Genomic DNA, 60948 nt, shown 5'->3' with positions numbered 1-60948 from the left:
TTTGTAAACATTGACACGTGATTTTGGGAAATGACAAGGGAAGTCCGCCATAGTTTACAGGTATTCATGCGCACCGAATTTGGTCACGATCTGCAATCAAGTTATTGGGAAATAAACAGATCTGCCCCGACATAGTTTATCGATACAGAAACAGCGGCAATTGTAAATATTTATATTTAAATGATCCACCACAGCAGATAAACATTTATACAAAATGTAGGTCTAAATTGTAAGACATGGCAATGTTCAAGATCCAAATGATGGACGAGTTCGGAGTGAAAATGCATGATTCCATAGTAACGTCTGTTTACTAAATCATTTATTTTCGCGGGGGTTTAATTTTCGTGGATTTCGTTTTTTGACAAAAATCAACGAATTTACATCCCCACGAAAATAAATACTTTTAACTTACTGTTGATTAACATTAACTGGCGAGAGGTGTTTAATATGATGATTGACATTTTGTTTACACAGCAGCAGGCCTATCTACGTGTAGTTAGCTTGTAAATTGCCGGTGACACTATAATGAGGATCTCAACAGCGATTTTCTTCAATAAAGAAATTAATCATACTTGTGTAATTCTAAGTGGTATCAATCAAGTCTAATGTGTATCTGATCGGCATTTAGATTTAATCATTGTCCAAGATATTAACTTGAAAGACGAACGTATAGGCTTATCAAATAGGTGGCCGCCATATTTGAGTACTGACTGCACACTTTCGTATTCTCAATTATTTCAATTAACTTTCAATTAAGGATGAGATCTTACAGAACCATTTCAAAAGATGGTATTACGAGTAAATTTTACAGTGTTAATGCAGCATGTTTGTACATGCTGGAGAAACATATTTATAAGGTAATCTGTTTAATGTGACGAATCAATTACACACTTATACATCGTTTCAAGCTCCAGACTTTTTCATTTAGCTATTTAGATTAGGAGATACCTTACTGAAGATTCACGATCGTAACATCTGTCCGGCCATGAACACATGTGCTCCCAAAACGGACTTTCAAGGATTAAAGATAGAAATTCCAAGTGATGTTTTCCTTTTATATTGAATATATGGATTGATCCAAGTACTTAATCATAACCCTATCACGACAACCTGTAAAATTAGAAAGTTTCAACCTCGGACAGACGGAGAAAAATGTGAATAACACTTAAACAATTTTAACTATGACAAAAGAGAGTAAGTGATAGACCATACAACTTTAAATGATCAAACAGTATTTGCACAGGTGACAGTGTCAACTGAGTATTTTAATGGTAATGTGCAAGGTCTTCTCTTCTCCATGAATTTAAGTGCCAACGAAATAGTAAAATTTTATAATCCACGAAAATTGTGCTCAACAAAAATAAATGATTTCATAGTATTATCTCAGAAAGAGGTGATACAAGTTTGTCCTATTGAGAGTATCATATAAATGTGATTCAATGGATTCTAGTGCCACAGCATTTATCTTCTATATTTATAATTATCATACCTCAAGTGAAAATCCTGCATTCTGAATGGTCGAGAGATATTTGGTATTTTACACTATCACACGGCTGGTAACATAAGAACAATAGGAAGCAATAGACACGTGCGTAGCAACCCCCTAGCAACGGGTGATAGTGTATTTTTGACAGTGCAAAATATTAACCGTCCAAAAAAGATGCGCACTCAGGTTTTTTTCGACGCCATCTTTGTTTTTGAAGCGACGCTTCAAAATTTATCTTGAGCTATTTAGTAAGTTTTGCCAAATTAGTCTGTTTATCAATATTTTTTTTTTCAAATTAAGGACGGAGCTTTCCGTTTACACCTTTTTGCTTACCGTCCTAGCACTATATGTTGGTTTTAATGAACCCGTCGGTGATTAGGTGAACGGAAGACACAAGATTTCAAGCGTCTTCGTGACGTTGCTAATATTGTAAACAGACGATGGGACGAAGCCAAAATTGATTGAGATTTACAAAAACGTTAAGATTTTAACAAACGCATAAGACAAGACCAAAAGAATTTTCACTAAATGCTTATTGTTTTTACATCTATCGTGACAGATTGACAAAAGCCGGAGTCAAAAAGTCAAAAATACTGACTCGCGGTCATTATATATATATATATTATCACGATTGATTAAATATCATTATTAGAGTTAGCCTTCTGCCTTGATACAATTGCTTAGTATAATAGAAACAAAAAGAGCTTTCCAATAAAAATTCAGGATACTATTTAACAAAGTATACGTATTTGTATTCGTCATACTTTCGCTAAGAACGTCAAATTGGAAGCCAGATTTGGGACTATTATTCTACAATTTATTTAGTTGTATTGTGCTATGTATTTATATTATAGAACGAGGATTGTGTACTAGTATCTGATGCCACTCTCCTGTATAATGCTACAATGTATTGTATTCCTATATACTCTTGTGTCTCTAAGCCTTAAAATTTCATTTTGGTTAATAAAAGACTGACAAAATTGATACAGGTCTTATTATCCAGATCACACATGTAAAATCCCGTGAGCATGATTCACACTCTAATAGTTGATCACATTATCTCATTGTCTAACGTGTTGGCTTGTAACACTACATCGTGGTCACGGTTTCGCCCATATTACATATTGTACTTATAAGCTTACTAAGTACACGTCAACACCAGTTTAAATCAAATCATGTGCACCAATGACATGCATTTCTATTTCCAGATTCTGCGGCGATTGTTTCCTCCAGATGGTAGGCGTTTTCAGATCATATTGTATGGTCGATTTGCATTTCTTAGTCTAGATTATGCAAGTCTGTTGGTTTCTTTTGACTGACAAGTATCTGACATGATTTGAGTACCATGGCCGTCTAATGTTTTAGGTGAGATCATCATATCATTATCTTCTATTGGAGTGATTCAAGGCTGAATGATTCCATTGTCATGGTAGTTAAAGAATTAAAAGCAACTTCGTATCGTGTTGAAACTAAAATTCATTATCTCCAGTAGATTCGTCAATTATGATTATAACACGAATTTCATCATTAAGAAAACTAGAAATATGTCTTAGTGCTTGCTAACTACTTCTTAAAACCTTAATTTCCAGAACGATATGTATCTACATGCATAAGGCTTCTGCGGTGAGATATTTTGCACGTACAAAACTGTAAAACCTAATTTATAAATAACCTGCAGATATGCATATATACTCACAATCATATATGAAATCATCCTCGTCAACAGTGTGCATACATAGGTAGCACTATCGCTCATTATCCTTGGGAGATGGATTATGTCCTTGATGTATTGTAATAAATAATTGCCTTTAAATAACGTCATCAGAACCATAAATGTGAAACTTTGTTAATTGTGGTCTTTGTTATATAAAAGTTAAATTTGTTATCTTATTGATATTGATGTGATAGACTTGTTTCGCTGTTCAAAATAGTCGTCCGCTACAGCACTGTCCAGTCTCTGTGCACGTGGTGACTTACCTGTGTCATGCTTGAATGCCTTTCTGGGTACATTAGATCTAGAGCTCAGGCACCCGGACTGATATTGTATAATGGTTTTTTATTGTTTCTCTTACGCAAGGCTGAGTGGTTTTATAAATATTTATTAGAACCATAGCAAATACGGTCTGAGTGATTTTATAAATATTTATTAGAACCATAGCAAATACGGTCTATGGCAACTGGGGTTAGTAAGCGATAGTACAACGTATATGTATACCTAGGACCTAGGATGATGTGAAATTAATTAAATATAATCTGCTGAGTAACTCTGTAAATGTCTTTGGCCGGTACTGAAAGTTATCCGTTTCGTCACTTTCTTTATTGACGACATAAACCTGATTCGCATTGTATTGTTCCGGAGGTTTCCAAAGTCGATCAGATGCTTAGAATATCGTGACCGATGTAAGAGTTTGTATGATACGCCGCTTGAAGTTAACACAAAATGAGTGTGTTAAGCACTGTTGTTATATCTCTTATTTTTGAAAGGTTGGTGTCACTAAATTACGGCGAAATTTATTAAACGGTATAAGACAGTGACTTCCGGTAGCACGTGCGCAGTTGGAACCTGCGCATATAGCGGTTGTACACAGACTCCACACTCGACAAGGAAAACAATAGGGCGAGAGTACGCTCGCCCTAAAAATGTTGATGATTTCTACAATCAAAAGTTACAAAAACATAATGGAACATTTTCATGAAACAACTATCCATGTGGTAGGTTTGTTACCAGAACAGAATTTTCATTTTATTAACAGCCAGCTTTAAGGATGTATTCTTCTGAGGTTTCAGTCCCGTTTAAGTCTCGTTTCAACATAGATCAAAGAAATTATGAGATTTTCAAATATAATTTATCAGTATCTGTAGCAAGTTGCCAGATGCAAATTTTGTCAAAAAAATACATTTCTATTTTTAGTAGATTTTTTTATACGGGGAATTTAAGAAATGGTCCATTTGGCGGCCATTTTGAAATTGTGTCTTTTTTTCGCTTCAAGAAGATCGAGCCACACTTTTACCATTTTTTACTGAAATTGTTTTTACTTAAATCATCACTGCGCCAGCATTTTTAGCTATATTCAGCTAATTTTTGCTGCAAATCGTTACTAGGTCTGTAGTTATTAAAATATTGAGCATTAATATGTGAAACAATACACTTTTGCGACTTTATTTTTACATTTAATAGTAATTTGGGCACTTTTACTTTTTACTCTAAAATACTGAAAAATAACAAAAATTCAAATGGGGCAAAAAAGTAAGCACACGGACCCCCAATTTTTCTTCCTGATTTAGAAAGAACAACCGTTTCCCTATTGATATGCAAAATAATAACAAAAGTTTAATACCAGAACTTTTTCTATAAAAGGTTAAATTTGACAAAAATGGCTGAAAATGGTGCATTTTGTAGCACAAAATTAAGGGGTTGGGGTAGCATATGTTGTTATTCTGAGAAAAAATATTAGTCTAATTGATCAAAACTGGTATATTTTTAAAGAAGACAACTAGAAAATGAATTCTACAAACATTCATACATATCAAACACCTCATTAGGAAGTTATGGCTTTAATATCTATCTTATATGGTCAAAACGACAAAGTTCACATAAAATACAATATTTTGTCAACTAGGTGTCTTTGAGTGACACAAGCTCAAAAACGAGCACACGGACATATGTTTTTTCTTCCATTTTCTTTTATGGTATGAACTCCTTTTTCCAAAAATCTATATGAGAAAAAAAGTTTAATACAAGAAAATTTTGACTTCTCAGAGGTTATTAAGTCGTTAAAACAGAACGAACAATATTTATGTATGTACAATCCTCAAGGTTAAACGTACAACAATACACTTTTGTAATATTTCTCTCAATATATTTTTGTTCTCTTAAAGAAATTTTTATCGATGTGCTATTCCATATAAAAAATGGTTAACAAACCAATTCAGTCAGTTCCTCACATCGCAATGTGTTAATTAATGTCTGAGCACACATGTCCCTTTAATATAAGACAACAAATACTATATTCACGGCCATCTTGTCCATGAATATGAAATTCAGTCTCCAAGAATTTCAATACTTCCAAAACAAAATACATAAGTCTTTAGCCTTAGATACCATTACGACAAAAATATCAAAATAACAAGTCAGTGATTTCGATTATTATATCCATGATACATTTGGAAACACCGATTTATCCCCGATGAGAAAATTCACGAATGCGATATTCAGAACAGGATCGGATCAATGATATCTGTATTAACGGCACAAAGACCTGTGACGTGACATGGATCATACAACTATTGATAAATCTCTGTGTTCATCTTAATCCTAATCTCTTCTTCTCCTTTTCCTTCCGCCTTACAACGTCAATATTCCTCTCTTTCCACACACTCTTCCTCAGTTTGATCGGTCGGTTGCCAACATATTTACCTACAAAACATAAGCGACAGATACATTTAGTCACATAAACATGGATATCTGCAAACTAAAAATAGTAACATCTTTATCTTCAAAATATAGAAAATATCCAATCACCAACCATAAGTCATAAACCAAATATAAACCAAAACACATTTCTTTAAAAAGGTCAGCGCATAAATATCGAATAAATACAGCTCTTTTAGAAAATAGACATGTTTATTTATTTATTTAAATGGTATCAAATTAAAAAAATATGCGATTTGTATTTCTAATGAAAACATTATCATAGCAAAAGTTTCATAACCAAGCTTCATAACAACATACTATCGAAGTCAAAAGGAATATTTCATAACACAAACAGAGATTAAAATGGAAAAAATCTGAAAAGGGCTGAAATTTTGTTTTTGGTGAAAATTATATGGAATACCAGGAACCTATTTTCTGAAAGTCAAAAAGGCTGAAAACAGCAAATCGGCTGAAAATGTTCATCCCTGCACTGATATCAGACTAATCTCTTAGTTTAACATATCATCCAAACACTAGTACAATAATGCAGTGAAATTATGCCAAGCCATGTCATTCCTGATGAAATTTCCCGAAATTGCAAAGAGGCTGTAATAAGAACAAAACCAAAACGAAGAGACTGAGACTAGGCTTGACGGCTGTTGGTAAACAGAATCCACTGATAGGTATGAAAAGAGTCAGAATTTTCTAAAGCATAGCGTCAATAGGATAACATGTAGATGCAATAGATAAGCTGTGATTTGAAAGTCTTCCCATGAAAACAATGACCACGGATAAGTTCGTTTTAGGAACAAAGATGCAAATGACATTTTGATGCCCCGTTGGGATATCTATTTCATTTCTGAATAAGTCTATCAGCAGACATTTTCTTTGTTCACTGCCATGAAAACAACCACCACGGACCATCTAGAATAGACATGTCATAGTCAGAAGGCTTCTCGCATCTTTTCTCGGGATTCGCCAATCTCTTCCTTTGTTACCGAGATCTAAACAGGCTAACAGGCCATACAGTTTAGTTATTGGTATATCATCCTTTTACTTTTTTATTTTTTTCTTAATTTGTATTTCAAACTATATGATTATTACATTCATCACATATTCATGAGATATGAATATATATATAAAGTTATCTTCCCTGCACATCTTTCACTCATTATTTCATTCATCAGTATGACCGTATTTCACCGCAAAATAAGACCCCTCCCGTATATAAGACCCCCATCTATTTTGACACATTTCCAGACTTAGGGGGATGTCTGAAAATAAGACACCCACCTTTTTTCCAATTGGATGGGGGATTTGAACAATGGGGTGATTAAAAATGTCACCGAAATGATTGTGTACCGGGACTTTTTCTTAATTTTATCGGCAAAGAAAAATCACGTAGAGGTAATGACGGTTTGTGTTTGTTATTTCTGTCATTAAGTTCAAGTTAATTCACGGGTGACTTACTTTAGTGATTAGGAATAAGCAATTGTGGACAGTGCTTATATTTCATTGAATATTATTTTTCGACCAAATACTCGATATATGTTTCCATGTAAGCACTGTTTTCACTTCAGACCGGCATGCTACTATGATCAGCACGTTTTAGGTCTATTGTCCGTACGACTTGTCAACGTTGACATGAATCGGCAAAGATATTCGTCATTGATACACATTGTTTCTGCAGACGTGGATTATTATTCAATACAATCATTACCTAACACATCTACATCAGACATTTACCGTTTCAAATGTTTATTTGTGAACGTAACGTACCTTTAGTTTACGCTCAGTTGGAGAAACCATGCTTTATTTTTCGCCCGCCATGTTCTGTTTACGCAGTCAGTATAATATGATTAGCCGCAAAGTTTCGTATTTTATTTGGATACAAAATACTTACTTTCTACGATGTTTTAAGACAGTTAATACTTGCATTAATCTCTGAAATGTTATCATACTATTGTCGTATAAATAGCAATACCGATCAAATTACCAAACACGGCCAGGTGTGAAAATATGAAAGTATGGCTTCAACCCGACGCCATTTTCCTATCAGCTTACATGTGTGTACGATCTTACAAACAGATGCATGTCGGCACGTTGAAGTTTAATCACGATCGTTTGCTCATTTGGCCGAGTCGAATGTACGTAAATTCTTCTTTTTATGATCGAATTTGATATATGTAAACGTGTGTAGTGAATTTTAGATAAACCCGAGTTTGAACGGCGATCGTCCTTCCGATTCACGGCGATTTATTCACGTACGCGTGTTTACCATTAATGACGGAAATGTAACGTAAACAGTAACCTAATTTGAAAACTTTAAAATAACTATACGATTATTAAAACTTCTGGATTAAAATGATACTGCTTATGATGCGTTTAGTGTTCTTCGTTTTGATTTAGTGGTGAATATCCGCGAGACTCTTTCAAAAGTGTGTTGTAAAAATATAGTCCGTTCCCTTTCAGACTTACAACTTAACTGCCCTGATATTGTTTATATTTTAATTTAATCTAAAATTATTCATACGTCTTCATTATTATTATATATAATTGAAAATCTTGTTATTACCCATCTGTCATACGACTGTTAAAACAATAACAAGACATTGAAAAATCCAAGATGGCGACCTAATAGATCGATCTTATCAGGCGGTTGTCCGCAAATAAGACCCCCCCACCATTTTTGACATTTATTTCTTCTCTAGGTGGGGGTCTTATTTGCAGTTTAATTACATTGTTTAGATTTTTACAGAGAGGGAGGAGGGAGAGAAACAAAAAATAAAGACAAAGAATTGGGAAGAAGAAATTATGGGGTGAACTAGAATGAAGAGAGAGTATGATGAATAAGTTTATATGAAAAATAGTAAATATACTGATGAAAACAAGAGTAGAAGAAAGAACGGAAGAAGGAAAAACATGGAGGCAAGAAGTTAGATAGACATGATATTATATTATGTAACCAACAGAAAATAAAATTGACGCGATGGCCGCAACATTTCCAATTGACTTTTTTTGGCCATTTGAAACGGGTTGAAAATACACTGAGCGTACATAATGTATAAATACTAAGTAGCTGTTGCTATGGTAAATACATTAATTAACGTTCTACAAAACGTCCATGTTAATTCCAGAATTGTTAAAACTGTATGCTAAATGTGTTTTAAAGATGCTCCACCGCCGACAGAGCATAAATGATATTCATCCTTTGAACAATAATTGGTGTTTAATCATGTATATATATGCCTAATTAACACAAAAAATAACATAAAATAACATATAACAGGGGATACACAGTATAAACTCAATTTTATATAGATTGTCATACATGTACAACCATCGGGGATACACAGTATAAACTCAATTTTATATAGATTGTCATACATGTACAACCATCGGTGATACACAGTATAAACTCAATTTTATATAGATTGTCATACATGTACAACCATCGGGGATACACAGTATAAACTCAATTTTATATAGATTGTCATACATGTACAACCATCGGGGATACACAGTATAAACTCAATTTTATATAGATTGTCATACATGTACAACCATCGGTGATACACAGTATAAACTCAATTTTATATAGATTGTCATACATGTACAACCATCGGGGATACACAGTATAAACTCAATTTTATATAGATTGTCATACATGTACAACCATCGGTGATACACAGTATAAACTCAATTTTATATAGATTGTCATACATGTACAACCATCGGGGATACACAGTATAAACTCAATTTTTATATAGATTGTCATACATGTACAACCATCGGTGATACACAGTATAAACTCAATTTTATATAGATTGTCATACATGTACAACCATCGGGGATACACAGTATAAACTCAATTTTATATAGATTGTCATACATGTACAACCATCGGTGATACACAGTATAAACTCAATTTTATATAGATTGTCATACATGTACAACCATCGGGGATACACAGTATAAAACTCAATTTTATATAGATTGTCATACATGTACAACCATCGGGGATACACAGTATAAACTCAATTTTATATAGATTGTCATACATGTACAACCATCGGGGATACACAGTATAAACTCAATTTTATATAGATTGTCATACATGTACAACCATCGGGGATACACAGTATAAACTCAATTTTATATAGATTGTCATACATGTACAACCATCGGTGATACACAGTATAAACTCAATTTTATATAGATTGTCATACATGTACAACCATCGGGGATACACAGTATAAACTCAATTTTATATAGATTGTCATACATGTACAACCATCGGGGATACACAGTATAAACTCAATTTTATATAGATTGTCATACATGTACAACCATCGGGGATACACAGTATAAACTCAATTTTATATAGATTGTCATACATGTACAACCATCGGTGATACACAGTATAAACTCAATTTTATATAGATTGTCATACATGTACAACCATCGGGGATACACAGTATAAACTCAATTTTATATATAGATTGTCATACATGTACTATACCACCGGGGATACACAGTATAAACTCAATTTTATAAAGATTGTCATACATGTAAAACCATCGGGGATACACAGTATAAACTCAATTTTATATAGATTGTCATACATGTACAACCATCGGGGATACACAGTATAAACTCAATTTTATATAGATTGTCATACATGTACAACCATCGGGGATACACAGTATAAACTCAATTTTATATAGATTGTCATACATGTACAACCATCGGGGATACACAGTATAAACTCAATTTTATATAGATTGTCATACATGTACAACCATCGGGGATACACAGTATAAACTCAATTTTATATAGATTGTCATACATGTACAACCATCGGTGATACACAGTATAAACTCAATTTTATATAGATTGTCATACATGTACAACCATCGGGGATACACAGTATAAAACTCAATTTTATATAGATTGTCATACATGTACAACTCGGATACACGTATAATCAATTTTATAGATTGTCATACATGTACAACCATCGGGGATACACAGTATAAACTCAATTTTATATAGATTGTCATACATGTACAACCATCGGGGATACACAGTATAAACTCAATTTTATATAGATTGTCATACATGTACAACCATCGGGGATACACAGTATAAACTCAATTTTATATAGATTGTCATACATGTACAACCATCGGTGATACACAGTATAAACTCAATTTTATATAGATTGTCATACATGTACAACCATCGGGGATACACAGTATAAACTCAATTTTATATAGATTGTCATACATGTACAACCATCGGGGATACACAGTATAAACTCAATTTTATATAGATTGTCATACATGTACAACCATCGGGGATACACAGTATAAACTCAATTTTATATAGATTGTCATACATGTACAACCATCGGTGATACACAGTATAAACTCAATTTTATATAGATTGTCATACATGTACAACCATCGGTGATACACAGTATAAACTCAATTTTATATAGATTGTCATACATGTACAACCATCGGGGATACACAGTATAAACTCAATTTTATATAGATTGTCATACATGTACAACCATCGGGGATACACAGTATAAACTCAATTTTATATAGATTGTCATACATGTACAACCATCGGGGATACACAGTATAAACTCAATTTTATATAGATTGTCATACATGTACAACCATCGGGGATACACAGTATAAACTCAATTTTATATAGATTATTTCACCGACCGACTATACCACCGGGGATACACAGTATAAACTCAATTTTATAAAGATTGTCATACATGTAAAACCATCGGGGATACACAGTATAAACTCAATTTTATATAGATTGTCATACATGTACAACCATCGGGGATACACAGTATAAACTCAATTTTATATAGATTGTCATACATTTAAAACCGTCGGGGATACACAGTATAAACTCAACTTTATATAGATTGCGATACATGTACAACATATGCAAGTAACTTTCGATTGCCTGAATTTAAGCGTATGAGGTGCATGACTCCTGACCTTTTCACGTCCGTGACAGGATCGAAGTACAGCTCGATGGAATGAATGATTTAATCACTATATCCTGCGATCATCCCGACGTATAGTGCTACCTCAAAGGAGATCCCAAAACAACATAGCACTCGATTCAACAAGCATCATTGTGATATGATTATATCGGAGTATCGTTCGAGAGGATGGTAAATTTAATACAATGTCTAATAAATCTTTTGGTTGACAACTCCGTATCATGCTCCATAGAAGGACTAGTGTAGACCCACTACCCAAGGGAACTTGTTAGATTCACGCGGTTATTCAACTTGCACTTTGATTAGTCTTTATATAAAACAAAATGATATGTCCTGTTGGCCACACAGCTATAACCAACAACTAAATACACAGGAACAGTATGCCATACCAATGTTAATGGAACTGTGGACAACGTGACGAAGCTGTTCTGCCAGCGACAAGCAACTTAATGTCTAGTTAACGAAATATTTATATACCTCGGTCGATGAAACTGATCGTTAGGTGATCATTCATGTATTTACTAGAGTAAACGAACATTAACAGACATACTTTTGGTGATGATGTATGCAGGCATTGCTATATGGTTCTGGATTTGTTAGAATTCCTATCTACGGGGTCTATAATAATTCTATCGCGTGGGTGGTAAACATATAAGTTGATTTGCCATTTCAAGAGACAGTTCTCATTCAGATTATTAAGCTGAACAATAGAAAACTACAAAAATAACACCACAGTAAAAGTCGTTTAAGAGGCAAATCATTTTTTCCTTAGATTTCAATGTACTCCTTATTGTCCCGTTATATATACTAGTAGTCCACCAGTTAATATTCTAAAGTCCTCATTGATAAAGAGTTACAAAACATGTAAGACCATTCGATAGGATGAAATAACAGCATTTATTCCAGTACATTATATATGGTGGTATCAAACCAAAAGTCATGGAAAAAGAAAATGGTCGTAATAACAGTACCACAAAGGGCGAATCATATTAGACGATCTGATATTATCTAATTATCCGGTTAAACGTGATGTTGATGTTTTAAGTCGCAGTCTTCTTACATTGAAATGAGATTTGGAAAATTAGTCTTAGTCCTATACCTAGTTATGTACTAGGAAAAGCATTCAAAGATCATGATCAAGTGTTATGAAAGTTGAATTCATATTTCTTCATTAAATTTTCTTTAAATCAGTTGTGACAGTGGTCAACGGGACAATGATCATATCTGAAAGTGGCCAACAGTGATATTGGTCACTCTGACAGTGGACAAGAGTGACAATGGTCATGCCTGACAGTGGTCAACGACGATATTGGTCACTCTGACAGTGGACAAGAGTGACAATGGTCATGCCTGACAGTGGTCAACGACGACAATGGTCACGTCTGACAGTTTGCTAAGGGGAGTGGTCAACGGTGAAAATGGTCACGTCTGACTGTAATCAAGTGACAATGACCACGTATTACAGTGGTCAACGGTGACAATGATCACGTCTGAGAGTGGTCAACAGTGACGATGGTCACGTCTGACAGTGGTCAACAGTTATATTGGTCACGACTGACAGTGGTCAACAGTTACAATGGTCACGTCTGACAGTGGTCAACAGTTATATTGGTCACGTCTGGCAATGGTCAACAGTTATATTGGTCACGTCTGACAGTGGTCAACAGTTATATTGGTCACATTTAACAGTGACCAACAGTGACAATGGCCACATCTGACAGTGGTCAACAGTGACAATGATCAAGTCTGACAGTGGTCAACAGTGACAATGATCAAGTCTGACAGTGGTCAACAGTGATATTGGTCACGTATGACAGTGGTCAACAGTGACAATGATCAAGTCTGACAGTGGTCAACAGTGACAATGATCAAGTCTGACAGTGGTCAACAGTGATATCGGTCACGTCTGACAGCGGTCAACAGTGACGATGGTCACGTCTAACAGTGGTCATCAGTGATATTGGTCACGTCTGACAGTGGTCAACAGTGACAATGATCAAGTCTGACAGTGGTCAACAGTGATATTGGTCACGTATGACTGTGGTCAACAGTGACAATGATCAAGTCTGACAGTGGTCAACAGTGATATTGGTCACGTCTGACAGCGGTCAACAGTGACGATGGTCACGTCTAACAGTGGTCATCAGTGATATTGGTCACGTCTGACAGTGGTCAACAATGACAATTGTCACGTCTGTGAGTGGTCAACACTGATAATGGTCACGTGACATTGATTTTTTTGCCGCAGAAATATGATGTAGACGACGACGTTTTTCCCTTCCCGTAAATTAGCGTTTGTGGTTGTGTCAAGACGAACAACTCAAATGCAGGTATTCCGAATTTGCATATTACAGAGTTATCTGCACTTGCGGGTAGGTATTGATTGTGACGTCATGTGTTTGGGAGCGTAACGTTAAACGTTTCGGAGAAAACTACGTGAATTGCACTCACAAAATAATGACGTAACAATAAATACCTACCCGCAAGGGGAGTAACTGTAATGTGCAAAGACGAAATACTTCTATACTGTCAATATTGCAAAATCAAAATCAAATTCAAGACGTGAAATAATTAATTAAGACACATCTTTAAAAGATCTTAGAATAAAACTTCTGAATCGTATTTTACACCCTGATCGATTTATTCTTCAAAGAACTGCTATTAAAGTCATATACAATTAAATCCTTTAGCTAACTTCCTATATAGTGAATATTTCTTCATCAAAGCACCTAAAACAAAACATCTCATTCATAGCAAAATAATTTATTTGTCTAATCATTTATTTCAGAAATAACGATGTATTAAAAAGTCAGCCATAAGAAATGTACCCCGATAGAGGTGCGATCATTATTAAGCAGTGTCAGTAAAAGCTATATAAATCATACACCACACTCACATCCCAGATTAGTTCTATCAGTGAGGCTGAGGAGTACTATCGAAGGTAGGCAAGCTTACTTCACTAATGGATTGACATAGTTGAGAGTGTGAATTGGCGCGCGGTGACTCAGAATTAACGGAACATACCGAACTTAGTACTACATCCGCATTAGGTTATACAACTTGGACCCATTTCAAGGTTTTAGAACTACTTAAACAATCAAGGTAAGTCATCTTTAGGTTTGTTTGTTTTAACATTCGATAAAAACGACACAATTCAAATCATTAACTATATATTATACCATATCTTAGTTCCGAGACAGTAAATCATACATGTATTGGTATTTATCGCCTAATAACCCCCAATAAAACTAGTTATTCAGACTTAAAATCCTCAATTGAATTGACTGTCTTACGGTAAGAATGTTAATCGACTACCCTATATAAATATGCATTGCTAATAAAAGTTACAATTGAAATTGCATTTAAATTGTGTAACGGAATAGGTCAAGGGTACGTCGAATTAAAATGATTTCTGTTCTAATTATGGATTGTCAAAAGGTGTTCACGTTCATCGAGTAATCAGCAACGTATGCCTAAGTTTTTAAATATTCAATAATCAGCGATTATATAATTAATTGAACATGTAGTAATTGATCACTAAAAGATTTATAGGATGAATTGAAAAGGGGTTTTTATTCAAGGCAAACTACGCCGTTTCAAATGTAGCTGATGCCGTTTAAACTTTTGAAAGACTCACGTAAAATCACTGGTGAAACCAAATCACAATATATATGAAGTTATAAATTCTCATCAATATTGCTCCCTTTTCCATATTCTGAACATACTGGCCGATGATAGATACTTTTTTTCTAACCGAAGCCCTACACAAATATTCATATACATGTATACCGTTAGCAGTGAAATGAAACGTTACATTATATTTTGTACTCTCATTCCTTCCCATTGATTTGACGGAGTCAATCACATTGTCGTACACGTAGTATTTGGTCCAAACAAAGGGGAAGAGGACCACTGAAAATTACATATTGATGGGTGGTTATTTTAGTGACATATAATTTTTGTCATATTTAAAATCGAGGTTTGTAATAGTTTAAGGAAGTGCACACGTTATGGTATCAGAAGAATATGTCATTCCCCGTCTAAGACAAGTCCCATACATTGTCTATATAACTCATTCTATCACAATATGATATTAAAGGTAATCTCTAATTTTATCTATGTAACTTTTCTATCCCAATTAGTGATAATCATTGAAGGGTGCTTCCGAAGTATTCAACAAACTCATACATCAGCACAATATGTCACACTGTCACAATGCAAGTTAATGATTATCTTTTTCTCTTCTTAGTTACTTCAATCAATCAAAACAAACTTATCGATTATTAGAAAGAAGATTACAAAACAAGACAGAAAATCTCCTCCATTGATATTATGTATAAAGCATTCCCATATATAGACCATAATGCTAACACATCATGTTTGTGGTCGTGTGTGACTTGCATCCGTACGAAGGGATTGGCAGAATCGTTTGGACATTTACAGCGGTCTAAAACTAGAAGCATTTGAAAGATTGGCAGCGATAAAGCCATTGAATTACCGAGATGACGACACAATTATAGCTTAGTTACATTCTATTACTTTTAACTCGGAAATATGATACCAGCTATTAGGAAGTAACGATAAAACCGACTAAACCAAAAAATGTCGACCAACTAAATGTTTTAATGTCATTTATATAAAATCCTTCTATTAGTCTTTGATATATTTTGTATGAAATTAAGTGAATTTGCATTATACCACCATAAAGTATGATTAATTAATTCAGAAGAGCTACATCGATAGACGTTCTCGTACATTGTAGGATGTTGGATCATGGACAATTTGTATTTGAAGGTTTGTTTTTAATTATAATTTGTAGCTGGTTTACTTCTCATACGCAGTTCTACGCAGTGCACTGATACATATACATCACTAAGACACCTAAGTTCATTCAAATACACATCAATAGCCTTATTAAAACACAACTCGGATTATAGAAAAAAGACTTAATTTCCAAAAGTTACAGATTTTTAACGTTTGCTCTATTGTATTGAAATTAAGATTGTAAGCGTGATTGTAAGCTTTATTTCTAGTCGGATATCACCTGTTGTTGATGAAAAAGGTCAGCGTTGTCAAAGAGGTATGGTCACTTCCGCCTGCCACGACCTAGGCCGCACACAGTTAGCGCGAGCTAAAATACATCACAGTTAAATTGTCACATCTCGTACATGTATAATGGATCTCCCATGTCCAAAATACATGTAGATTGCCACTAGTAGTATATTTCTTTGTTATACACAGCAGATTTATTCTTTAATTCTTTAAATAGACAGTGATCGCTGCGAACATTAAAATGTATCAACAATTACAATTACCTTTCCACACTGACTACCTTGGTGACGTGACACAATGTATACGACATATGGGGAAAAGTTCATCATAAGGACATTTTTTCCAATTATTTTTTATTATCTTCAGTTGTGATTTTATTTATTTAATATCACGTGTAATTCAAATATCTACTTGATATGAAAAAAAGTGATTCATGTTGCTTGTCAAAATAAAAATAACAGTCAGAGCTTGGAGTGATTCGAACCAGCACACGATGCAACGTCTCAACCATCTTAGCTACACAGACCTAAAACTACGTTTTGTACTGACATCAATTTATACATACTCTCGATGACATTGAATTAAAAAAATCATCAAATACGTTTTTCTCATTTGTTGGTACGGGGACCAATTTTTGGGAAAAGGATTAAAGTTGTATTTTACTACTCCGAATAAAATGAGCCATAGTAAAAGCTGGTTCTCTGATGTTAAAAGTCGATTTTTATAAGGAGGAAACACCCACCAAAAGTCACAAATCGCATGATGATACAATTTGTAGTCATTTGGTAAATTGTCTACTGTAATTTACAAACTAATTTTTCCCAAATAATATCATTTATATATCAGATATGAAGTATATATATATTCAGAAACTTTATATTTTGATATTTATTTTTGGATTTTGAAAACGGCCACCTTTAGGTCGAAACGAGTCGATAAGCGCCATACCTCTTTACATACTAGTAGCTATCTATACGTCAAAATAACAACTAAATCTGACTTCGATAAATTCCCTAGAAAAGTTGTTTGGTAGCACTCTTCGTCTTTTATCTCTATCTATGTGAATTTCCATGTATTGCAGACACTATGCGGGATAATATGTGCCTGTTTCTTTTGGTGCTGGTGGTGGGATTCACGTACATTAAAGCAGCCGTGCCACAACAGAAACGACATGGGATGTTTGGGCTATGCCGGGGGTGGGGAGCAGGTTGTTCCTTTACGTACCGACAACAGAATAGGACACCTTCAAAGTTGCCGAGCCCAAAATCATCGCCTAGTTCAAGAAATGCAAGATACAACGTTCCTTCTTTTATATTCACATCCGGTGCGTTTTGCTTGCTTCTCATTTTTAGTATACTTCCTGCTGATATCCCTTGTCTTACAAACCTAAGACACATTATTTCGAGTGCAAATTACTTTCACGAATTTCACAATCAGAATTAACTGGCGAAGTTTTTCTCTGTGAATAGATAATAAACTACCTACTGAGTGTACAAATGCAAATGTAATATTGAAAGCTAGTGTGGTATAGTCTAATTTAAATTCGCGGAAGATTAATTTTCGCGATATTATTTTGAAACGAATATCTGGAAAATAAGAAACCCCGAAAGGAAGTGGGTTTATAGTAATTAACCAAAAACAGTTTCACAACTGGTACGTACTTCTCGGTTTTCACCACATGTGTTGTAAACCTGTACTAGTAAAACAAATCTGAGATAGTTAGGTTAATAACTTGTCATCAGTTATTGTTCTATAATAAATCGTGCAGTCGGCCGCCAACAAGTTCCATTATCGTTTTACCTAAGGATTTTCTTTAATTTCATTGTGTTTTAATATCTACTACGATAGCTAGTGTTTTAGTGCTATATTTCATTTAGTAAATTTTCGGTTAAAGTTCTGTAATAAATCGGACCGACAGCCACCAAAACGCTTAAGTATCATCATAAATACTTTTAAAAACCACAGGTACTTCCTGGAATCCTATAGGGAAGAGATCAGCATGGTTTACAGACATCCCATACCTACGGAGTCCACTAATTTCCCTTCTAGCACTGAAGAAGCCAAAAGGTAACCCGATATTCAATCCCTCTACATTATCAACAAACGACTGTCGTCGTTACGTCTTTCTTCCAATTATCTGTCGCAAAAACAATTGCTGACTTCTGTCTGCTTACTTTATAAAACTTTAAATGCGCTGAATACTGTAGGTAATAAACTACATTTAACTAGAACTTGCATGCGTACCCCTTATTGTTTCCTGCAAACTTACTAGTTTTGTTTTTGTTTATACATGTATGATTAAGAACTACCTAATATACATGTATATACCTGTCACTTTTTCAATTTATTTTACAGATAACAAACATTACGCTGAGATGTTTCCGTTAGTGTTCCGACATAACCAGGTTCGCTGACAAAACAGCGGGAATGAATCACCAAATGACTGGATACGCCATTTTGACAGTGATAAAATTTGACTGAATTGTAGGGAATTGTAGCTGTCACTCAGATATTTAGTCGTGTCTATTCTACTACGGTTTTGTTGTTTAACTCTGATGTCTTTAATATATTTGTATACGCCACCCTATCCGTGTTTTCATCAACCTCTTGTTGTCACCTCGCAATGGGTTTTAAAAATAAGATAGATAATTGAAGTCAGCATTCTTAGAAAAAGTTATGATTACCTAAACATTTTTAGTTTTAAAATCGTTTGAAATACAAGCATGTACCTCAAATTTCTGCTCCTGAAATCACTGTTTACATCTTAGATCAGGGTCACAAATTCTACATTTGGACTACTTTTATACCGCTCCAAATACGCTTTGTTTAGATTAGCTTAATAGCTATATAACCTTCCTATGTCAACATGTACAATTTGTTATGCGAATTTGATATGTATAACCCAATCTTATGGAAAATCGCCAATATATATCGAAACAGGCAAATACAATCACTAGAAATCCTTGCTTTACGAAAATAAAAACAGCAACTGTGATTAGTTTCGTGAGGGTGATGACTTGAACCTTTTAAGTGTTGACAGACCTCTTTGAACGAGATGAAAAGTCTATCAGATAAGTATAGTTCCTATTGATATCACACTGAGGACAAACATTCTGTAGTACATCTCTCTGAAATAAAATTTGCATTTTTAGTAATTTTCTGAATAGGTTTTATCCTTTCTTTGATGTCATCAATTCCAAGATGGGATTACAATCAATATATGGTAAATGTTTTTGCAGAATGCCAGAGAGACGCCGACAATTGATCGGTATCACTCCGATCACATATACCTTTGATTTGTATCACTCCGATCACAGATAACTTTGATGATGGTCACTGCTCTTCTTTACTGTTCCATTAATGTTTAAACCTTTGGTAACAAGGGGCTAAACACATTTATTCTTATACTTAACAATTTAGTCAAAAGTTATTATTGATTTTCTTAGTTTTTTTCTCTCTCATTATAAAACAAAATGTAACTAAGGACTAATCAGAAGCTATCGTATAGCTTGCTATTTTAACCAAGGACCAATCAGAAGCTATCGTAAAGCTTGTTATTTTAACCAAGGACCAATCAGAAGCTATCGAATAGCCTGTTATTTTAACCAAGAACCAATCAGAAGCTAGCATATAGCTTGTTATTTTAACCAAGGACCAATAAGAAGCTATCATATAGCCTGTTATTTTAAGCAAGCACCAATCAGAAGCTATCATATAGCCTGTTATTTTAAGCAAGCACCAATCAGAAGCTATCGTATAGCTTGTTTAATTTTAACCAAAGGCCAATCGTTATCAGAAGCTATCATATAGCTTGTTATTTTAACCAAGGACCTTCCTGTCTTTTGATTGGGCGATATTTTAAACTTTGACCCGATGCATTTTTTCCATTGTCATGTCACAAAGTGTTAACGTCATTAATAGTCGAATGACGTCATGTTGCTGTACTCAGATCGCTGTTTGCTGAAAAAGCCGCTCTTGGAAACAGATGTGTAACAGAGTCGGATTCTTTTGTTTTTCGCTTCAAAATTCATAATTGTCTTTTGAAGTGCATCTTGCCGCACGATGACCCTGGAGTGATTTCGATAGAATTAACGTACCTATCTATAGACTGGACTTGAACTTGGTTACAATGGTTTGATGATTATTTGGCGGAAAGTATATCTCACCTTGCCATAAACATGTCTGAATAAAGTTCGACAACAATAGGTTTATTGTTCAAGTACCTATAGAAAATTTAGATTCAAAAATACGTTCAGTAAGTAAGAATGCTTGATAAAAATGATTTGTCTTATTAATACATAAGTCATGCAATTAAGATTTTTGAATATTAATTAGTGCCTGTTTGCTTATGATGATATCACTATACCTTATTTGCGTATGTTGGCAAATAGCGTTATCATATTTTGGCCTTCCTGTAGATGATTTAATTGTGGAAGAAACAGGTTACACAACTTGTGGTTGTTGGATATGGAATTTATTCTAGACTCATAAGTTATTTTTAAAAAGTTTAAAAAAAAACTCACTCATGTGGCATGAATTCCATATCCAACAGCCACTCTTTGTGTATCCTCTATATACATAGCAGTGTCCTTATAAAGCCAGTTAACAAAAATTTTAAATAATTTAAAAAAACCCAAAAGGCCCATGGGCCTTAACGGTCATCTGACTTATGGCACAAAACAACAAAGTCACAGTATAAAGTAGTGGTTAGCAATTAATATAAACAATACAAGGAACTCCTTTGTTGAATATGTACGTTTCTGAAATAGGTAAAGGTCATTTGTTGAACAAACTTGGTAGCCCTTCATCCATATATGGTTGTAACCCATTCAAGGATTAAGGAGGAGTAAGATTTTAAAGCCAAATTTCAGCAAAGCTCCCATTTTGGACCCCCGCCGTTTCATCCCCATCCCTTGCAACCCCTGATCAATTTTCGTTGAGATCAGAGATCGAAACCTGAAAATGGGAAGTGGGCCAGGGGCCATCTTGGAATACCAAATTCTTTAAGAATATGTTTGCATGTTGTTCGCCATCCCTTAAAACCCCTATAGACCCATTTTCAGTGAGATCGGAGACCAAAACCTGAAAACATGAAGTGGGCCAGTGGCCATCTTGGATTACCAAAATCTTTATATAAAATAAGATTGTCCTTCCCTAATGATGTTTTACACCAAATATGGAAAAACCCACTGAAGGGTTAAGGGGAGTAGGATTTTAAAGCCAAATTTCATTGAAGTTCCCCCTTCTGAGCCCCACCCCTCTGTCCCCAGGGGTCAGACCTAACTCGTTCATATAAAATATGATTGCCTTTCCCAAATGATGTTTCACACCAAATATGGATGAAATCCACTCAAGAGCTAATTATATAAGGAGGAGTAGGATTTAAAAATTCCCTTGAAGCTAAAATTAAGAAAATTTCCCCTTTTGGGATCCGACCCCATCAGTCCCTAGGGGTCAAGGAAGCTCATTTACAAAAAATATGATTGCCCTTTGCCAATGATATTTCACACCAAATATGGATGAAATCCACTCGAGGGTTAAGGAGGAGTAGGATTTTAAAACTAAAATTAGAAAATTCATTTACTTTTTGGGGCCCCATTCCTCAGCCCCTAGGGGTAGGTGCAGGCTCATTTATAAAAAATATGATTGCCCTTTCCCAACAATGTTTCAAACCAAATTTGGTTGCCAACCATCCAAGGATGAAGGAGGAGTAGGATTTTAAAGCTTAAATTAAGTTCATTTCCCCTTTTGGGGCCCCACCACTCAGCCCCTAGGGGTCTGAGCAGGCTCATTTATATGAAATATAATTGCCCTTTCCCAACAATGTTTCAAACCAAATATGGTTGTCATCCATCCGAGGATGAAGTAGTAGTAGGATTTTTAAGCTAAAATTAAGTTCATTTCCCCTTTTGGGGCCCCATCACTCAGCCCCTAGGGGTCTGAGCAGGCTCATTTATATGAAATATAATTGCCCTTTCCCAACAATGTTTCAAACCAAATATGGTTGTCATCCATCCGAGGATGAAGTAGTAGTAGGATTTTTAAGCTAAAATTAAGAATATTTGCCCTTTTGGGGCCCCGCCCCTCAGCCCCTAGGGGTTGGACCAATCTCATTTATGTAAAAAATTATTGTCTTTCCCCAATGATGTTTCATACCAAATATGGATGCAATATACATATGTATCTAAGGATGAAGGAGGAGTAGGATTTTTAAGCTAAAATTAAGAATATTACCCTTTTTGGGCCCCCAACCCTCAGCCCCTAGGGGTCGGAGCAGGTTCATTTATATAAAATATGATTGTCCCTCCCCAATGATGTTTCACACCAAATATGGATGAAATCCACTCAAGAGCTAAGGAGGAGTAGGATTTTAAAGCTTAAATGAAGAAAATTTGCCCTTTTGGGGGCCCGCCCCTCAGCCCCTAGGGGTCGGACCTATCTCATTTATATACAAAATAATTGTCCCTCCCCAATGATGTTTCACACCAAATATGGATGTAATCCACTCAAGGGTTAAGGAGGAGTAGGCTTTTGTATAAATAGTCTTATGCACGACGCAAGGCGGACGGCTGACGGCGCACGGCGGACGGCGCACAACGACGGACAAAACATGATGACAATATAGGTCATCCTGACCTTTGGTCAGATGACCTAAGAAATATTTAAATAACTTCTAAAGATTTTTAGAAGAATATTAACTCATGTAAATAGTATCGGCTATACGGTATATATGTGATAAGAAGAATTATCCTTTAGGCCATCAAATGAAATTTGAGAAGAAAGATGTGTCAGTACTACTAAAGGCAACAAACTTCAAATGTCAAAACCAAATATCACCCTCGAATATTTAGGCAATTGCTCCCAAAATGTAATATGCACAACTTGAGGGGAACCTACAAAATTAGGCAATTTTGGGAAGATCCCTTTAATTTTTTTCATCTGCCACTGATGACACATACCACTGAACTATTGTTTTCTCTAAAATGTAAGTGAAGTTACGCTTGCAACCACAAAAGGTCACAACTAATACCTACAAGTAAGAGCAGATAACTCTGTTATATAAATTTATTCATCTTGTGTTAAATCTAAGCTTTTTGCCATTGCTTTATTTTTATTATAATTTATCAATTAATATATAATATTTATTTTGGGACGACATCAATTGTGACATGAAAACATTCCAAGATCTGTTTCATGAATTGTTTCTTAGGATAAAAAAATCTCATGTATATGCCAATATTAAATAAAAAGCATCTCTTTCAAACCTTATTCTGTAAGCATACACTTTTTAATGACCATCTGCAGCTTCAGGAAATTTTTTTGTCAGTGTTATTATAATCAGGTTTACTTGTTTGATATTGAATTTGAGTCTGAATTTGAAAAATTAAGATACCAGGCTAGATAAGTGCATTAATAGTGAATAGAATTAATCGGTTCTCTGCTCAGTCATGGTAAAAAGATCATTCAAAGCCACAGGCATAAATGTATGATACCTAATAAACATTAATTACAACATGGAAAATTTGCACTGTAGTTTTATTCATAGTGAATGTTTAGATAAAAACATATCTGCAGAACTCACTTAACAATTACTAATAAAAATATTAAATGGACAATTCAGTCTAAAAGTACATTAAAATTTGAACATATTTCGGAAACAAACCATTTCTAATAGAAATAAGATAAGTTTGTTTTACTGTGATATGCCAGAAAAGCCCACTGTAGTGAAACGTATGTGAAATGTTCAAACTCGCTTACTGTCCGCCATTATACATAGTGGTCGAATGTCTTGTATGCTGAACCTGGCCCTTGCCAGTGTAAAGAAATTTTTGTTCTAGAACTACTCAAATCACTCTTACAGTAGTGTGCTTACATTATTTGATGCATGTTCTTGTCTAAAAATAATTTCATCAACTCCTCAGTGGTTATGTATTGCATTCGTTTAATGTACGTGACTTTAGCTCGGGGTATAGGTATAGCGTACATGTTGATCAACGATTTGGAATTTCAACATTATCAGTCAAAATACTTAACAATGTCGTGAAATTTGTCAATATTTGTTGTTATATGTTTCAAAAGGAATGTAAAACGTTATATTTATGTCATATTTTCCTTCGTGGTTATGTAACAGAATTTACATCACGGAATTGTCCCTTTAAATAAATTGAAGACCACAAATTGGCTTCATGGTCTACCATATATACTGATTTCATTGCACTGTAGAAATAAGTACATATAAATAATGATTTATTTCTAACTTTTATTTGAAAGACTATTTATGGTTTGGACCCTTTTTGGCCCCCAAGTCCGTCAGGTTTTCAAAACTGTTATATCGTATTTAAATTGTTGGATTTAACATGATTAGTACATCCCTAATTTAGTTGTGAAAATAGTTCTCTAATTTTAGCCATTTCAGTTGCCAAGGTAACCACTCGAAATATGCTTAAATTATGAAAAAGTTTTGACAATTTTTCCCATTTTTGCTAAGATTTTGTTCTAGAATTATTCCATGCATTCTTACTTAGAGCGCATCGTTGAACAGACTTTAAATTTTTCCTAAAATGTATTGGAAGTTCATACATATTCTCCGTAAATATTAAGTTTGTTCAAGGATGGGCTCTATAGTTTCATAGACAAAAACTTAGCAAAAAATGGCAAGAATTGTCCAAATTTCCACATTTTCATAATTTATGCATATTTTGGATAGTTAACCATGGCAACAACAGCTGCAAAATTAGAAAACAGTCTTACAGTTGAATCAGTGATGTACGAAATATTTCAAATACAACACTGAATAACACTTTTGAAAATTTTATGGATTTCGGGGCCAAAAAGAGGCCAAGAACATTATTTCACATATAATTCTAATAAAGGAAAAAAGAAAACCAGGCAATCACATGAATAGCAAAGTCTTCCCAAGAGAAAAGTTAACTGGGATTCCAGCGGGATTTGACAATTCTGGTTGGGTAAATCGGGATTTCACATAACCGGGGTTCCGGCTGTTCACAGAAGAGTTACTCCTCATTCTTGGAACTCTTTTAATTGGAACTTTTTTGTGTCTGGGTAGTTCAAAATTAAGGTAGGAGACCACAGAAGAGAGCCCGGCCCTGGTCTTTATTTTTCTTAAGTGGCATGCCCTTGTTTTGAACAATTCATAAAAAAATTAAAATCAAATTTAATTTGAATTGGTACATTCACTGTAATGTTTCTTTAATAGAAATGACCACAACCTTGAGGCATGATCTTTCTTTCAACGATGAAAATGCAAAGTCATTTATTCATAAATAAGTTACAATTAGGCAATGAGGGCAATAATAACAAGTTTTACTTAAATTTTATAATATTTTGCTTGTGTGTAGTATTATTAAGTTATCATAATTATGAAAAGAACAAAGCTTGTACATAATAAGTGTAACTCAAAATTCAATTTTTACATTTCCATCTATTTTTGCTATATAACCCTCAATTACCAACTGGGAAATCGTTTACACTTATGTTAACAAATTTGGTTGTCCGGCAAAAATTAATAAATACATGTGAATACTGACTGACGCAAGAAGTGTTAATGCGCATCGGATTTGGCTTATATTGTTTCTTCTGTATTTTTAATTCTTCAATTAAATAATTTAAATGTACTATGAATGTCTTAAATTACATTTCAGAAAATAAACTATTTGAGAAATATTGCATCAATAAAATGAAGAAGATAGTGTTATTGTTTGGAACTTTATTATGTGAACTTTCTGAACTTGACAACATTTCCTGCCAAATTGAAGCCATCTGTGTTCCAGGATTCCATCAATTGGTTGACTGTTACATCAATCATAAAATGTTGAAAAAAACAAGAATGCAAAATTATTTATGATAAATATTGCAAAAGATAGGATCCACTTGAAAGTTTCCCTAGGATCTCACCAGGATTTTGTCCTGGGATCCTGGCGTGATTGATTTTACTGTTCATTCTGACAAGATTCGCTCAATTTTGCAGGTCGTGTCAATGAGGTACACTGCAATAAGCATGTACTAGTAGTGATGTACTTATGCGTTTGAAGAGTATTGTAGTTTGTTTGATGCATGTGCCAGTCAATCACGACAGGGTCCCGGTCATATTTTCTCTCGGGATGATAAATAATGCATGATAATATAAAAGGGACTTACCATTCATCTCTCTCATTGCCCGGACAAAGTCTGTTGGATCTGTAAAGCTGACAAAGCCATATCCCTTGGTCTTATTAGAGCGCTTGTCTCGTACAACTTTGGCCTTCTGAAAGGTTGGATATTTACTGAAGGCCCGAGCCAAACATTCGTCTGTCACCTCGTTACCAAGGTCACCACAGAATATTCTGAAGTCGTCTGTAAGACAATGTGGAATCAATATGAGAACCAATTACACAAGTAATAGTAAGATAAACGAAATCAAAATCTTTTATTATATACCTATTGTTCTTGTATAATTGTAAATGGCTGGGTTAATTTGATAAATATGTTGGCATTTTGAAGCCTAAGGATATATTGTTCAAATACAGAAGAGCTAGTTCCCATTTATTTCAAAATGCATTGATACACAGGATACATTGTTCAAATACAGAAGAGCTAGTTCCCTTTTATTTCAAAATGCATTGATACACAGTGTTAATGTATTACACAAGATAATGAAATAGTATTATGCTTTTAACATATAACCATGATATTTGTGCATTTAGAAAATCATGTACATAGTTCATCGTGATGTTTTTTTCACCAACATGTACATATTACCTGCAGCTGGTATACAAACACAAGACAAAAAGGCCGCCTGATGGTAGATACTAGGAGTATATAAAATAAAACCTGAGATGTACTTTACCTGGATCCCAGTCATCAAGAGAAGCATCCTCCCAGGTATCACCAGCAGCTGTTCGAATGAACTTTTTCTTTTTATCTTTTTTTGCCTTTTTCCCACCAATTCCTGAGTCATCTGCATCAGCCTCCATTAGATCACAGTCATCTTCAGTGGTGTAGGATGAGGCTCCGAGATCTGGTGGAATGGTAGTTGTCACACTTGGACCTCCTTTATCGCCCTTATCCTTGGTGTTTGTCTCTGAGGTAGGTTCTACTACAGGTGCAGCTGCAGCTGCTACTTTTGGCTTCTTTATTTTTCCAGTTTTTGGATGAAGCCTGACTGGGGCTGCTGAATAGACAACTTTTGGTTTCTCAATTACAGTTTCCTGTCTAGTAGATTCTGTCATCATTGGGCCTGCAGGACCATGGCCAGATGGACCCCCTGGTGGCATCATATGGGGATTCATGCCCATTGGATGTGGGGGTCCATTATACGGACCTCCGTGATATGGACCTGGATGATATGGACCTGGACCTGGGCCAAAATTTCTAGGTCCCATGTATGGTCTGTTCATCCCGTGCATAGGTCTGGGAGGGGGAGGAGGGGGTGTCCAGTTTCTGATCTGTGGCGGGACGAAAGAGAGCGATGGAGGAGGAGGCGGAGGAGCCATCGTGGGAACCTCTCCAGATGGTTTGTTACTCGCCAGTAGAGACGGGGGAGGGGGTGGTGGCGCAGACAATACTGAAATAAATACAACAAGGTTTAGAATTTGTTTTTTCATAGTATTTCTTTTTACCAATTGCTATAAAGATATTTAATTATTGTCATTCCAAGACTTATCTAATGTCCCAGATGAAAATTGTTGTATTATAATGGGTTAGAGTTGTGAAAAACACTTCCAAAAGCTTGAACTCATCAAAAGTGGAAATACACAACTTAGGGGGAAAAGTGGAAATACACAACTTACGGGAAAAAGTGGAAATGCACAACTTACGGGAAAAAGTGGAAATGCACAACTTTGGGGGAAAAGTGGAAATACAAAACTTTGGGGGAAAAGTGGCAATACACAACTTAGGAAAAAAGTGGAAATATACAACTTAGGGAAAAAAGTGGAAATACACAACTTAGGGAAAAAGGTGGAAATACACAACTTAAGGAAAAAAGTGGAAAACACAACTTAGGGAAATACACAACTAAGGGAAAAAAGTGGAAATACACGACTTAGGATAAAAGGTGGAAATACATGACTTAGGGGAAAAAGGAAGATTAAGTTTTTAAAATCTGTCAGAGAAAAAAGAGAAAACAGCGTCTGACAAACTGGGACTTTTAAGAAATGTTGCACAACTCACTTAAAGGTAGACAAAATACATACAATTCACATCAGTAGAAGCCATTTTATATTACATATAATTGTACATTTGTATATGACTCCTGATAGACAAGTTTGTTGCGTTACCTGAGGCAGGAATGTCTGCCTCCTTACTAGGGACAGCTTCTGTAGCTTCATATTCGTCCGAGTCTTCGTGACCTGTGATCCGAGCCTGAACCTTGTGGTAGGTATTCGCTCCTATGATCATACGATGAGCAGCAATAACACCTTTCCCGTCAGGGGTGAAGATTTCCTGCTCGAAACTGAAATACAAGAACCATAATTAAATGTACTTCATGGGATTAAAAAACATATAAAATACAGTTTGGAGAAAATTAGTCACCTCTTAAGTGAGAGATTGATTTCTATTTGCAATATCTAGTTATACATGTTCATGTTGTGCAGCTTAAACTGATACATACCTTGAGCTTTAAGCACTGTGTAATTTGTTTGCCTGTTGTGATTTGCTGTTTACAAGTAATTATAAAACATCAGAAACTTTTCAAAAATCAGTTATCTTTATCAGCATAATTCACCAGATGATGTGATATCGTTGGAGGCCTCACGTTCGTGAGGGCCCGAAGTTCGTGAATTTCACGTCATGCTTAATGCTGTGTTAATATGTCATGACTGACGTCATTCACTAGTGACACTGGATATTATTTTTAGAACACATATGATTGTAGTAACAATTCCTTTGAATATATGAGTAAAAACGTGTTATCTATTACATAAACCAGATATAAGTCCCCAGGGGTCAGAGCCATAACTTATACAAACTCAGTTCCCCTTCTCAAACTCTGAACAAACTTGGTAGCTCTTTATCCAAGCATGTTGCAGGCCCAATTTGAGTATCCCGGGCCTTTTGGTTCTTGAGAAGAAGCTTAAGTCGTTTGAAGATTTAAGCCTATTTGACCCCTGTGACCTTGAATGAAGGTCAAGGTTATCTATTTGAACAAACTTTGTAGCCCTTCATCCCACTATGTCACAGGCCTAATATCAGGTCTCTAGGCCTCGTAGTTATTCTTAAGAAGTTGTATAAAGATTATAGCCTATTTGACACCTGTGACCTTGAATGAAGGTCAAGGTCATTCACTTGAGCTAATTTGGTAGTCTTTCATCCAAGCATGCTGCAGATCTAATATGAGCATTCTAGACCTTTCGGTTCTTGAGAAGAAGTTGATTAATTATAAAGATTTCAGTCTTTTTGACCCATGTGACCTTGAATGATGGTCAAGGTCATTTATGTGAACAAACTTAATAGCCCTTCATCCCAGCATGCTGCAGACCCAATATGTGTATCCTGGGTCTTTCTGTTCTTGTGAAGAAGTTGTTAAAAGATTTTGCCTATTTGACTCCTATGACCTTGAATGACTGTCAAGGTCATTTATTTGAACAAACTTGATAACCCTTCATCAAAGCATGTCACAGGCCCAATATCAGGTCTCTAGGCCTCTTAGTTATTCACAAGAAGTTGTTTAAAGGATTTTTAGCCTATTTGATCCCTTTGACCTGAAATGAAGGTCAAGGTCATTCATTTGAACAAACTTGGTTGCCCTGCATCCCAGCATGCTACAAGCCCAATATTAGTACCCTGGACATTTCGGTTATTGAGATGAAATCGTTTGAATGAAAAGTTAACGCACGGCGCACAGCAGACGTGGCACGACGACGGATGGTGCATGATGACAATTGGTCATCCTGACCCTTCGGGTCAGATGACCTAAACAGAAAATAAAGCATAATGTAAATATAGGATAAACATCACACTTTCAAATAAAGATAATAATGATATAATGATATTGTAGACTAATTTTGCACCACAAGTCATAAACGTCCCTACAATTTGTTCTCGGCATGGCATGGTTTAGCAGAAGTTCTTTTAAAATAAGTAAATCATGAGCGAAGGCATGTAAAGTATGTGCAAGAACCTGTTCCATGATATTTAGAGATAACCATGATTATTATACAGGGATCTAGCTCTGATTTGTTACCGTTTATGGGTAAATTTCCCCTCAAGAATGAATTCCCCTCTGGCCTGAAATTCCCCTGAAGATTTAAAAATTCACCACTTGAAGCTAAACTAGAAATATGTCTGTTAGATATTAAGTGGCTGTGCTGGCTAACTACTTCCTAAAAGCTTAATTTCCAGAACAAAATGCATCTACATGTATAAGGCTCCTGCGGTGAGATATTTTGCATGTACAAGCCTGTAACACCTAATTTATAAATAACCCGCAGGTATAATATATACTCACAAGCCTATGAAATCATCCTCGGCAACAGGTATACGTACGTAGCACTATCGCTCATTATCCTTGGGAGACGGTTTATGTCCTTGATATAAATAATATCCTTTAAATTACGCCATCAGAACTATAAATGTGAAATTACTTTGAACTTTGTTAATTGTGTTCTTTATTACATAGAAGTTTATTTGTTATCTTATTGATATTGATTCGATAGACATGTTTCGCTGTTCAAAATAGTGGTCCACTACAGCACTGTCCAGTCTCTGTGCACGTGGTGACTTACCTATGTCATGCTTGAATGCCTTTCTTGGTACATCAGATCTAGAGCTCAGTCACCCAGACTGATATTGTATAATGTGTTTTTTATTCTGTCTCTCTTACGCAAGGCTGGCTGGATAAATATTCATTAGAACCGAAGCAAATGCAGTCTATGGTCACTGGGGTTAGTCAGCGATAGTACAACGTATATGTATTAGGACCTAGGATGATGTGAAATAAATCAAATATAATCTGCTGAGTAATACTGTAGATGTATTTGGCCAGTACTAAAAGTTGTCCATTTTGTCTCTTTCTTTTATTGACTACATAAACCTGATTCGCATTGCATTGTTCCGGAGGTTTCCAAAGTCGATCAGATACTTAGAATATCTTGACCGATGCAAGAGTTTGTATGAATGAATGTGTTTGGAACTGTTTAATGTCACTGTTGTAATTTACAGAAGAACATCGCTGACAGGTATCTCTAATTTTTGAAAGGTTGGTGTCACTAAATCACAGCAAAGTCTATTAAACGGTATATGAAAGTGACTTCCGGTATCACGTGCACAGTTGGAACCTGCGCATAGCGGATGTACACAGACTCCACACCCGACAAGGAAAACAATAGGGCGAGAGTACGCTTGCCCTAAAAATGACCGCTTTTGTAACACAATTTCCCCTGTGACTTATTTTTCATGAATCTTTTTAGACTTTTGTTTGCAAATTTCTTCATATTTATCATACAGCCACTGCACATTTATGATAAACTCAAATTTCTCATTATTGAGCTTAAAATCCTGCTTTACTAAATCTAAAAATAAAATTAATTGTTTTGCAGTACTTTTTTGTCAAATTGAATATAATTTTGGACCAAAATAAGAAGATTCAAATTCCCATTTATTTCGCCAAACTTTTCCCCTATTTTGAAAAAGGGTAGTATAAAACTAGAATGTTTATATTGACCTATAAAGCCGTTGTGTCGATTACTGTGGCATTACCTCACGTTCCGGTATGTGATTTTGCACATGTACCTCAAATGCCCAGTGTTACACTTGCAAACTGTCTGAGGGAGTTCGGCTCACCGACTTTGTTGCTAAGCATCGGGGGCTAACCGACTTCAGGGCTATACGTCTGGGGGCTAAATCGACTTCGCTGCTAAACACCGGGGGCTAAACGACTTCAGGGCTATACATCTGGGGGCTAACTGACTTCAAACTTCAGAGCTATACATCCGGGGGCTAAATCGACTTCAGGCTAAACGTCAGGGGACTAAACCAACTTTGGTGCTACTTATAAACTACCACCCAGTCTACAGTAGTGTATTGCGTACGTACAACTTAGCGTATATCCATCCTTATCAACGGACATTTCATTCGCATTCAGATCGCCTTATGAACGGTTCCGTATATCTTACGTGAAACTATTACTAGCACAAATAGCTACATGTAGATATATTTTAGGCCACAACACAGAGTCAGAGAAAACGTTCACTAAACGCAACACAAAGATGTGGGTTTTTTCCACCGAAGGAAATCACTTAGAAGCTACATGCATAGTTTTTTCCAGCGATCCCTTTACATAATCATGCCGACAGTTGTTATAAGCTCTTACCGGTTCATTTCCGCCTCCATTTCTTTTAATTTTTGATCTGTTAACATCTGCATGGCCATTTTGTCGTCCATCTTGTCGGCGTCTCTATCGCACAGACGCTTGCAGTGGTATAATAATATACAAGGCGTATAGCCGTAGGTTATATCCGGATTCACAGCTTGTGACTAGTGCAACGGGAAGAGTTAATACAGCCTGCTGGGAGGGTCTCTACACATTGCAATCTAATTTTAGACCAAGGGCTGAAACAAAGTAGCTACATATATAAACAAAGTAGCTACATATATATGTGTTACCTTCTTAGACTCGTATTATTGAAACAATTTGGTATCTCTGGAAAATTATTATCTTGGTGTGAAAAACAATCAAAAGTGTAATTAACAGTTCTTCTTCTGAGACACATACTATTAAGGCAGGTGTACCTCAAGTTCAATCCTAGGTCCACTCTTCTTTCTTGTTTATATTATATATAATGATATAAAGAAAGATATCAATTGTAAAATTAAAATGTTTGCTGATGACACTGCCTTGTATATAACAGTTGATAATCTTACATTTGCGATTGATACCATTAATGATGACCTTTTAAAGACACATGCATGGGCAAACCAATGGTTAGTAAGTTCTAATCCAGAAAAAAACCTAGAATCACCATTAATAAATGCAGGTGTAAGGTTCAAACAACATATAGACACTACGACCCCATAATTATGAATAATACTAATGTATCAAATCAAGGATTGATAAGTGTCTCATATACGTCCTTGATCAAATGTAAAATCCTACAAACATTGAGGAATTGTCCTAAATGAGGACGGTACATGGAAAAATCACGTAGATCATATCTCCAAGGATATAGATCTGTCCTAAGAAGTTAAAATATACTCTAGATAGGAACTTTCTCCAAACTATATATTTTTTATTTATAAGACCGATCCTAGAATATTCTGATTTTGTTTGTGACAACCTACCAAATTATATATATGCCAAAATTTAGAAAATATACAATTGAAGGCAGCAAGAATAATAACAGGTGCCACTAAATTATCAAGTATAAGACTATTCATATAAAGTTTTAGGTTGGGAAAAATTATCTAAAAGAAGAGAAAATCATAAAAATTTTGCAGTTCCAAAAAATGTGTTATGGGAAAACTCCAGATTATCTATCACGTCTAATTCCAAATAAGGTATCAGAAGCTCATATGTATAATACTAGACATTCAGACAATTTACAGCTACTTAATTGCAAAACACAATTTTATAAAGATTCTTTTTAAATTCTTCAATTAAGCAATGGAATGCATTACCAGTAGAAATTCGTGAAAATCCGTCCATTGGCATAATTAAACGCTTTTTGCAAAAAAGTATAAATAAACCCCCTTCATATTTAAACTCAAGATTTAGAAATCTTCAAATTTTACACACTCGTTTAAGACTAAAATGTAGTAATCTCAAACAACTTTTATATATAAGAAACCTAGAAGATAGTCCACTTTGCACCTGTGGTTTAGTCGAAACTAATCATCACTTTTCATTATCATGTTCTAACTATACTATAATTAGACAAAATACACTACATCAATTAGATATAATTCTTACCGTAAAAAAACCTCTACTTTGAGGAGATGATAGTTATTCAATACAAAGAAAAAAACGAAGAAATATTTCTAGCAATACATACGAGGGGTGTTACAAAATTATTGTTACTTTGGTGATTTCTCTTTGATAGAAGTAATTCTGATCATTTTACTTTGCCCTGTCCCTCGAAGTACTCCCCCTCTGCATTTATGCATCGTTTCAACCGATCGATCCACTTTTGGAAACAGTTTTCGTACTCTTGAATTGGTATACTCATAAGATACTGGTAAATGGCAGAGCCAAGGGCATTTCTTGATTTATATTTTGTTCCAGACAGGTGAAATTTTAGTTTGGGGAACAAGAAAAAGTCACAGGGGGCCAAGTCTGGTGAATATGCAGGGTGGGGGAGGACAGTGACCTTTTCTTCCTTCAAAAACTCCGTTACAATGCGCGCCTTGTGTGCTGGCGCATTATCATGTAAGAGCCTGAGGTACTTCAAACCTGTCTGTGGGCGGCGGCGTTTGTAGACTTTCTTAAGTTTTCGAAGTACAATGTCTCTATAATACTTCGCTGTGACAGTTTTGCCTTTTGGAACAGGGATTTGAATGATTGGACCCTTGTTATCAAAGAATATGACATACAAAACCTTCCTCACGGTGCGTATTCTTTTAGCAATGCTAGGGCGCCTGGCGTTTTTGTTTGCCCAGATTCGATTAGAGCATTTTCTTTTGGATTCGAAAAAAAAACACCCATGTTTCATCACCTGTGACCAAATTATCAAAAGCCTTTTTGCTGTATTTTTGGTATTTCTTCAATAAGGATTTGGTCTTGTCAACCCGGGACCTCTTTTGGTAATTGTCAGTTAGTAAATGGGGTAACCACCTGGCATTGCTCTTGCCCAGCTTAAGATGTTTCTTTAAAATGCAATGAACATGTGCTAAAGACAAGCCTGTCATTTTAGCTAACTGCCGGACAGTGTACCTTGCATCTTTTTCAAGGATTTGCCGAATTAGTTCAATGTTATGCTTTGTTGTTGTTGTTGCAGGGCGACCTGTGTGGGCAGCATCTTTAAGCTGCTGGTGTCCCGACTTAAATCGAGCAACCCACCTACAAATAGTCATATATGACATTTGACCCTTCCCATATCCACAGGCTTTAAGCCAAGTAGAGACCTACCTTTGATATAGGCCCTAATTTCAATTACGTTTTCAACTTTCTTGCCAACCATATTTGTATAGAGTGCAACGAGTGCGCTACAAAACAATGTACACAGAACCAAGGTCAGTGTAATTGTGAGCGAGATATTTACCTATATCACGCTTCAGATATCACGCTTTCGCCACGAGGTAGTTTTAACCCCATTTAGCACGATTTCCACGAGCTATTGCACAAGTAACATTAATTTCGGAACATCCCTAGTACCTATATCAAATTAAGAAAACGATTTTGTTGAAGTGTAATTTCACCCGAGTTGTTAAACTGGCTGTTTATTAAAAGCACTTTATACCAAATATTTATAGAACTATGAATCCATTTTCTTATATTGTATTCACCACATTTATGCTCATTGTATGTATTTATCTTGTATTCACCACATATTACTATGTACACGAATTTTTCTAAATTTAATATTTTTCTGCGTTGAACTTTCTTTAGTTAATTAGTTACCCATAATACAACTGTATATTCCGGCCAATGGCATGAATGAGGTTTAAGCACGTGACTTGTTTTAAATCTCTGGTTTTTACTACAAAAAATAGATGCAGATATATCCAGAGTTTGGAGGTAAAACCACGTCCTGGGAGGATTTTTAGCCCAAAGGTTAAACCTGGCCATTCCTTTATACAATGTATAAGTGTATCGAGGGATGTAAATATGACAGGGCAAGCTAACAAGTTAAGCTGGTTTCCTAATGTGTATTACTGTATGTACCTGTACTGTGACCTTTATGGCTTTTAAATTACGTAACTGGTATTGTTCGTGATTCGCATGAAAATAATAAAACACGATTTTTTTTATTGTTATGCATTTTTCATTCATTCTTTTAATATGTACCGTACCACAGGGACTTGGTACGAATGCCAACCGCAAAACACACACACAGCTTTTAAACTAATTTTCAACCCACGGTTATATATATCAATAAATAATTATGGTCAAGAGGATGGAAATTTGTTGTACAATACAGAATCCCTTTACCCTCGCCCTACTCACTCTAATTTCCTCAGCTCGGACTAACAGCTACGTACACGCAGGGTGCAACTTCATGGCCGGGATGTGCATGATCACAATTTTTAATTTTGAAATCAAATAAATAAAAACTTTCCTGAATTAACAAAATCAACGTCGATCTTGCCTTGCTGCATATCAGTTCAGTTCAGTTCAGTTCTTTATTACTTTAAACCAATTGGTTTATCAGTACAGTGCATATATATATATACAGTGCAGACAGGAAAAACAATACAATATGCACAAACACACAACACACTCGCAGCGTACACGTATGTAGTGTAGAGAGATATCTTACATTACGATATATTTACATTCGTCACATTTATTTTCTAACTTTCATATTATATTTTCATCCATTATTAAAGTGAATAGTCGGGCAAAGAAATTCAGTCTAAATACGTTCATTGGCCTTCCAAAAGTTCTCACATATCAAAACGACGGTCAAGTTCTGCTTACGTTTCCCAGTTCTGACCATTGAAATAAAGAAAAGTTGAAAGCATTGAAAGCGAGGCTGTGTGGAAATGTAACCAAGGACATAGTGAGCCGGGAGGACGTTTGAGGATTCTTGTACTTTAAATTAATTTCTTCGTACGCAGACAGATTTTGACGAGATATTTCATTTTTCTGTTTCATAAGAAATTCTACTGGATACACTCACATCATTTTTACCGACTTTAGCCAGCCTTGCCCGACTGTTCACTTTAACATATACCATTAATATGTTATTGCAACACAACATGTTTTAACACTCTCATATTACATTTATACAATACTTACAGAAAAAACTTGGTTTTTTTTATCATTGTTCTCATATTATAGACTATTTCATTCACAATACATTCATTCATAATCCTATGTTACATTCGAACGTTACTCGATTTATATCCAATAATGATCTTACATTACATCTACACGTTACTCATCTTACATTCATTAACCAGCGCACATTACATTGATACATTACATTGTATTAACTATATATTATAATACATTAGACGTTACTAGCACATTACATTAATAATATTTCATGTTATCTCATTCTTACGTTACATTACGTATACATGATCTTGTTCGCATAATATTACATTTATGTTACTCAAATTACGTTATTAATATTTTCACATATAAATGTAACATTCAAATAAAACCTTCATATTTAATACAACCACGGCATTGATTGTACATGTACATTAATATTAATATGATATGCCATTATTTTTGGCTAAACTTTATCTCATTTTGCGGCTCAATCTGATAAATTTGGCTAATTTTGACAAATCTTTATATTATCTGTTTTCATTAATTGCACAAATTTAAACATACTAGGGTTTTGAAAATAATAGCTCTTGATACACTTGCTTCTCATATCTTTAAAACTTTCGCATTTAATAATAAAATGATATTCATCCTCGATATCCCCGCTATTGCATGATGTAAAAATTCGACGACTTCTATATGTATTGTTATAACGACCTCTCTCGATATTTAATTTATGTGATGAAATACGAATATTTGATATTTCTTTCAAATTTTGAGTCCCTATAGCTTCTGTTAAATATTTCTGTAAACCGAAACCTTCGCTAATATATTTGTACAATGAATACTTAGAAGATAACTACATTCTACGTTTGATGATATCAATGTCTTTGTCAATTATTTTATCACTATGCCAAATATAACCTAACCCAATTCTGTATAATTCATCTCTGACACTATCCGACTAATCACTCCCCTTGTCAAGCATTTCTTGATAGATAGCATTTAAAATACAGTTATTTGAAGTCTTTAATTTAATCCAATATTTAAACATTCTTACTTTTCTCACAATAGCCATCGGTAATCTGCCTAATTCTTGATATACCATACAATTTGCTGTACTTTTCTTAACTCCTAATAATCGTTTGCAAAAACTCAAGTGCATTTTTTTCTATACTTGGTGCTTTGTGAAACCCCCATACTTCACTACTGTAATTTAAAATACTAGCAACATCGGTATCAAATACATGAAGTTGTGTTTCAATGTTTAAAAAGTTTTTCTTACATACATTTGACACTGCAAAAAGCGCTTTCTTACCCTGTTCAGAAATTCTATCTTGTGCTTTCTTGAATTTACCGTTAAATTAGAAGAATACCAAGATAATTAAAATCGTTTACAATCTCTAACTGGCAGCGGTTATAAAACCAAATATCATCCTCTCTTAATTTTCCGCCGTTTCTGAAAACTAATACTTTAGTTTTATCAGTATTTACAGTTAAGTTCCATTTTTTGGTGTATGTAGAAAGTGAATCTAGCATTTTTTGTAAACCCTCTGCAGTAAGCAGAGTGCTTCATGAAAGAATGGCCTTTGATTTCCACTTTCAAGACCAGATGTCGACATCTTTTAGTTTAGATGTCGACATCATTAACTGACAAGTCGGTGTCACACCCGAGCATAAACACGATTAATCGCCGAGTTACCGACTTTCTACACAATAATCTTGGAATTATTATGTGGGCAAATACATGTGGTAAGTCGACATATTCTTCTGTTTATGTCGACATTTTCCTATATTATGCCGACATAATGACTTAATTATGTCGACATCATTCAGTCGGAAATTGGCAACTCGATGGCAGAAATATGCCACCATAAAAATCATCTATATTTAAATATCCCCCCCCCCCCCCCCCCCCCCCCCCTTACTAGAAGTGAATCTGTACCCTGTATGTGACTGATCTCCGATGCATCATGGCAGTACAATGTATACAATTTTAGACAATACCGTAATCTATTTCCTACCGCACTATCAGGTAGTGGTCGTAGTATTTGAAACTGAGATCCATTCTGTATCACTACAACAAGATACGTAGACATTTATCTAGAATTAAACGATTAAAAACGCTTGAAGAGCACAAAGTTTAATCAACATATACTTACCTTTGGTTCATTGCCATATTCAGTTTTAAATCTTTTAAACGCACTCAGTTATTGCTTCGAGCTATTTTTAAAGTCTAAATTGTTTGTTAAGTTGTATGACAAATCAAACGTTGCAAAATTCAAAAATATATATATTCCATAAATACAAAGTTGTATTTTAAGAAAATATTATTTCAAATACCCCCGCATGGGTTTCTATACCCACTAAGAACATTACTAAGAAAACCATCGATTTATCTTCATCCCGTTAAGCTGACAAATCTCTGTGTACGAGCGCTTTATCTAGGTCGTTCACTGACGTGTTCAGCACACATGTCTGTAGTGCCTCAAGCTTGGTTAGTCATTGGGGGCACTCTCCTATATAGGCAAGGCAAAATCTATACTATTACCTGAACCGTGGGTACAATCACAGGGACCTGACACGAAAATTTTTAACCAACAGTATACATTGTACATATATATTATAGTACTATAATATATGTATACTGTTAGTTTAAAAAAAATCGTGCCATGTCCCTGCGGGTACAATGGGATTTGATTAGCTCGATGTTTTAGATGAAAGTGGTGCGTCGTCCTAACGAAAATATATATTAATAATTAATAATATAATTAATTGTCTCGGGGGTGGGGGGATGGGGGTTCGGGGTATGTGTGGGGAGGGGGGGGGTAATTGGGGAGGGGGAGGGGTAATTACTGAATCCGCGAGGGGGTAGTGGTAACTTAGCAGTACCAATTTCTCACCGTCAGTCATATATGCATATTTCTCTTGGATTTGAGTTCAATCTCATCAGTCTAATGTTATGAACAATTGAGATTGACCTTTGGCCCAGATATTTGAGGTCATATTAAAGGCCAGTGATCGCTTAAAATGCGATCTGGAACAGTAATTTTACTGTTCCAAAAAACCATCAAGGCTTGATACAAATTGGACTCAAGTATGGGCATTAAAATCACATAAGTTACGTAAGGTATGCAGTACGTCAGTCCTTTTTGTTATCGAAGCCTGCATGGTCCATATTCCTATATTCATATATCAGGAGTGGTCTTACAGATCTAACCCAAACTATCTTCTGGAACAAATAGTACTGTTTTCAGTTCTGCCAGAAACATATACATATACAATGCACTGTACATAACATATATGTTTCTTATTCTACATTATATTGATAATGTGTATGCGTTGAACATATATATGTACATAATTAGAATTGGGGGCATTTGCTCCCATATATATATATATATATATACATATATATATATATTATAACGGATTGTATACATAAAAGATTTGTAAGTAAATTAGAAGTTATCTTACATGTAACATGTAATAGTAAAGATATTTAAATCTCTGGTTCTATCAGATATAAATTATTTCGTTTTCTTTGTATTTCAAATTTCTAATGGTCTAAATTTGTATGCATGGGCATATTGCTTGGCATCTTCGATAACCCAGAAGTTCCGATCACTTACAACATGTACGATCTAGTGTAGCCCGAGATACTGTGGTCCTGACACCAGACTGTTCAACTTTATGACAGATGATGTCTGATGTAGGTACCAGACATCTATCTGTCATAATGTCTAAGCAAATGCAGCAAGTGAAAGGGCCTTCTCCCATGATTCGAAGGATCCATACTGAGTTCCGATCTGAACCACAGGGGCCTGACACGAAAATTTTTAACCAACAGTATACATATATACCAAGAAAAAAATACGTTTCCATGTAGAGTTGAATATATAAGAAATAAAAGTCAACGACTTTCCTCTTGTAGAAAGTCGTTGACCCACAGGGACCTGGCACGAAATTTTTTAACCAATAGTATACATATATATATATATACATTATAGTATCAAGGGTATGAACTCGGCTGTCAGGAAAAACGGACCTATTTTTTTTTAAACCGAGATTATTTTAATAAATGGGCTCTACACAACATTGACGTATATCTTACCTTAAAGAGAAATAATTTATCTTTCCATTGAGTGCTTGATGAACAAAATTGGCCAAGTATTGACGAAGTTATGGCTTGATGAATCGGGAAATTTACGAAAAATATGCTAGGTAGACATTTCCCTGTCCGGTCGAAATGTCGTTTCGGCTCTAATGAGTACCTCAAAAACCAAGCCAAAATCATAAAATCTACGCTTGTGGTGGTAAACAGTACCCAGAACTGTGATCATCCACAATCTCCTTTGGAGGTGTCATCACCCGTACTTTGTAGAAACTCCATTAAAACATTGTGTAGCTCACTTACTTTAACCGTCACCGCCATGTTCATACCTTTGATACTATAATATATACATGTTATGTATTCTGTTGGTTAGAAATTTTCGTGCCATGTCCCTGTGATCTGAACTTGGGAATGACACTTTGTGTTCCCTCCTGTCTGTAAAACTACACTCCTTCCTGTCTGTAAAACTACACTCCTTCAAATAAAGTATTGATGGCAGCCAAATCAGCATGTGTGGACTACAATACTTCTGTTAAGGAGAAAGTGAATCCTCGTGAATAAATTTCCAGTGAATGATGTGATTAGTGATTAGTTTGTGTTATTAAAGACATTGTAAATGGTTTTGAGTGTTTATCATACATGTATATATAAATACAGTTTATAATGATAAAAGTACAGAAAATGGTACAAAATAATGTCGTCGCGCATATGACCCTTGTTTTCACTCTTGTTTTCAAGGGTCATCACCTGATTTTGAAGTCTGAGAGGTTGGCAATATAGTCCGCTAAACCTGCCTATATTATTAGGCTTTTTTATTTATTTATTTTTTTGCCTAATATATATTAGGCAAAAAAAAAAAAAAAATAAAAAAAGCCTAATAATATAGGCAGGTTTAGCGGACTAGTTGGCAATACTGCTCGGGCTAGATCTACTGTTACAGTAGTGTTGAGATCGTACATGATGATTGCTTATAGTAGACTCAAGAAATTTTGAATTTCGCAATATTGTAGAGAATATATTTGGTATATATTATAGGAGCACATGTTCAAACAGAGTTTCTACAAAGTACGGAATATAATTTGTCAACACCACAATTAAGCGTAGATTTTGTGTTTTCAAAACGGCATCACCAAACTGCATTTTTGATTATACATTTTCCGCCTTTGATAATTCTTAACAAGATTGAAGTAAATTGAACTATTCCAGTTGGATTAAATTTTGATTTTTTTTTTTTTACTTTCGATATCCTGCATGTGCATGTCAATGAACTGTATCACTTATAACTCCTTGCGTAAAACTAATGTAGACGCATAAGCTTATACAAATCTGAGGTTATAATCCTGTAAATTTACATATGTAGCTGCGCTCTTCCGAAACTTTGCCTTATTAAATTCATATTACTGCTAACATGTAAATTTAATAACTGGAGTAAATTAATAAAATATTTCATGTACACACGTAAAGCACACGGACCAGCAGGCAAGAATTTGTTTAACTCAAGTCAGGTAGACAGCAGGCAAGAATTTGTTTAACTCAAGTTATTTCAAGTATAAATCCTGGCGGACTTGCAGTTTTTGATACAGGCCTGTGATGGCTTTGTCAAGGTTCGTCTGAAAACAATGTAAAATCACCAGGTCCGTCTTATATTGATAAACGCGTATAATCGAAACGGCCCAGTACACTACTACTCCAAGCGCCCAAAAGACCCTGATCGACAATAGGATCATGATTAGATCACGTGACTTTGTTTACGTCGGGAATGCTCTAGTTTCTACCAGTCAACGCTCAGCGATGCTGGCAAGATCTGGAATGTCAGAGATGAGTCACGTGTATACACCAAGTTATAAATATACACATACGTTCATTATATCGAATGAATCATGAATCAAAAACTTTCTTCAAATACCAGATACTGTTGTTGAGCCGAAAGATACAGCATCGTCAGGTGTGAACAGGTGAACACTTTTCATTCTTCTGGAAATGGAGACAACGTAGTAGATTTTCAGAATAACTTAAAAAAGGTTGTCAACACATAGTTTTGAGATCGTCACCAGAAGGTAAGTAAGAGCTTTTAGTTTCTGATATATTCAGTATTTAAAAGACAATATCAAGTTCAAATAGGCATATGCCTAACAAGTTAAACTATATAGAACGTTGAGTACGTGAGTCCTAAAATACGAGTGAATATGAAGAATCAGTTTATGTTTGTGTAAAGTATTCTGTCCTTGACCGATGGTTTTGATTTAATCCTTCATCTTGTTCAAAAGTATGATGAATTATTTGCCTAAATATTAGTACTTTAGTTGCATAGTCTACTGAATTAAATGTTAGTTTCGACCTAAAATGAAGTCATCGTCCTTTACGTGGACTGCATGTAGACCTATATTTAGATAAGGGACTTATGACTTACAGCTGGTACACTTGATCGTGATATCATGATTGTCACAGCCAGGAGGTGACTTCACTAAACAAAGTGTGACTGTGACATTGAACTTTATATTTGTTTGAAAATGACATCATACTGAATCATGTCCACATGAAACTATTAGCAGGTATACAGATCAAAATACATCCGTCAAAGCTAGATGTTCAAGGTTTTGTGATATCAGATCTAATGAGAGGCCTAGCTTGTACGAATAACTGAAAATACCGGTAGGTTTTATGTGGTCTTAACAAATTCCCGTAGACGTTCAATGCTTTTGTGATATCAGATTCAATTAATATTTATATATAAGTAAGATCTAGATTGTAAGTGACTTATTATTACTTAGGTACGTATTACTTAGTAAATTATAAAATTAGTAAAATAGCCAAGGCTGTTACTATCGTATAAGGACACATCCAAAAGGATGGTGATCAAACTAGGTTTTATATGTACTGGGGGGGGGGGGGGGGGGGGGGGGGGGGGGGGGGGGGGGGGGGGGGCTGTTATTTAGGTTTTATGTACTGTTTTTTATTTAAAGCTAATTCCTGGTTGTATTATGATATTTACTTACATGTATTGTAATATGTTTCTGGCAAACACTCATGAGGGTAAAGTAAGTACATGTTTACATTTGGTGTATATACACAAATGTGACATATTTGTAAGTAGATTACATGTATACAAATTGCTATATGGGGCCGCAATGGCCGAGTTGTTAAGATGTCCAGATATATTACCACAAGCCCTCCACCTGGGATGCTGGTTGGAATCCCATGTGGGGGAGTTGCCAGGTACTGATCACTGGTGGGTGGTTTTTCTCCAGGTTCTCCGGTTTTACTCCACATACAAACCTGGCTGTTTGTAGGATGTTAATCTGATAAACACTAAACCATACAAATTACTGTTTAATCAATATTAATACACATAAATTGTACATGCTGTAAAAAACTAAATGATTGTTATTAAATTTATTCTCTAGAATACTGATGCACTAGCTAGGGTAATAAGTTAAGAATCTAGAATACTGATGCACTAGCTAGGGTAATAAGTTAAGAATAAGACCTGGTATTACAATATGTACGGCTCCTAATTATATATTTAACAAAAACAATAATGATATTGATCCATTTTTAAATCTCTCATTTACTTTAATGGGAATTATTGTAAAAATAAGTCATTACAAGGTTTACTTTTAATTTGATAATTTTTACTCTTGTATAACATGCATGGTGTTTGATCATTTTTCAATTTATATTATGGATATAAACTCATCTAAAACTAATAAAGGATAAAAAAATCATCTAAAACTAATTAAAGATATTTACTGATTGTTCAGGGGGGAGATCTATAGCTCACAGTAAATTTATTTTATGAATTAATTTAAGGAATGTTATTAACATCTTTGCAAAATATGTCATGTGTAAAGCACTAAATTGTGATAACATGTTTTTCAGATACACCGTCGTCAATACCGACCATGTTCAGTATAATTAAAGAAACAACATATTACATATATGTCAATGATTGTCATACATGCCAATTTCATTTTATTTTCACACTAGGTAAAGAATCTTGAATACATAAATCTAGACATTTTGGGAAATATCAATTCAAAGCAGTTGGTTATCTGAATGTAGTAGTGTAGATTGGTTGAATGTACGTATTACTTTAATATTTTTACTTTGGCAAAAGAAAAATCATTAGTCTAGAGTATGATATATTGAGCACCAAATGTTCACCTGATAAGAGTGTGTCAAAAGTATTGAAACTTTTGTATTCAACACTTTCCTGGTTTTCAAATAATGAAATTTTAAAGTGAATAGTCGGGCAAAGGAAACCAGTCTAAATGCATTCATTGGCCTTCCAAAAGTCCTCACATATCAAAACAAGTTCTGCTTACGTTGCCCAGTTCTGACCATTGATGTGGATGGAAAAGTTCTAAAAATAAATTCGCCTAACCCTTTGAAAGCGAGTTCGAGGCTGCATGGACATGTAACCACGGACATAGCTAGCCGAGAGGACATTTTAGGATTACTATAATTTAAATAAATTTCTTCACATGCAAATTAAGCTAATTTGACTTGAGATTTTATTTTTCTATTTCATAAGAAATTATACTGGATACATTCACACCATTTTTACTGACTTTAGCCTTCAGTATAAACAAAACTTTTACTAATAATTATTTATATTTACATCATTACTATTGTTACACCTCAGTTTATATGGATATCTATTTGGTATATATATTTTTATTGTTTATATCAGCAGTTATGGATTATAACTTAAAACGTTTCGACCAACATCTTGATTTGTTGGATAGTGCATGATATAGACCAGACTAAATATGATTTCCATTTCTTTTCAGTGAAAAATTCCAGTGAGCAGAAGATTTCCGGCAAGCAGTACCCACCACTCTGTCTGATAGGGATGAAACTCCAGCCATTGTTGTTTGATAATATGTACGGCACACCAGGGCTTACAATGCCTTCCTGGGGCCGTTGGTCCCAGCAACCGAGCATGATAGCCCCCGCGTCTCGCCAACCTTATCAAAGACTCAGGGAATACCCAGTGTCTCAGTCTGCTGGGGAGATTCCGTTGGACTTTTGGGAGCCTGTTATTCCTACTAGGTCTAGATCTACCTCAGACACTTCTGAAAGATCTAGGACCAATGCAGGTGAATGCTGGGAAAGGTCCCAAACAGGACGTTCAATACCAATAAGTATTGAACATGTACCATCAACGAGAAGCCCCAGGATTTATGGAATGTATGATGATCGTGTTTGTGATTATAATCAGACCTATGATTATCATGATTATGATCATGAGCATAGAAGGTCACAAAGTAGTGCTATATTTACTGATGACCTTGCTAGAACAAACTTAAATAGCAATGCAAATGGTGCCAGGATAAAAACAACTGAATACCCCAGAAGTACCAGGTCAAGTGATGAAAGAGAAAGGATTCGCAGAACAAGGTCATCGGATCAGTATAGTAAAACATCATCAAGGTCAAGGACATCAGACAGCTATGAGACTAGTGAAAAAGTTGTTGCTAGACCAGAAAGATCACGTGAAGATCTTGGGTCCAAACAATGTGATTATGAGGACATTGACGCTCAGATTGCAGCCTCGTATGGCTATGATATGGGATTAAAGGATGAGAAAGATTTTGAACTCAAGGTCAACTTACCGAAACCTTCACAAACACCAATTGTCTCAAAGCTAAAGACTTTAAAGTCATCAAACATGTACATCATCCTGGATAATGAGGAGGAAGAGGAAGTGAACAATTACAGGAAGACAAGTCCGTCTACAATGAAGAAAAAAGACCTTCCAGAAATTCTAAACTCTAAAGGAGAATTTTATGATTTGTGCAGCGATTCCTGTGAAGATTCCTGTGAGGAAGCTTCTAAATGTGAAGGACTTGTTGTTAATCTGCCGCCACCTAAGGTCACGACCCCTACAGAGAAAACAGCCGTAGCACCAGCTGAGAAATCAAATCCGGTAACTCGGTCAGATAAACGCAACATCTCCAACCCTCCCAGTTACCCAGCATACAACATTATACGGAAAGTCATTAGTAGCTTTGGTGGAGTGATCGACTACATCCGAGGAGACGGAAATTGTTTCTTCCGAGCACTCAGCAAAGTTATTTATGGGGAGGAGAGTTGCCATGGTGAAGTTAGGCAGGCTATGGTAGACATTATGGAAAAATTTCCAAAAGATTTTGAACAATTTATTGACAATCCATCGATTGAGGATCACTTTAAAGAGATGCGAAAAGATGGCACATGGGCTACACAGGCAGAGATCTATGGTGCTGCTTCGTTTCTCCAGCGGGATATTTACGTTCTGTCCCCCGATCACACTGGGGACCAATACCGATGGTTACTCTTCTCCCCGCGTTTAAAATGTTCGAAAGCCGACACCTATCACACGTGTCATGTGACACTCTGTCACACCAATGGTAACCATTACGACAGGATCGCTCCAGCCACTGGTGATTGTAATTGTGGTGTGGCGCCACCTGTATTAAACGGCACAAATTCACATGTAGATCTGACCGATTCAGGCTCAGACCAAGTTGTGTAAATAGTTCTAAATATCAAATTAGTTAGCTGTTTATAAACATTGTACTACAAAATTTTGGTTATTGTTTTAATTTTATTTTGACGTCTGATCTTTGATGGATACTCATAGTTTATCTGTATGATAATTTCTCTGCATTAAGAGATATGAGACCATCAAATGGCCCCTCTTCATTATACATGTATAGATGTGATGAATCATGAGGCTGCAATCTTGAATGTCAGATTTAATATGACTTTAAATGTAATATTACAATTTAAGATCTTTAAATATATACCTGGTAATATTCTTTTGTCCAAACGTTGTTTACATTTATTTTCATTTATCAAATGTCTTTGAAGGGGCACTACATTTCTGAAACAAAAAATAACAAGTATAACATCGGAGTATATCTACATCAATGATCCTAAGATAAGATTACAACATCAACAAGAAATATCTGGAATTCTTCTGATTTTATGTCTGGATGTAAGCGCTCACACTAATTGGGTTGAGTTATTACAAATATTGTAGGGTAATTTGTACACATCCATACAAATTTTAGGGGTAACTGACAGGCTTCCCATGGGCATTTTACATAACTGGAGCACTGATCTGTGATAACAGAAAAGGTTAATTTCGCTGTTTTGCCGTCTGGCGCAGTTTATATATTTACATATGTAAAGTGGCTCTGGTATAGATAATAAGTACATTGTATATAATTAACGGTTAGCTAACAACTTTTGGGACACAAATTTGTTTTACATCGAAAATTTCGGAAAGTTTCAGAAAAGTAGTGGGCCTTTAAATCATTTTTCATTTGTACTTTGTATATGTGGTAACACAAATTCATGTACATGTATTGTAGTTTTAATTTTCAATGGAAAATGGAAATGTTCATTAATTATTACATGCATATGCATTTTTGGATGTCTTAAAAATATGAAAAAAATCACCTTTAATCTAATATTTTGAAGTATTCCTCTGTTTTGGTTATGTTTCCTGACAGTAATTCACCTTTATGTCTAGATTATAACCATTAACTTTGTAAGTAAAGACACAAATAATGTAATGCTAAATAAATGTTTAGAATTTCTGATATATTTGAATTTCTGTGATATGTTGACAAAATGTTATTGAAATATTTAAGTCTTAAAATGTGTCCTGTTCAAGTTGACTTTTGATATGATGCACAAATTGTATTTTAATTGTCTGAATTGTGATCTTGAAATAATCAAGCTTATTATATTTTATGTTTCATTCAATAGCTTGAGAAATATATACATATATATATATACCTTATACACATGGTATACATGTATATATGTGAATGATCTGATACAGTGAATCTGGATACTGTTGTATATGGGTAGTTATATAGATATTCATGACATGCTCTACTTTATTGTATATATATCTCCCAATTTATCAAAGCATGACAATTTATTGACTCGTGCCCTATCCGGGCCTCGAACTCACGATCTACAGCACCCAATCGCCTAGCCAAACATACCTGTGCCTTTTACCACTGCACCACATCTACATCCCCCAAAAAAGGATGTTTCTATGACAAAGTGATAGTCGGTTCGATATGCCGACATGATCACTTTGGAAATTGTCAAATTAAATCTTTGGATCAACAAGACATAGTAAATATGATACATTGTGTTTAGTAAATATTAAATATCAAAGAAACACAATTTAACAAAGCATGACAATTTATTGACTCGTGCCCTATCCGTGCCTCGAACTCACAATCTACGGCACCCGATCGCCTAGCCAATCATACCTGCGCCTTCTACCACTGCGCCACATCTACATCCCTAAAAAAGGATGTTTCTATGACGAAGTGATAGTCAATTCGATATGCCGACATGATCACTGTGGAAATTGTCCCCACTACATAAACATGACCATCTGTCACCATATTTGATTATCAACGTAATACAATACATTTTCATAACAAATATTTTATTGATGTGATATATATGTAGCTGTATTGGACAATCTGAGACGACTTCATGAAGACAGGTTATTATTAAATTATATCGAATAAAGAATTTTTGTTAATATTTATTGTCTGGAACCTTTTGATTGATAATCTGACTTACAATAATTAATATATATGATTTAAACTTTCCATATTTACTGATCGACTTTTGTATTTAGTTTTTGCAAAGTTTTTAAATAATTCAGAATAAATATTTCTTTTTCCCTAGTAAGCTTCTACATGTTGAAGCTGAACCGTTCCAATCTGAACGGGTATCACAGATGTCTTGCAGTTACTTGACTAAAGTTTCCGATATTACCCGAAAGTGTGTGATATTTCATTCAACATTTCTTCCAATCTCATACAATGGTAAAATTGTTGGTGTTTTTAATTATGGATCTGAATTATGGACATGCATCTATATATATAGCTAATTTATGTTGAACTTCATGTATTGTATGTTTTACAACAGTTTGTTATCTGAACATTGCATGAAATATAACTTTAAATGACAGTGCTTCACTTGTTGCATCCTCGATATTCCAGGGGTTCGGATCACTTACAATCTCTACACTCCTGGACTATCTCATAGTAAAACTGGAGGCAACAGAATAGAACAGGTAACTTAGTCATTTGATGTACATCAAAAGAGCCGTGTAACGGTACACTGTGGTTTACTGTGAGGCTTTGATGTTAGGCGTCGCTCTCTCTGTAGTCTTCAAAGGAAATCTTTGCTAGCCTGTGATTGGTCAAATATTTTCCGCTGAGCTGCCTTCAATTTCACTATGAGATAGTCCAGGGGTGTAGAGATCAAAAATGATTGGAACCCCTGGAATATCGAGGATGCACTTTTTGTATTTTTGGCATAGAAAAACTGATAAATTGTCACATATTATATTCCTTTATATGAAATTATTTTCTTTTTAGACAGAGTGGAATTTAATTTTAGTAGCATTATTGTAAAGTGTGATGTCTTGTCAACATTGTAATATAGTTTGTACATAAAAAAGTTATTTGGATTTACTTTCTTAAAATAACAAACAAGGAACTTTGTTGTATATTTGATGTTGTTTACAGTATTATCTACAGTATGACATAGGTTGTCCGGTGCTACTTTACTTGACATTATCTAAGAATTGAGGACAGGTGCTTACTTGTTTATTTTTATGTGTAATGGTTCCAACCACTGAATGATTATATATAATTAACAAAGCATTATAAATATGTTTATTACATTATCTATCTGTTGTCTCGTGAATTACCGTGTGTAATACCCATATATTATCCATGCTTACCATATTTGATGCAATAAGTACCCAGCAAATGAAATTTGACAAAATTAAGGGAGCACTTACCGAGATAAAATCTAAATTTTTCACAAAATTATTACATACAGTAATTAAGCCTCCAATACATTTTCAAAAGTGCATATTTTATCTGAATATAAATGAAGAACAATCCAAGCTGGGTGAACTAGAGGCCTCAAAAGAGACTACGTATAAAAAACGTATATATGGAGCAGGGTATTTGTGGGGATGAATCAGTGTGTCAGCATTATGACATGGACATCTATTGTATTATTTACCGACTTTGATCTGTCCAAATGCAGGAGTCAAGTTTATAGTTATTTCATATGAGATTTCATTTTTATGCTCTTTATTTGTGTCCTCAATTATTATCCTAAATGAACCTCAGATATCTTGTTTAACACACTTGGTACATGTATATTTTCATATTCTGATCATGTGATAAATGTTTATAATTAAAAGCCCACTACCTTTGCGAAACAAAAATTTAAAGTTTCTAAAAAACAATAATACAAACAATTAATTATAAAAAAAAACAAATATATTAATGGCCTAAGAGAAGGTTATAACCCCAGCCAAATGCAGGATTCCCTGCGTAAACTATGTGAATAGTTAAGGTTTATGTCACTGTTTTGCCCTCTGGTGTAGTGTAAATCAACCAATGCGTGGTAATTGGGACAATGGCAGGAAACATTAAACGACCCGTGTTATGAAAATTAAAATTAGATTTATTAAAATTAAAATGTTTAGAAGGTGATGTTAAGTGTTGTATTATAGTAACGTAAATAAGTTAATAATTTTTATGACTATAAAATTGTTAATTTCGTTTTACATAATTAAAAGACGCATCGAAAAGGTAGTGGCCGTTTAAAAACTTCTACTTGTATATATATACTTAAGCATTGAATGTCAATTAATATGAATAGCCAATATGAACGCCAACTGGACGGAAGCAAGCACGCTTAATAGAACTTGTGAAAATGTAAGATATACAATTAAATTAATGTATTCATGATGCAGATTTACATTTTTGTTGAACCATTTTGAGACTATAAAATTAATCAGTGCCTTAAATGCTTTATGTGTACTATAATTAATAAATAATTATAATTAATAAATAATTATAATTAATAAATAGCCACAGAATGAAGAGAGTAGACAGCGAGTCCTAATAGTATGTAATTGCATATGTATATATATAGCAGAGTTATTTCCCTTCTTTCCCCTATCTCCTCTTCATGATGATGAAGCTCCCTACCGGGTGTTCCAGTTTCATTGATACGGTTTGATTGGATGGACCTATAGTCATTCATTTTCGGATAAATGACAGGCCTGGTTATTATATATTGTTTACAGATGAGGCCTCGACAAAGCTCTCGTAGGCTTGTATCAGTGTCAGGTCGGTCAGGATTTATATACTTGAAATAATTACAATAACAAACAGTCCAGCTATTCCACCCATGTAAACGAAAATGCATTACCCTTATTTGCAGCTATTGAGAATAGACACTGTAGACTCTTTTACATGCCATGACTCATGAATTTTTACTTTGTTCTGTTAATATGTTTATTGAGTCAATATTTTTTTCTATAAAACTTTCAGTTCTCTATTCTCATATCTAAATATTATTCATTTTCTGTTGAATTATTAACTCACCATCTTTAACTCTTATATTGCTGTAAAAAAATCTCTGCTTAGATTGTTTAATCATATTTAAATTTTCAATTTTGAACTGATGAGTATATTTAATAATAGAAAATTTAATGGAATTAAATTGCCAGTATTAAGTATGTTATCATCAGAATTAATTACAATTGTTTTTCTTATAACAATGAGATTATCAGAAAATATATAGTGTCTATTACGTAAACAATAACCCATTTAAATCCAATGCAAAAGAATTAACAAGGCTGACGGAGTGTAACTAGTTTTGATCAACTTGTCATCAGCAACTGATCATGACCTATTTATATATGTTCACCTCAATCCGAATAAAAATTGTATGTCAAACACTTGAGATTCATCTTTAAAATGTAATTGTACATTTGATATACATACATGTTGTGTTCATTGGTTGTGCATTGTTCTTGTACTATATAATTAAGTTTGCTTTTTAAGCATTTTATGCTTTTATCAGAGTTGTATATGTTGGTAAATAGAAACTACAATGGAAAATATTCGAGAGAGAAATAAAAGTTTGTCACCCAAACAAAATAAGTTTTTTTGTCTTTACACTTTCATTTTTGCAAATGGTGCACGATTATTTGAAATGCTATATTGGACAAAGTACTTCCCAGATACCCCAGGGGTTACTATCACAGATGTTACATGTATATCCACCCATAGACTTTCTCATAGTAAATTAAAGCAGTTAAGGAGAAAACAAGAGATCCCAGAGGGATCTTGGCACCCACCAAAGAATGATCTATGTCTGACAAATGAAAGAGTAATCTTTTCTCTGCTTTTCAAACTTTTACTTCATTTTACTACATATGAAATTTGAGGAAGATCCTGTCAGTACTTTCAGAGATATATAACATTAACAAACATTAATTATCAAAATCCAAGATTATTAGATGGCTACCTGTTGGCCATCTTATTGACCGATCGGTATGAAAATGCAATATGCACAACTAGGGGTACCTGCAAATAAAATTTTAGAATGAACCCTTCAGTACTTTCTGAAAAATAGCGTAACAAACTTCAATTATTAAAATCAATGCCTTCGGTACTTTCTGAGAAATTGGAGTAACAATCTTCAATTATCAAAATCCAAGATGGTGGCCTGTCGGCCATCTTGTTGATTGACCAGTCCCAAAATGTAAAATACGTAACTAGGGACCTAAGGGAACCTGCACCTAAAATTTGAGACAGATCACTTCATTACTTTCTGAGAAAGAGCGGTAACAAACTTCAATTATCAAAATCCAAGATAGCTGCCTGGCGACAGTCTTGTTCACCGATCAGTCCCAAAATGCAATATGCACAACTAGGCACCTATACTAGGGGAACCCTTCAGTACTTTCTTTCTGCGAAATAACTGTAACATCTGATGATGGTGGGCTAAAAACTGACCACATGCCTGCAGACTTCCTTTGAAGATTACAGAGAAAGTGATGCTCAACTTCACAGCAACATAGTCAACCACCGTGTACCATTATTCAATTCTTTTAATGTTCATCAAAGAATCAAATTACGGTATACCTGTGTCTTTTGCAGTCTCATCAGTGATAGTAACATCTGGAGTATCGAGGATGGACTTATTATAGCGACACATTCCTATGACCATGCAAGAATAAAATAAAAAACACCTGGCCCTCATGCAAGTATCATTATAATTAAAAGGTGTCAGGTAAATTGTTTTTGTTTTAATCTGGGTCATAGGAACGTGTCAAGTCCCTGTGTCTTGTTTGCATCAATAAGCACTCACATACTAGTCCAATAAACCTGCCTATAATAGTTTTTATTTATTTATTTTTTTTTTTTTTTTTTTTGCCTAATATATATATTAGGAATAATAACAAGAGCTGTTGGAGAACAGCAAAGCTCGCCTATTCAGAAGAAGTTGATGTTCAAGTATTTACTATTTAAACATGGAAATATGACAAATTAACAGACTCAAAAACCCCCTAAAGGGCCCCAAATGGGTTGTATTATCACGTTCAGCATCCATACACATTAGGAAAATAAAATCATAAACATTTATGATGACTTAAGCTTAAACAATTGACGAAACAGAAACTTGCTCAAAAACTTGAACGTGAAATGGGACGCCAACGCTGACGCCGACGCCGGGGTGACAACATTAGCTACCCCTATTCTTCGAATAGGCGAGCTAATAAATTAAAAAGCCTAATAATATAGGTATAGGTTTAGCGGACTATCCACATATATGCATATATATATATATGACTCAGAGCAATAAGCCAAATCGTCGCTGACAAACTATCAACAGCTGTGTGTATTGTGGTTCAAAACAATTTACAGCTTCTAAAAATATCCACTGACTGTTAACCATCTGTCTTTCACAGCTACTAAATTTCGCAAAATTTTGTTTCAAAGCAATTTGAAGTTCTTGGATTCAAAATTGAATTGAAAAATCTTTGTTTTCATTGTGTAAGAATTGTGGAAGATATTAATTCGCAAAGATGAACTTGTGCAAATTTACCTTTGTCGCGAAATTCAAGAAAATAAATCACACATGAATGAAAGTTAGTTTAAATTGGCCTCCAATATTTTTTCCTGAACATTTAACAAAACAAAAGCATGTATCCTAATTTCTGAATGACACTCGCTGAATCTTGTATATGATTAACAACAGAGAAACATACAATAATTACAAACATTTATATTCAATGAAACAATTAGACATATAAAATACACATTAAAAACATCAGTCCTCTCCTTGTAATAAAATCACGATCATCTGTCCAGCATGCATGACAATGTATTGTTAATTAGTCAAGATTGGTATTTATAATATGATGAATTGAATTCATTACAAGCCTAGAGGTTTTATACGGGGGTGTTACTGCACTATTGTTCCCAAAAAGTCTTGGTTATAAATCCATCTGAACTTTTTAATGTAAAATAAAACACATTTTGAGGACAAATGTATGATATAAAAATAGAACGGCTAAATGAATTGTTATCTGTATCTATGTGAATATACGCTGACAAATTGCATACCCAGTGTAAAAATGTACAATTGTATTTTGAGAAGACCAGTATTAAATTTGTCCCTTAAAACTACCATAGTAATTGTTATACTGATTACAAAATAAAATAAATAAAATTGTTTACATACTGGTGTTTAAGATAAATTCTTTGAAACTTCTTTAAAAAAGACTGATACTGAATTAAATGAAATTGACTCAAAAATAAAATTTTGACCAAATGCAAAAAAAATCGTCATTTTTGAAGTTAAGAAATATATTTGCTTTATTAGGACTATTGAGGATACTTATCCACGATTAAAAATAGTATCTAATAATCCCTTTACAATATTTGTCCCTGTGTTAATTAAGTTAATCTTATCATTAAAATGCTTTCATGGGCCTTTTTAATTTTTTTTTTTCAAACCAAACTTCTATAAACGTTGATCAGTATGTATAAATTGGAACATCTCTATCTAAGCACTGGCCTTCTGACTTTACGATTTATGTAACTTGGGCCAATTTGAAAGGCAACATTGCACTTGAATGCCAGATGCTAGTAGACGGACATGAGTTCTTGTATGGGCACAAGTATAGCATCAGTAGCGTCTATATGGAGTCTGTTGCCAGGGCCGACTAGAGCGGCCGTAAGGGTTGGAGTGAGGTATAGGCTGTGTGGTCAATCTCTGTATGACTTGCTGATTATGAATTGAAACTTGTAAATTATGTTGCCGCATAACTCGCTCTCTCCTTTGCTGAAATGACATGGCATTCACAACTGGCTGCATGTTTGGCAAGTTTCTGAAGTTAATTTCGGGACTGCGTCCACCTGATTGTGAATTTCCGTGCCAGGTAACGGATCTTTGGAGATTATGTGGTACAGGACCTGAGGGAGACCTGTTATCATGTGAACTGCCACTTGGTATGGGACTGCTATATGGGGCAGACTGAGCGGCATTACCACCATCATAAGTGGCACTGCTGGATGATCCTGCAAGTAAAGAATCAAACATGTAGCTATTCAAACATAGCTAGATAAAGCTGGTAATTTAAGAAGTTTATATTTTTGATCTGGAAATCTTTCTTTTGTTTGATCTTAGAGGTTACACCATTAAAACTTATATAGTCTTGTTAATTATTAATGCAAAAGACAATAAGCAAAACTAATTAATTTCTTGAATAAATAATAGAAAAAAAATCTGTAAAGAATTAATTGCCATATATCGAGCAATCCCTAATATCAAGTAAGCCTTTGTGTTTTATTCAAATATTGGTGATATCAACAGTGTTGTTTAATTGTCGCATTATTGAATAGCTTGTGAGATACATATTCAACTGGAAACAAAAAATCTTATCTCTTATAATAATCATTAAAGATGCTCCACCGTTGACAGAGCATAAATGACACTCATCATTTGAACAGTAATTGGTGTTTAATTGTGTATATACATGTCTAATTTACACAAAAAATAATATTAAATAATTAATTTTGTTTTTGGTGCATGCAAAATCAATACTTCATTCCATATAGGACATAGTGTCATGGAATTTCTTCGGGATGCAATTAATTATTTTTGATAGAACCAGTATGTACATCGATTTTGAAATTCCCTGGACATCGTTTTTTTTCCAAAATATTTTGATATGCAAAATATACTGATAGTAGATTTTTTTTCAGTATTTCAGCCCCAAAAAAGTACCAGCACAAATAACATTGGTGCACAAATTATACAAGTTATGGTAATATTAATTTTAAAAATTACTCTTTGTATTAGGACCCATCAAAACATGAAAATAAGTTTTCTGGCGACTCTTCTTGAAATATTATTCATAAGTTACTTGATTGCTTTATTAAATATCCAGCTTTACTGTATAACTAGCTTACGTATAATACCTGTTCTTGTTTGTAGTCGTAGACTACTGCCGAAAAGTTCAATGCCATTCATCAACTCTATTGTGTAAGGTACTGAACATTCATGTTTGAATGTCACGAAGGCGTAACTTCTTGGTCTTCCTTCCTTGTCTACGGCTAATTTTACTTTCTCTAGTGGACCAGCCTGCAAAATCAAACAACAAAACTACATTAAAACTTTGTCTTTTTGTGTCACTGTGTCAGTATCATATAATACATGTAATGATCCATGTTGGGAATAATACAATAAAAATTAATTTAGAGTTAGATTATACATAAACGTACATGTTCAGTCCAACCCCGTTATTACAGATTCGTGAGGAACCTTCAAATCTTTTTGTATTATGTGAGTTAACGTTTCATACTAAGTGGGTTAACATAACTTTTGTACAACAAAGAAATGTTCACAGAAATGACTCATGATACAAAGTGAGCATTTGGACAGAGATAAACTATATTGTTTTATTGAAAACTGTTCATCTTTATTTTTACATTTTATTTAACAATATTAAATTTGCTGTGATCTCATTTTTATAATAATTAATAAATAACATCTCATGGACCTTAACGGTCACCTGATATTTGATACAAATTAGTTATGTAATTTACTATGTAAATAAGTTAGAGTCAAATCAAAATTATTTTCACAGCTAGTTGTTCGAGATATTTCCAATGATAGTCTATATGCAAAGTTTCATTAAGCTCAGATCATATTTACTCAAGTTATCATGTTCACAAGATTCAATAGTTATAATTGCAAAGGGCAATAACTTTTTAAGTTACGATCTAATCAGGTTGATTTTTGAACTCATCCAAGATCTCTCTGAAAATTTACTCAAGTAATCGTGTTCACAAGGAAATGTTAACGGATGTCGCATGCAAGAGCCTTGAGGAGGAATCTAAATAGGGATTAGAACAAACTCTTTTCTGACACGGCCACAACTACCACATTAGAAAAATTAAAAAAAAAACAAACATCGAAATCAAATTAAACATTAAAATACACCCCCTGTACATAGCACACACTTCAATATCAGCAAAATCTCCAACACGATGAAGGAGGTTGATAACCTGGTAGCTGGGTAGCAAGACTTCTCCCGCTGTTATATGACGCTGTGATATGGCTGAATTGAGGTTATTAGGAGTGTTATAATCGTATGAGTTAACACAAGGATATTCCCTTTATCAACACTAGCAATATATATTACAAACCTGTAAAAATAGCTCATATAAGAGGGGCTCTGTAACCTTTTCTGACAAATTTCCAACCCAAATTGTGCGGTCTTTTTCGTCCATGTTGTTTTCCTTTTAATTTTTCAAGCGTTTATGTGACGTAGATCGCTAACAAAAGAATTAGCTTTTGGAAACGGAAAGGATATTCCGGATATGTATACTCGGAACCAGGGAATTAATGTTCGCTAATGAAATGGACTACTAGACAATTTTGCCAAAAATAATCAATATTATTTCTGGCAAAGCTGTCGGTTTTGAATAAAAAAAAATAAATGTTGAAAAATACTGCCGTTGAAACTTCAGTTCCTCTTTTTATTATTTTTAGAAAATCTCTCGATGAAGGCTTGAAAGAGCACTTGTTTACCAATTTTCAAAAAAGGTGATTTCTATTTAGTACTGTCTGTACAGTTTTTGAAAGTATTTTTTTTAAAAGAATCAAAGTTAAAAAAGTCTTTTTCTTGCACATTTTGTATTTGTGCATCAACTCGTCCAATTTGTGAAGCTAAAACATGAGTTTCACATTTTCTTAAAAATGTGTAATTACATTTGGGTGGCCATGATCACGGTCTGGTGTAGTATTAGTAGTATTTATAGTAGTTTTTAATAGTTTTAATATTCACTAATAATATACCCAACTGCATAAAGTCATAATCAAAGTTGTTTAGGAGCAGTCATGGTATTATAGTGGATATGTAAAGAAACAATTTCAATAATATACTTAGTATATTATATGGGGTTTTGTCAAGGCTGACGAAAGTTGAGGAGTTGGAAAGAGCAGTTAACAGTTATCTACGGCGATGGCTTGGCGTCCCTCCAGGATTTACTTTCGTAGGATTGTATGGGAAATTCAACCAGCTACATTTACCACTTTCATAAGTGGTAGAGGAGTTCAAGTTAGCAAAGTGACGCCTAGTTATGACATTGTGGGACTCCTAAGATCCAGACAATGACAGGAAGAACGAGGTCAGCATCAGCATCTGCAGACCAACCAGATTGAAAGTATGCTCGAAGTACGGGATGTGATTGGAAGCACTTGAGCGGAAGGCAAGGACTAGAGTTGCAGCATTTTCAACAGTGGAAGAACGCATCAATGCCAGAGAGGCGCAGGATGGTTCAGAGCGAGGTCTGGCGGGTAGAGGAAGACAAGAGGAAGTCAAAATCTGTTGAGCTGGATGGAGTGAAAATTGCCAAGCAAGAAACTGTCTTGTTTAGAAGTGTGAAGGAAGGACCAATACAGGATCGAATTCCTGTTAAGAGCGATATACGACACACTACCGTCCCCATCAAATCTTCACCAGCGGAGACTTATTACTGATGACCCATCATGTCAGCTCTGTGGTAGCCAGGGATCGATGACCCACATCTTGTCAGGG

At 34.7% G+C, this 60948-nt stretch overlaps 4 protein-coding genes across 4 annotated transcripts; 2 read left to right on the top strand and 2 right to left on the bottom strand.

Moving 5' to 3' along the window:
- Window positions 1-5258: 5258 nt before the first annotated feature.
- LOC138317329 (RNA-binding protein 42-like) lies at window positions 5259-33488 on the bottom strand. Its single transcript, XM_069258916.1, has 5 exons — window positions 33305-33488; window positions 29271-29446; window positions 27839-28555; window positions 27151-27345; window positions 5259-5903 (listed from the first exon to the last, which is right to left on the bottom strand). Exons 1-5 carry the CDS (start codon window positions 33373-33375, stop codon window positions 5791-5793), a joined length of 1272 nt encoding a protein of 423 aa, XP_069115017.1. The 5' UTR covers window positions 33376-33488; the 3' UTR covers window positions 5259-5790.
- Window positions 14859-20152, top strand: LOC138319870 (uncharacterized). Its single transcript, XM_069262994.1, has 4 exons — window positions 14859-15042; window positions 18074-18316; window positions 18958-19059; window positions 19348-20152. The coding sequence occupies exons 2-4, from the start codon at window positions 18079-18081 to the stop codon at window positions 19404-19406; spliced, it is 399 nt and encodes a 132-aa protein (XP_069119095.1). The 5' UTR covers window positions 14859-15042; window positions 18074-18078; the 3' UTR covers window positions 19407-20152.
- Window positions 33489-43720: 10232 nt separating the features above from the next.
- Window positions 43721-50549, top strand: LOC138317327 (uncharacterized). Its single transcript, XM_069258914.1, has 2 exons — window positions 43721-44038; window positions 46775-50549. Exon 2 carries the CDS (start codon window positions 46837-46839, stop codon window positions 48499-48501), a length of 1665 nt encoding a protein of 554 aa, XP_069115015.1. The 5' UTR covers window positions 43721-44038; window positions 46775-46836; the 3' UTR covers window positions 48502-50549.
- A 5558-nt stretch (window positions 50550-56107) lies between these two features.
- Window positions 56108-59682, bottom strand: LOC138317328 (RNA-binding protein 7-like). The gene is made up of 3 exons (XM_069258915.1): window positions 59555-59682; window positions 58325-58487; window positions 56108-57421 (listed from the first exon to the last, which is right to left on the bottom strand). Exons 1-3 carry the CDS (start codon window positions 59636-59638, stop codon window positions 57030-57032), a joined length of 639 nt encoding a protein of 212 aa, XP_069115016.1. The 5' UTR covers window positions 59639-59682; the 3' UTR covers window positions 56108-57029.
- Between the last annotated feature and the right edge of the window lie 1266 nt (window positions 59683-60948).

This window comes from Argopecten irradians, chromosome 3, assembly GCF_041381155.1.
Source record: "Argopecten irradians isolate NY chromosome 3, Ai_NY, whole genome shotgun sequence".
NCBI classification, from domain to species: Eukaryota; Metazoa; Mollusca; class Bivalvia; order Pectinida; family Pectinidae; genus Argopecten; species Argopecten irradians.
Note: the sequence above shows the minus strand (reverse complement) of the source record. Positions and strands in the feature narration are given on the sequence as shown.

What these genes read in the sequence shown, in the direction of transcription:
- LOC138317327 (XM_069258914.1), top strand. Translation starts at nt 46,837, where the DNA reads ATGAAACTCCAGCCATTGTTGTTTGATAATATGTACGGCACACCAGGG.
- LOC138317329 (XM_069258916.1), bottom strand. Translation starts at nt 33,375, where the DNA reads ATGGACGACAAAATGGCCATGCAGATGTTAACAGATCAAAAATTAAAA. An exon ending in ATGGAGGCGGAAATGAACCG is followed by an intron (nt 29,447 to 33,304) that starts GTAAGAGCTTAT and finishes CTTGTATTTCAG; the next exon opens with TTTCGAGCAGGAAATCTTCA. An exon ending in TCTTGATGACTGGGATCCAG is followed by an intron (nt 27,346 to 27,838) that starts GTAAAGTACATC and finishes ATTGTCTTACAG; the next exon opens with ACGACTTCAGAATATTCTGT.
- LOC138319870 (XM_069262994.1), top strand. Translation starts at nt 18,079, where the DNA reads ATGCGGGATAATATGTGCCTGTTTCTTTTGGTGCTGGTGGTGGGATTC. An exon ending in TTCTTTTATATTCACATCCG is followed by an intron (nt 18,317 to 18,957) that starts GTGCGTTTTGCT and finishes TAAAAACCACAG; the next exon opens with GTACTTCCTGGAATCCTATA. An exon ending in AGCACTGAAGAAGCCAAAAG is followed by an intron (nt 19,060 to 19,347) that starts GTAACCCGATAT and finishes TTTATTTTACAG; the next exon opens with ATAACAAACATTACGCTGAG.
- LOC138317328 (XM_069258915.1), bottom strand. Translation starts at nt 59,638, where the DNA reads ATGGACGAAAAAGACCGCACAATTTGGGTTGGAAATTTGTCAGAAAAG. An exon ending in TATATGAGCTATTTTTACAG is followed by an intron (nt 58,488 to 59,554) that starts GTTTGTAATATA and finishes TTGATTTTGCAG; the next exon opens with GCTGGTCCACTAGAGAAAGT. An exon ending in ACGACTACAAACAAGAACAG is followed by an intron (nt 57,422 to 58,324) that starts GTATTATACGTA and finishes CTTTACTTGCAG; the next exon opens with GATCATCCAGCAGTGCCACT.